General features: G+C 42.2%; 1 protein-coding gene across 1 annotated transcript; it reads left to right on the top strand.

Annotated features, from left to right (window-relative positions):
* Window positions 1-14,900: 14,900 nt before the first annotated feature.
* LOC115104840 (V-set and transmembrane domain-containing protein 2A-like) lies at window positions 14,901-54,373 on the top strand. Its single transcript, XM_029626166.2, has 5 exons — window positions 14,901-15,463; window positions 18,011-18,177; window positions 44,457-44,507; window positions 44,822-45,152; window positions 50,223-54,373. Exons 1-5 carry the CDS (start codon window positions 15,385-15,387, stop codon window positions 50,297-50,299), a joined length of 705 nt encoding a protein of 234 aa, XP_029482026.1. The 5' UTR covers window positions 14,901-15,384; the 3' UTR covers window positions 50,300-54,373.
* Window positions 54,374-72,089: the final 17,716 nt, after the last annotated feature.

The following is a 72,089-nucleotide window of genomic DNA, read 5'->3' on the forward strand; positions in this document are numbered from 1 at the left end:
TGGAATAGAGTTCCATGTCGTCATGGCTCTGTGTAGTACTGTGGAATAGAGTTCCATGTAGTCATGGCTCTATGTAGTACTGTGGAATAGAGTTCCATGTAGTCATGGCTCTATGTAGTACTGTGGAATAGAGTTCCATGTAGTCATGGCTCTATGTAGTACTGTGGAATAGAGTTCCATGTAGTCATGGCTCTATGTCGTACTGTGGAATAGAGTTCCATGTAGTCATGGCTCTATGTAGTACTGTGGAATAGAGTTCCATGTAGTCATGGCTCTATGTAGTACTGTGGAATAGAGTTCCATGTAGTCATGGCTCTATGTAGTACTGTGGAATAGAGTTACATGTAGTCATGGCTCTATGTAGTACTGTGGAATAGAGTTCCATGTAGTCATGGCTCTATGTAGTACTGTGGAATAGAGTTCCATGTAGTCATGGCTCTGTGTAGTACTGTGTGCCTCTCATAGTCTGTTCTGTACTTGGGGACTGTGAAGAGACCTCTGGTGTTATGTCTTGTGGGGTATGCATGGGTGTCGTCGCATGGGTGTCATCACGAAGTCAATCTCTCCTCCACTTTGAGCCATGAGAGATTGACTTGCACATTACTATTGTTAGCTCTCTGTGTACATCCAAGGGCCGTGTTGCCTTATCTGAGCCAATTGCAATTTTCCTAAGTCTCTTTTTGTGACCACACGACTGAACATTAGTCCAGGTGCGACAAAACGAATAGGACCTGCCTTGTTGATTGTGCTGTTAATAATGTACAGCAGCGCTTTATTATAGACAGACTTCTCCCCATCTTAGCTTCTGTTGAATCAACATGTTTTGACAATGGCAGTTTAAAATCCAGCATTACTCCAAGAAGTTCAGTCTCCCCAACTTGCTCAATTTACACATTATTTATTACAAGGTTTAGTAGGGTTTAGTGAATGATTTCTGGTCCCAAATTCAATGCATTTATTTCATGCCACCCATTCTGAAATTAACTGCAACTCTTTTTTAAGTGTTGCAGTCATTTCAGTCACTGTAGTAGCTGACATGTATAGTGTTGAGTCATCCGCATACATACGCACACTGGCTTTACTCAAAGCCAGTGGCATGTCATTAAGTAAAGATTGAAAAAAGTAAGGGGCGTAGACAGGTGCCCTGGGGAATTCCTGATTCTACCTGGATTATGTTGGAGAGGCTTCCATTAAAGAACACCCTCTGTGTTCTGTTAGACAGGGAACTCTTTATCCACAATATAGCAGGAGGTGTAAAGCCATTACACATGTGTTTTTCCAGCGTCAGACTATGATCGATAATGTCAAAGGTCGCACTGAAGTCTAACAAAACAGCCCCCACAATATTTTTATCATCGATTCCTCTCAGCCAATCATCAGTCATTTGTGTAAGTGCTGTGCATGTTGAATGTCCTTCCCTATAAAAGCATGCAGAAAGTCTGTAAAATAGTTTTGTATCTGGTCAAACACATTTTTTTCCAAAAGTTTTCCTAGGGGTTAGTAACACGCTGATTGGTTGGCTATTACTTTTGCTTTCCTCCAGGCCTGAGGGAACACACTTTCTAATAGGCTTAAATTGAAGAAATGGCAAATGGAAGTTGCAATATTGTTTGCTAAGATCCTCAGTAATTTTCCATCCAAGTTGTCAGACCCTGGTGGCTTGGAACTTTGGTTTTCCTAGATATGGCTACTATATTGTGATCACTACATCCAATGGATTTGGATACTACTTTCAAACAAATTTATGAAGCATTATTAAAGATAGGATCATTGATGATTTCTTTACCGTGCTGTTTGTAACTACCCTGGTAGGTTGATTGATAACCTAAACCAGGTTGCAGGCACTAGTTACAGTTTGAAGCTTTCTCTTCAGTGGACAGCCTGATGAAAGCCAGTCAATATTTAAATCACACAGAAAGTATACCTCTCTGTTGATATCACATTATCAAGCATTTCACACATATTATCCAGATACTGACTGTTAACACTTGGTGGTCTATAGTAGCTTCCCACCAGAATGGGCTTTACACCTCCACCTTTGGCATTTCTGTCTTTTCTGTAGATGTTATAACCTTGAATTTCTACCACTGTATTGTCAAATGTAGAATCTAAGTGGGTTTCAGACATCGTCAGAATATGAGTGTCATCTGTTACTAGCAAATTATTGATTTCATGAACCTTGTTTCTTAAGCTACTTATGATAACTTGGGCTAGTTTTAATTTAGTTTTAACACTTTTCTGGGATGCTTGATTATTTTTCTTGCCTTACTGGGAAGCTTAGCAGAGGTAAACATGTTTATTAGTGCAGGGTGAGCTGCACACAGTGGACTTCCCACTGTGGACTTCCCACACCACCTCAGTACTAACAGTATAACTCTGGTTCATAGGCATGCGATTACTGCATACAAAAGCTGTAGAATCAGCAGAGGCATTTGGGGCAGTAAGATGGACATACAGTACCATTCAAATCTTTGAACACACCTACTCATTCAAGGGTTTTTCCTTAGTTGTGCTATTTTCTACATTGTAGAATAATAGTGAAGACATCAAAACTAGGAAATAACACGTGTGTAATCATCTAGTAACCAAAATAAAGTGTTAAAAAAATCTACATATATTTGAGATTCTTAAAATTAGCCACCCTTTGCCTTAATGACAGCTTTGCACATTCCTGGCATTCTCTCAACCAACTTCATGAGCTAGTCACCTGGAATGCATTTAAATTAAAATGTGTGTCTTGTTAAATGTTCATTTGTGGAATTGCTTTACTTCTTAATGAGTTTGAATCAATCCGTTCTGTTGTCACAAGGTAGGGGTGGTATACAGAAGATAGCCCTATTTGGTCAAATACCAAGTACTGATTATGGCAAGAACAGCTCAGACAAGCAAAGAGAAACGACAGTCCATCATTACTTAAGACATGAAGGTCAGACAATCCAGAAAATGTCAAGAACTTTGAAAGTTTCTTAAAGTGCAGTCGACCACAACTCTTTTTGAATCCTACATGATTCCATATGAGTTATTTCATCCCTATTATTCTACAATGTAGAAAATAGTAAAAATAAAGAAAAACCCCAGAATGAGTAGGTGTGTCCAAACATTTGACTGGTGCTGTATAGGTTATTTACAATGTAATCAGTAAAATATCACATTATTAGTGTGCATGTAAACTTACTGCGTTAGCCTTAATAACCCAAAATAACTACTGCTTTTCTGGTTTATTAGGAAATCTAAGCACACAGTAGATATGTGTTGTTGGGATCAATTAGACCATGTCCATTCCGGTTGTATCTTTAAAAAAAAATATATATATATATATATATATATATATTTCTTGCTATACCCTTCTGGTCTAGCCTTTTGACTTGAAGACCAGGTTCTGGCCAGTGGATATAGAAAAATATATTATTAATCACGTCTGCTATGTGGTCCAAGATGAAACATTTCCTGTTTGGCCTGCACTTGTATTAATATGTATTATCAGTGATATATCAATGCCATTCTTCTCCAGAGTGAAACACAAATGTTCCATTACATAACTGTAACTCAGTTCTGTCGGTGGTGTCAGCCCTTTGAATGTGTGTGTGTGTGTGTGTGCGTGCGTGCGTGTGTGCGTGTGTGTGTGTGCCTGCGTGTGTGTGTGTGTGTGTGTGTGTGTGTGTGTGTGTGTGTGTGTGTGTGTGTGTGTGTGTGTGTGTGTGTGTGTGTGTGTGTGTGTGTGTGTGTGTGTGTGATGTGTCAATACAAGCCTATTCCAAGTATACAAAGGGGTGCAGGGATGTACGTTAGTGGTGATACTTTACCAAATATGGCTTAGAATGAAGACGTTGCAAGAAAACCTTCTTCCTGAACAAGGACAGTTAACCCACTGTTCCCTGGGCGCTGAAGACGTGGATGTCGATTAAGGCAACCTCCTGCACCTCTCTGATTCAGAGGGGTTGGGATACATGCGGAAGACTAGTGGTTAGAGGGTTGGGCCGGTATGCAAAAATGTTGCTGGATAGAATCACCGAGATGACAAGGTAAAAATCAGTCGTTCTGCCCCTGAACAAGGCAGTTAACACATTGTTCCCCGGTAGGCCGTCATTGTAAATAAGAACTTGTTCTTACTTGCCTAGTTAAATAAATGTTCAATTAAAAAATAATAATAATAATAATTCAGTTGAAGACATTCAGTTGTACAACTGACTAGGTATCCCTCTATCCCTTCCCATATAAAAATCTATTATCACAGTTCCAGTCTGTGGAAAGGGTGGTTGCTAAGCACCCCCCAATCCCTCCTGCCTAGCAACCAGCCAGACGACTGCTTCATACCTCAAACAAAGTTGTTTTTCTCCTAAGCTCCTCAGATGTTGATTTGGGCTCAGAACACTCATAAAATCACCCAAAATATACTCCAATTACCGTGTGTGGGGAAAATCTGCAACATTCTGCTAAATCTTATGCCTCTTCCATAGACACCAATGCAATTGCAGCTGGATCTGGTCTACTTTATTCTTCCTCTTCCTCTTCCTCTCAACCCTGCCTGCCCTGCCCAAACCAGAAAAAAAGCAAGCCTATGAGATGTCTAACTTTCTATACCGTTTCTGATTTTACCTTGACACTTCCGGGTTGATCCTTTTTATCTCAGCAAAAAGCACATTGAATTGTGTTCATGAATTGCATCGTGCTGAGAGCAACAGATCATTCAGCTAAGAGAGCATTTTAATTTATGCCTTTAAAGTATACTCCTATGCTTATTTACACAATTCCTTTAAGAGCAGAGCCAAGTTTTTGAAATCCACACTTTCGTCCCCCATGTGCATATTATTGTGTTACCTTGCCAGGCATTTTGCTTTAAGATGTGCCAGAATTCAAACACCAAGTAAAGCCTCAATCGGCAATGTTGAAGCTGTGACAAATTATTGGGCTTTATGAGTGTCTCACCAGGGGTAATTATCAGCACCCGATAAACAATCATGTCCAAATAGGCTGCAGATCTGGTGGCCTCGACATTGATTATATATCTGTAAACATATTAGGATTATTCACGGACATTAAATAAAGGTTAAATAAATTAAAATAAATCAAATAATCTATGATAGCTATGAAAAACTTGAACTATTCATCAAGGCCTACACTGTATCATAATACTGACAGAATCTATGTCATTACAGTAATGATTGCTGATTGACTCTTATGATGCAAATCTTTTTTCATATGGTGTCCATATTAGCACAGTCACTGCAGTTACAGTATACGACACTTTAAAAGAGAGGAACTTGCTGTACAACAGAATCACTGTGGTCCGTATGTACAGTATTGGGATTCAGTAGCATGGAGGTCGATTCAGTTGTGTAAGCTGATGGAAAGCGCGCGTTAATCCCACCTATTGTGGTCCCTCTAATTAGTTTCCCCATCTCTACAGAGATAACACTGTTTGCAAAAAAAACACTGTATGGGCTTCCATAGCGGCTCTGTCCTTACAGCAAACTGGGTTTATGGCGCTGATGAAATGGCCATTCTCTGGATCACAAGGTCAGTGGCCATTCTCATTCACGCAAAGAATCACGGGTCATGGCCTCTCTCCATAGCTGCCTCCCCAGTCACAAAACAAGCAATACTAAATTAGCTTAATTTAAGCTGAGACATATGATGTAATTATGTCTTATCAGGCATTGTATTTTCCAAAAAGTAATATTAATTTAATTTTAAGCACACATCCAGTGCCTAGGGTTTTCATAATTGCATTTATCTGGGTGCAAATCTATTTTCTATTTTCTCCTCCAGACACAACATAGTGGGCTAATCCCCACCGTAAAACAGGTAATTACCATTAATTAGCCATTTGTGCGATAATTCCAATTTATACATGAATTAATGCCTCACCCGAGCCACACGTGAGAAAAACAACACATTAATGCATCCCTTTAACTTTACGGTGGCCATTTATTCATCACAACATATTTTAATGGGAACCTGGGGATGCTCTGTCATAGGCATACCAAAGAAATGTATTTACAGGTTTTTGCATTATGATGCATTTACGTGTCACTACAACATTATATGGTGGCCATATTAGCACCCCATTAACATTACATAGGGAATACTTTAAAAAATGCTATGCAATTGAACGTCTGGAATATATGCGGTAAAGAGCTCAATGGAATTTGACCAAAACAATGGGATTGATTCACATTGTACACAACGCAGAGAGACAAAGGTCAACAGGGTCTGGTCAACAAAAGGGGACAGAAGTTTGTTTCTCTCTAATCATGTCTTAAATAGCGAACTACAGTGTAACACTATCTGTAGTCTTAAACAGTGGCTGAACTCACTGCGTTTTTCTGCTGCTCATTAATAAGAAAGACAACATTTGAATAGTGGGTGTGTTATGGCATTTATTGTTGTTTGTCCCTCTTGAGGCACGGTAGCAACAACATAGCCGCTTCCTCAAAATAGTCCATATTAATATAAGATAAATCAAGCAATTTGTTATTCATTTTTAGATTTTTACCAAGGTTTCTGTTGCGCAATTTTACATCTAGCTAAGATGTTTGGTGCAGTATTTCTTTAGTTAAAATGTTTGCATGAAAACCAAGTCAGTAGACAGTATCAAGTCAGCTGCTGCTGGCTGTGCTCAGAACTGATTTATGAGAACATGTCTACAACTTCATCATCAGCAAGCTGTCAAACTATCATACATAATGCACAAGCTGTTACACAATGTATATCACTGCCCAAAATCACTAGCTAGCAAGCTAAGTTCCATCTCTGTGTTTGTCAATGGATCTAGCTAGTACTAGTAGCTAGCAGGCACATTGAGCAGGCAGACCACATTAGAATACTCATCTTATTAAGTCACTGGTGCTTCGTTGCTGTTTAGTTTGGACAACTGTCTAACTATTTATTACCAGAGTGTGCATCTGTCTGGCAGTGTTTCATAGAGAATAATTTTACTAAACAGGTCACAGCAGGAATAGTTTTGAATTTTAGAATATTGACAATTGGCAGTTGGGATGCAAGTGAGCATCATCTCAATTTTAATTTTGCCCAAAACAGCGTTCATACTCTTGTCGCGGCTTTCTTCCTGGGAAGGAGAGGCGGACCAAAACGCAGCGTGGTTATAGTTCATGGTTCTTTAATAAGAGACACTAAACATGAACACAACTACAAAACAAGAAACGTGAAAACCGAAAACAGTCCCTTGTGGCACAAACACTGACAGAGGAAACAATCACCCACAAAATACCCAAAGAATATGGCTGCCTAAATATGGCTCCCAATCAGAGACAACGATAAACACCTGCCTCTGATTGAGAACCAATCCAGGCAACCATAGACTTACCTAGACACCTAAAAGAACACAACCCCATAAATCTACAAAAAAAAACCTAGACAAGACAAAACACATAAATCGCCCATGTCACACCCTGGCCTAACCAAAATAATAAAGAAAACAAAGATAACTAAGGCCAGGGCGTGACAACTCTAGTGATCACTATCAAACAGAACCACATCAACAAGTCCCATAAAGGGCTTAGGTGCCAAGTGTCCTTTCCACATTGGTGACGTATTATTTTCTTATGTTAACAAGTCTGAGTTGGAGGCGATGCATAATGTGTAGGTCTGTCTCACTGTCTGGAGGTTCTGCTGCTTTGATTGGATAGAGCACAATCAGTGCAGCTATTTCTCCCTGCATGACAGTTCTGTTAGTGGACAAGTGGGCATTATTGTAATCCAAATCCAACCCTCAGTTTAAATCGTGACGACCTCAGTTACATAAATCTTGGAATATAGTTGGGGTCATTCCACCAATTCTTTAAGAAGTGTAACTTGGTCAAAAAAAACTTTTACATTTTAACGTTTTGTCATAAAGAGCACATTTTAAACTTAATTTTAAAAAAAACACGTTGTCACATCTCGAGGTTAAATAAAAAATTAATGTTTATAGTAAGTACCTTTTAAATGCCAAATCAAGTAAAGGGGTTGACGATTTCATCGTAAATCAGCAATAGATCCCCTTGTGACAGGGGAATGGAACCTTGTGTGCAACAGGTGTAGTCATGGGAAGTGCTGAGGGTGCTAAAACAAACCATACCTGAGGTAGGAGAGAGTTCCATCTAGTCATGGCTCTATACTGTATTGTACATTGGGGACAGTGAAGAGACCCCAGGTAGCATGTATTGTGAGGTATGTATGGGTGTCTGAGCTATGTGATTGCACAGCCAGTTTGCTACTTTCAAAGACCCCTACGTAGTGATGCAGTCAATCTCTCCTTTACTTTGATTCAGGAAGTTGGTTTTTGCGTTCAGTTTAATGTCTTGGCCAGAGGAAACATTAGCTTTTCAGTTCTCTCAGCATTTTACCCAGCAGGTGGACATTTATTGGGATGAATCTTGTCCTGGAGGCAGAGCTGATCGGTTTCCGCTAGATGGGCCAGACGCACAGTCAAATTTGTCTATATCGTTAAAAAAGTCACGAAAACAGTTTAAGTTTAGGGTTAGACATACAGTGTGGTTATGGTTAGAGGTTTAACATGTTATGACTTTGAGGCTAGGCCAACTAGTGACCACCCTGCAGAGATGCCTCCAGGACAAGATTCATTCCAATAAATGCCAATCTGCTTTTGCCCAGGTGATGGCGCCATGCCATCCACAGGAAGCCAGTAGCAAGTTGGCACCTCTTCCTCTCTTGACTCATTGTAATTTCACAGGGTTCTGTAATGAAGAGTTTCTATCCAAATAAAATGATGTATTTCCTCATGCCGTTTCTCTTGACACACAACCATCTCAGCTCTGCAGATTTTGCTGTGAAGAGACAGAAACATTAGATCATTTATTCTGGTATTTCTGGTAACAGGTTCAGGAGTGGCTGAAAAACCACAACATTCACCTAAAACTAACCCTACAAATAGCTGGAAGCTTTGGAAAGCCATAGTCAATCAGTTAACAGTATAATAATACTCATAGTGAAAAATGGCATCTTTAATTTACAACCTGTGGGTACTATGAGATTAGAATGGTTCGGAATTTATGCGAGACATCACACCACAGTCGAAAGATATATATGGCACATTGAAATCTAGAGAGGGTTGATCTACGGATAGCTGGGATTGGCTGAGAGTAGCTGAGGGTTGGGGTTAGGGTGATAGGTGGGATTGGCTGAGAGTAGCTGAGGGATGGGGTTAGGGTGATAGGTGGGATTGGCTGAGAGTAGCTGAGGGATGGGGTTAGGGTGATAGGTGGGATTGGCTGAGAGTAGCTGAGGGATGGGGTTAGGGTGATAGGTGGGATTGGCTGAGAGTAGCTGAGGGATGGGGTTAGGGTGATAGGTGGGATTGGATGAGAGTAGCTGAGGGTTGGGGTTAGGGTGATAGGTGGGATTGGCTGAGAGTAGCTGAGGGATGGGGTTAGGGTGATAGGTGGGATTGGCTGAGAGTAGCTGAGGGTTGGGGTTAGGGTGATAGGTGGGATTGGCTGAGAGTAGCTGAGGGATGGGGTTAGGGTGATAGGTGGGATTGGCTGAGAGTAGCTGAGGGTTGGGGTTAGGATGTTAGGTGGGATTGGCTGAGAGTAGCTGAGGGATGGGGTTAGGGTGATAGGTGGGATTGGCTGAGAGTAGCTGAGGGTTGGGGTTAGGGTGATAGGTGGGATTGGCTGAGAGTAGCTGAGGGTTGGGGTTAGGGTGATAGCTGGGATTGGCTGAGAGTAGCTGAGGGTTGGGGTTAGGGTGATAGGTGGGATTGGCTGAGAGTAGCTGAGGGTTAGTGGGGTTAGGGTGATAGCTGGGATTGGCTGAGGGTTGGGGTTAGTAGCTGAGGGTTGGGGTTAGGGTGATAGCTGGGATTGGCTGAGAGTAGCTGAGGGTTGGGGTTAGGGTGATAGCTGGGATTGGCTGAGAGTAGCTGAGGGTTGGGGTTAGGGTGATAGCTGGGATTGGCTGAGAGTAGCTGAGGGTTGGGGTTAGGGTGATAGGTGGGATTGGCTGAGAGTAGCTGAGGGTTGGGGTTAGGGTGATAGGTGGGATTGGCTGAGAGTAGCTGAGGGTTGGGGTTAGGGTGATAGGTGGGATTGGCTGAGAGTAGCTGAGGGTTGGGGTTAGGGTGATAGGTGGGATTGGCTGAGAGTAGCTGAGGGTTGGGGTTAGGGTGATAGGTGGGATTGGCTGAGAGTAGCTGAGGGTTGGGGTTAGGGTGATAGGTGGGATTGGCTGAGAGTAGCTGAGGGTTGGGGTTAGGGTGATAGGTGGGATTGGCTGAGAGTAGCTGAGGGTTGGGGTTAGGGTGATAGCTGGGATTGGCTGAGAGTAGCTGAGGGTTGGGGTTAGGGTGATAGCTGGGATTGGCTGAGAGTAGCTGAGGGTTGGGGTTAGGGTGATAGGTGGGATTGGCTGAGAGTAGCTGAGGGTTGGGGTTAGGGTGATAGGTGGGATTGGCTGAGAGTAGCTGAGGGTTGGGGTTAGGGTGATAGGTGGGATTGGCTGAGAGTAACTGAGGGTTGGGGTTAGGGTGATAGGTGGGATTGGCTGAGAGTAGCTGAGGGTTGGGGTTAGGGTGATAGGTGGGATTGGCTGAGAGTAGCTGAGGGTTGGGGGTGATAGGTGGGATTGGCTGAGAGTAGCTGAGGGTTGGGGTTAGGGTGATAGGTGGGATTGGCTGAGAGTAGCTGAGGGTTGGGGTTAGGGTGATAGGTGGGATTGGCTGAGAGTAGCTGAGGGTTGGGGTTAGGGTGATAGGTGGGATTGGCTGAGAGTAGCTGAGGGTTGGGGTTAGGGTGATAGGTGGGATTGGCTGAGAGTAGCTGAGGGTTGGGGTTAGGGTGATAGGTGGGATTGGCTGAGAGTAGCTGAGGGTTGGGGTTAGGGTGATAGGTGGGATTGGCTGAGAGTAGCTGAGGGTTGGGGTTAGGGTGATCGCTGGGATTGGCTGAGAGTAGCTGAGGGTTGGGGTTAGGGTGATAGGTGGGATTGGCTGAGAGTAGCTGAGGGTTGGGGTTAGGGTGATAGGTGGGATTGGCTGAGAGTAGCTGAGGGTTGGGGTTAGGGTGATAGGTGGGATTGGCTGAGAGTAGCTGAGGGTTGGGGTTAGGGTGATAGGTGGGATTGGCTGAGAGTAGCTGAGGGATGGGGTTTAAACCTCATGATCTGTAATAGTTAGGACCAAAAAACACCATATATCATGTATACAGTACATGTCTGAGGAAATCAAAACTATATAGAAGTAGCATGTATGTCAAATGCAAGAAACAATAATGTAACACAAATTCAATGTTGTCCTTCGAAGAGGCTGGATGGGCCAGTAAAAATAAAGAAATAAAAACCTAGACATTGATTTAGAGAGATAAACAGATCCCATCTTTAATGAAAGTTGTCCCTTAGGGAAAAAGGAAAATAAGATCAAGTCTACCAACATGCTATTTTAGTATGACACACCAAGTCTGACCAGCCCATTTAATGGTGGATAGAGGTGGTCTTTGTGTGCAGACACAGTGCTCAGGGCACACTCTGTTATCCTTGATCATGATGGTGACACAGCAAACCCTTTGTCATAGACTCCCACAAACATTATCAGTGTTGATGGTCCTCAGTCACCAACATTACCAGTATCTGGGGTGCTCAGTACCCAACATTACCAGGATCTATGGTGCTCAGTCACCAACATTACCAGTATCTAGGGTGCTCAGTACCCAACATTACCATGATCTATGGTGCTCAGTCACCAACATTACCAGTATCTGGGGTGCTCAGTACCCAACATTACCAGGATCTATGGTGCTCAGTCACCAACATTACCAGTATCTAGGGTGCTCAGTACCCAACATTACCAGGATCTATGGTGCTCAGTCACCAACATTACCAGTATCTGGGGTGCTCAGTCACCAACATTACCAGGATCTATGGTGCTCAGTCACCAACATTACCAGTATCTGGGGTGCTCAAAAACCAGTATCTATGGTGCTCAGTCACCAGCATTACCAGGATCTCTGGTGCTCAGTCACCAACATTACTAGTGTCTATGGTGCTCAGTCACCAACATTACCAGTATCTATGGTGCTCAGTCAGCAACATTACCAGTATCTATGGTGCTCAGTCACCAACATTACCAGTATCTGGGGTGCTCAGTACCCAACATTACTAGTGTCTATGGTGCTCAATGCCTAGTAGGCCTTTACATGCTCACAGCATGTTCTGCATGGAGAGAGAGAGAGATGGAGAGAGAGAGAGAGAGAGATAGGGAGAGAGAGAGAGATAGGGAGAGAGAGAGAGATAGGGAGAGAAAGAGAGAGATAGAGGGAGAGAGAGAGAGAGTTGGAAGAAAGTATTATTGTCATTGAGCGCGCACTTATGAACGTGGCTGGATGTGAATGTCATTAATTATTGCAAACATCATTGCCCTGGAAAAGTGTTTAATTTTCAGATGCACTCTGCTTCACTCAAAGTGGCCCGTGCAGAATGCTCCGGTTGAGAAAATGGGATGGTGGCCAGAAACCAACGCGGGACAAGTCCCTTTAATAAGTACCGTTCCCTGCCCCACACTGACTATTGCTTAGATAGTGCTGATCATCAACAACAGCAACAGTATAGTACATAACTGGATTTAGCCTGATTTAATGTAACTTTGATTGTTTATTGTCAAGGCAGAACAGACGGAGTAGAGCTTGAACCACTGACCTTGTGGTTACAAGGAAAGCACTTCTCTGGCGGGTCCCCTCTCATTCACTACATTGGTGGCAGCAATGTGATAATCTCTCAGGCCTACACTCTTACAAAAAAAGGTGCTATCTAGAACCCCCTCAAAAAAATTATTCAGTGTCCCCATGGGAGAACCCTATTATGAACCCTTTCGGGTTCCGTGTAGAACCCTTTCCACAGAGGGTTCTACCTGGAACCAAAAAGGTGTCTTCTATAGGGACAGCCACAGAACCCTTTTGGAACCCTTTTTTCTAAGAGTGTACAATGCAAGTGTGCCCTTGTCTGTACTGAGGCTTGTGTGCTGGCCTGTTTGTCAGGATATAAAGAATAGTGGGGCCTCTTTGGATGTAAGCGAACTACAGCCTCTGCCAAGAGGTCCAAATCTTAATAGGGACAGGCGTCCTGTCAACGGGACAGTTGTAAATCATGCAGCACCTTGTGTCACGATCGCAGATTTTAGAGAAACAACAAATGTCGGTACATATAAGTGTCTTATATTGGCTGAAAGCTTAAATACTTGTTAAGATAACTGTCCAATTTACATGAGCTATTACTGCGAAAAAATGCCATGCTATTGTTTGAGGAGAGGTCCTAACAGCAAAACACTTTTTTCACCTCGATAGGTTTGATAAATTCACCTCTGAAGGTAAAATGTGTACTTACATTCTGAAATCTTGTTCTGATTTATCATCCAAAGGGTCCCCGAGATAACATGAAGTGTTGTTTTCTTAGATAAAATAATTTTTAATTTCCTAAAAAGGTCCATATAGTATATAGTATGCAAGATCGATTTTGTATTTCCACTCATTCAATTTGCAAAAAAAGGAATCTGTGAAAAATCTAACCCTAAACGTTGTTTCAACCAGTCAAATCACATTTGCATTTATTCCTCTTAGATCCTAGAATGTAACCAGACTTCACTATATCATTAGGGGTGTAGTATATCCTATAGGACACCAAATTTGGTCAGGGAGAAACGCCTTCATGACACGCCAATGACGCGAGCGATCTTCACTTGATCGACTGTAACGTTGTCAAATAAGCACCATTCGGGGTTGAACAAAACTAGCTAGATAGCTAATAGCTAGCCCAGCCACTCACACTAAATGTCATGTAGTTTTCTCATACTTTAAGTTATCTGTCTGAACCTTTGCACATAAACCTCTGCCATCTTGTGGACAGCATCGGAATTACACCAGAGTGATGGCTGGAACAGGGACCTTTCTGTTGCATTTCAAAGATGGTGGTAGAAGAAAGAAAACAGTTGTTTTTTTTCTCTGTATTTTCTTTTACCAGATCTATTGTGTTATATTCTCCTACATTCAATTCACATTTCCACAAACTTCAAAGTGTTTCCATTCAAATGGTACCACTAATATGCATGTCCTTGCTTCAGGGCCTGAGATAAAGGCAGTTAGATTTGGGTATGTCATTTTAGGCAAAAATGGAAAAAATGGTGCTATCCCTAGAAATTTTAAATGGCATAGGAAGTAGACTTTTGTGATTGACCTGTACTTGCAGGGTCTCTGGTTCAAACCCTGTCTCAGCTGTCTCCCCCTCAATGGCTGCAATATTGTTTTATAGCCTATGTACCAGTGGGTCTGATCTGTGCCTGTTTCAGAGGTCTGACTGCATAGCTATTAATAAACATGATCAGGGCCTGCTCCAAACTTAAGCGACATAAGCGATCGCTTAGGGCACCCAGCCACTTACAAAACAATAGTCTGGGTCTAGTTAGAATAGGTGCAAGTTCGAAATTTGGTTATGCATCAGCAGTTTTTCGACAGTCACTCAATTAGCCACATCAGCTAACCATTTTTTAGATTGGTGAGTTAGTCTAGCCAGCGATCTAAACTTGTAGTAATCATGGCTGAATATTGAACGAGCACACAGGGCAAGTGCCTACCCATTGATGTTGCTAGTCACTCTCACTCAGAAATCATTAACATGATATGTCATGGCAACATTTTTAGACTTGCAGGAAATTAGCTTTAAAACGGCAACAAAAAAAAAGACGGGGGGGGGCCCAACCAAATCTTGCTTAGGGCCCTCAAAAGGCTAGAGCCGACCCACAATGAGATGGACACACCTACATTCCATATGTACATTCTTCATGCCACTTCAGAATCAGATACCATTTTGATGTGGTTTTGAGTGACAACCCACCCAGTTTCTTAAATGATTTGGCATGTTTTGGTTGCTGAGAAAAGTGAGCAGCTATTTTGCTCTCCTCACACAAATCTCTCACACAAATCTTGTCATGAATGCTAAAATTATTACTAGCTTTCAAAATCGTCTGTAGGCTACTCTCGCTGCTATGCCTGATAATGACTTTACTATATTACATATTTTTAAGTCTAGACTAGAGCAATTTGAAAGAATGTGGAAAACGGGCTTTGCAAAAGTGTAGAGGTGTGTACACCAAGCACACAATAGGGGAACTGCACACTGACGTTGCATGAACAACCACGTACTGCACCGAGGGTAGAGAACAGAGGCGATTATTTTACAACACCTTGAGCGCGCAGTCACCAGTCTCTCTCTCTCTCTGCAAAGCTGACAACTTCAGGAGCCTTGCTATTGTTCCAGCATGTTTTATATTCGCCATTCTGTGTCCAAGCATATCGGCCTGGCAAGAGTTTAATTTGCTGAGCACTTTTGGAAGATCGTTTTTTATTTCTCTCTCGGCTGATGTGACATTATCCGTCTGTAATGATGTGGACCTCTCAGGACTTTATTGGATTCGTTGTAATGTCTAGTTTATGTATACAATTTGGATTCTGCTTTGAAGGTAAGCTAAGACAAATCGCAAATTCAACACTTCTATCAATTCCAATCTCTCTGGGCTTCTTCTGGGTTTTAAACAATATAAATCGCATTTGAATTCATGTTAAAAGTGCGTATAACTTCATGCAGACATTAAATAATGAATATATTACGATTGACGTAACAAATGCAACATACTTCTGGGCTATAAGATAAATGCAGAAAAAGTACCTTGTTTTGATCCAATGTTGTCCAAATGAACAAAACGCAACTGTTGATTGCATAAAATGACACCTGGATATAATTTAGTAGTCTATAATATTATTATAATTAGTAGAACCTAAATGTTGGACTATCAGGCACAGGTTAATGTCGTTGTAAGGATAACTTTGAAGGGACACTGAGCGCGACATGCATTTAAAGTAACGGATACGCAGAAACAGTGTTGGAATGGCGTAGAGCGGGCAGTAGTTATTTTTTCAGCATCATGGACGGTTACCCTGTTGACATATCAGTGAGAGTTTTCACATGTCCTTTTGTGGTTTCTCTCTACCTTTGGATCTCATCACACGAAATCTGACACATCTGCCTTGGTATTGCCACTGCCTCCCTAGCCTGTATCCCTTGAAAATGATCAGACAATGTTTTTTTTAGGCGCAGTGTGTGTTGCGGGGGGGAAACTGTAGGCTATATTGAAAGACAGTTATTGTGATGCTTAGAGTGTTTTCATGGATTAAACCAGTGTAACATGTTCCACACTTAATTATATATTCAGATAGGCTATACTATACTGGTCTTATTTAAATTACACTAGTTATTGGAGAGTGAATCTGGGAAATGTGTTGAGGTTAAATCACGTTTATCTCATATGTCCGTGCTTTGAGAAGGGGCTGATATATGCTATATGGCATTATGTTATGATCAAGATATGATACCCATCGCGGTGACAGTTCTAGACACATAGGAAACCCCTTAATTTCAGATGATATATTTCACTAATTCGATTAACCTACACTTCTCTTACAAAATCGCATTTCCAAATCATACTTTCACATGTATTAAATTAAACCACCGTTTCACATTTGAGGAAAAAAAAAAACGTTTTCACCTCATGTGAATTACAATTGCACATGTGAAATTTGCTGTTCCACATGTTAAAAAGGTTCACATGAAACTCGGTTATGCAGTTTCACATGTGAATAACTTTCTCATGTGAAAATGTCACTTTCACATGTTCAATTGCAGTTTCACATGTGAAAATCAATCACATTTCAATGTAACATTTTTCATGTAAGGAAACATTTACGTGAAAATCTTAACATTCACATGTGAAATTGTGGTGGTGAAATAGTGTTATTCTTCAAACACGTGACATGTTGCAGTAGCAATGTTTCAACATATGGAATTGCAAATTCTGTAATGCCATTCTGTAAAAAGGTCACTTAGCCTACCTGAGTATAATAATTCAAGTGCATTGAAAAATCAAATTTCTTACGGTATTTCTGAGCCATCCATCTCAGAGTTTTACTGCTGCAGGTGCATGTGTCTCTTCGTCATAGGTTGGTCAGTGACCAGTGAAATGAAGCCCAGTGAAAAGAACAGAGAAGCTAGAGTTCCGTATGTCCTTATTCAACATGTCAGAATGAGTGCTCTCAGAGTTCATCAGTTAACTCCGGGTAATACACTGAAAACATCCTAAATCCATGATCTATACAGCTCTACTGCTGCATCAATGCCATGTCAGAACAAGTTGACTTTGACGTTTAAAGTGTGTTCATCAATTTATCTGATTTTGCTAACTTTGAACAAAAATCAAGACGTCAATGTTCTTGTAATGCTTTTGTATAATCATTTGTTGTTGTAAACTGCAGCTCAATTTGAGCAAATTATGAAATTGCGATAAATCGTGATTAATCACAGGAGGAAATCCTGCCATGAATTGGACAGCATTTTTTAAATTAGTTTGACAGCCCTGGTTGACATTAAAATGTGAAAATGCACATGTGAAAGTGTAGCGGACATGAGTCGCTCATGGTCATGTGATGCCCTGCATGCAACTTCAAAGTTCGTGTTGGCCCTCTTGGTCTAATGGTCAAGACGTCCGATTTTCCGGTGGGAGACCTGGCTTCTAATCCTGCCAGTTACAAAAGCATGTGAAACATAATATGAGAAATCACGTGTCTTAGTCGTGAAAAAATCGATATGAAATTTCACCTGTCCAAAAACCACATGTGTCTGTTTTTCCAATTTTGATTTGTTCACATGTGAAACATGTATGTAAAACGTCAAACCTACGAAAACAACATGTCTAACTCTGTGGAAATATATATATTTCCTTTCCTTTTTGAAATCTTTCACGTGTTTCTTCGCACAGGTTTTTCACGTGTTCTCTTGATCAGATTTTCTTTCATGTTTGTTATTGTTGTTGTTGTTGTTGTAAGGGTTTATTTACTCAACTACCATGTGTTGAAAGAAGTACCTTACGCTATGACAGGTTTGTTATATGTAGGCTGTAGTTGTGAAGAGATGGACAGACAGCCATTATACTGATTGTTTTTTCTCTATCTTTCAGGAAAGTTTACGGATATCCCCTCCAATCTAACGGTAAAAGAAGGTCAAAACATTGAAATGGCGTGCGCCTTCCAGAGCGGAACCACGTCAGTTTACTTAGAGATTCAGTGGTGGTTTATAAGAGCACCAGAAGAATCTAGCAACAGCGAGGAGGAGGATGACGAGGAGGTATGCACTTCACTTGTTCCAAATAAAAGGGGGGAAAAAGCAAAGGATTTTTTTTTTTCCGAGGGACTTGCTCTAAAATACGACATGTCTTGGCCCTGCACGTTGCAATCATGACTGGGTAATGGTGCAGTTTTAGTTTAATCCCATTCCCCACAGAAACCTCAGTGAATTCTCACATGATTGGATTATCATTACCAAGAGCATAGCCTTTTAAAATCCCTAGATTATCCTGTAAAACTTACTGTAATAAACTTTGATAACAGATTGCCTCAGCATTCCAGTGGTAAAATAATATTGGTCTGTCTAAATCTCAGCCTGTCTGTACCAAGTTGATTTAACCCAGGGCTAATTTAAGTGACTTGCATGTGTAGTCTGAGGTATGTAGTGCCATTCTGCCAGAGTTAAGAGAACTGATAGTCATTTATCATTGTAGAACCCTCAGAGGCCATGCAGGAAAAAAAAACCTTGCTGGACACATTCTTACAAATTGGCTGGTTAAAGCCTGAACCGTGTTCCCGAGACCCTGTTCAACTGGCATTTGTAATGTATTTCTACACTGGATAGCTACTTATGACAGCTTTTCCTTGCAAATAATGATCTGTTACTTTGTGTTTGTGTATTATTTCGCACCCTCTATTGAAATGGCTGGTACATTTTAGGGGAGTTTGTCAGTTTGTCATCACAGACATCAAACAAGGAAATGTTTCCTTTGTTAAATGCTCGTCTTCCTCGCAGTGAAACCACAGTACAGAGGGAGAGAGAGGGAAAGAGAGAGAGAGAGAGACAGAGACAGAGAGAGAGAGAGAGGGAGAGAGAGGGAAAGAGAGAGAGAGAGAGAGAGACAGAGAGAGAGAGAGAGAGAGAGAGAGAGAGAGAGAGAGAGAGACAGAGAGAGGCCTGTTCTTGGATATCCACATGGCTTTAAAACAGTTATTACTTGTCCATTGTTGTCACCCATCGTACTGGCATTGCCAAGGCTTTGATCCTTTTGATCTATCACTCTTAGATGTCGGCTGAAGGAGCTATTGATGCTCACCACGCCATTGCTGCTCATATGATCTGGTTCTTTTCATGGTATTTGTTTGAAATGACAAGCAAAGGTTTTGTCCTGAGAGGAAAGGGTTTCGACAAGAAAAACAAGCCCAAGGAGTCGTGAGGAGGACTGTAAAAAAAAAGATGCTATGGGAAAAAAAGTAGAGCTGAGAAAAAGAGTGGAATAGGATTCAAAGGGAAACAGAGATGGACAGGGTGCTGCAGGGTCCAGTCCATGACAACAACACAACAACTGAATCCTGCTTTAAAGGGCGGTCCACTATATCGCAGTGGCATCGCAGTGTTCGTTCTGTAGCTGTCTGTGAGATATAAAGTCCCAGTGACACTATCACGTGTAGTGGTTGACATTGTCGGAAGCTCTCTGCTTTGTTTGACTGGGCTAAAATGGTGGTCTATCCGTCTACTCATGCTGAAGAGGGGATTCATCTCTCCTCAAGGCTGGATTTATGGCTATCTGTTTAATCCACACGTCCGCAGAGTAAATCTTTACAATCCTCTTCGCTAGTAATTCTATTTGGTGTGGGATTAAGGGTTGATATAAGCAAAATGGAAAATGTGATTTCTCTCTCAAGGTAACAGTTGTGTCTTCCTGGGTCATTGAAAAAAGCCTAAACCCATTGATTGCCATTGTGTGCCACGGCCTCTCTCGACGACATAAGATGCTTTTTTCTGTTTTCCTCTCTGTTAAAGACAAAGTGTGAAAGTCACAGACATACAGAACGTGTCCTCAGTGAGACCTGTCAACTTGTCAGGCGTGGATCAAGGAATGAAAACACTTATTTCCTGTTGCAGCAGGAAACAAAACACAATCCATAGCTGTACTCCAGCCTCTTGCACCTGAATCTACTATCTCCTTCACCGGCCATCGCTCCTACTGCCCTATAAGCCTTGTATCCTGTCTGGCCCTCTGTCCTACTGCCCCATGAACCCTGTACCCTGTCTGGCCCTCTGTCCTACTGCCCCATGAACCTTGTACCCTGTCTGGCCCTCTGTCCTACTGCCCCATGAACCTTGTACCCTGTCTGGCCCTCTGTCCTACTGCCCCATGAACCTTGTACCCTGTCTGGCCCTCTGTCCTACTGCCCCATGAACCTTGTACCCTGTCTGGCCCTCTGTCCTACTGCCCTATAAGCCTTGTACCCTGTCTGGCCCTCTGTCCTACTGCCCCATGAACCTTGTACCCCTCTGTCCTACTGCCCCATGAACCTTGTACCCTGTCTGGCCCTCTGTCCTACTGCCCCATGAACCTTGTACCCTGTCTGGCCCTCTGTCCTACCGCCCCATGAACCTTGTACCCTGTCTGGCCCTCTGTCCTACTGCCCCATGAACATTGTACCCTGTCTGGCCCTCTGTCCAAAAATTATTGGGACACCTGCTTGTCGAACATCTCATTCCAAAATCATGGACTTGGTCCCCCTTGGCTGCTTTATCAACCTCCACACTGCTGTGAAAACTTGCTACCATTCAGCCACAAGAGCATTAGTGAGGACAGATTGTCATTGTATGCTGAAGCGTTACGATTTCCTTTCACTGGAACTAAGGGGCCTAGCCCAAGCCATGAAAAATTGCCAGAGACCATTATTCCTCCTCCGCCAAACTTGATGCATTCAGGCAAGTAGTGTTCTCCAAACCCAGATTTGTCCGTCGGACTGCCAGATGGTGAAGCGCGATTCATCACTCCAAAGAACGCATTTTCACTGCTCCAGAGTTCATTGGCGGAGAGCTTTACACCACTCCAGCCGATGCTTGGCATTGCGCATGGTGATCTTTGGCTTGTGTGCTGCTGTTTGGCCATGGAAACCCATTTCATGAAGCTCCCGACGAACAGTTCTTGTGCGGACGTTGCTTCTAGAGGCAGTTTGGAACTTGGTAGTGCGTTGCAACCGAGGACCGATGATTTTTACGAGTTATTTGCTTCAACACTCCCTTTCTGTGAGCTTGTGTGGCCTACCACTTAGCAGCTGAGCCGTTGTTGCTCCTAGACATTTCCATTTCACAATAACAGCACTTACAGTTGACTGGGACAGCTCTAGCAGGGCAGACATTTTACAAACTGAATTGTTGGAAAGATGGCATCCTATGACGGTGCCACAATGAATGTCACTGAGCATTTCATTAAGGTCATTCTACTGCCAATGTGTGTCTATGGAGATTACATGCCTGTGTGCTTGATTTTATACAACTGTCAGCAAAATGTGTGGCTGAAATAGCCGAATCCTCTAATTTGAAGGGATGTCCTGTATCCCCTGCTACTTCAACATAATGTCCTGTATCCCCTGCTACTTCAACATAATGTCCTGTATCCCCTGCTACTTCAACATAATGTCCTGTATCCCCTGCTACTTCAACATAATGTCCTGTATCTCCTGCCACTTCAACATAATGTCCTGTATCCCCTGCTACTTCCACATAATGTCCTGTATCCCCTGCTACTTCAACATAATGTCCTGTATCTCCTGCTACTTCAACATAATGTCCTGTATCCCCTGCTACTTCAACCTAATGTCCTGTATCCCCTGCTACTTCAACATAATGTCCTGTATCTCCTGCTACTTCAACATAATGTCCTGTATCCCCTGCTACTTCAACATAATGTCCTGTATCTCCTGCTACTTCAACATAATGTCCTGTATCTCCTGCTACTTCAACATAATGTCCTGTATTCCATCAGCTTGTCCTTTCTCCTGCTACTTCAACATAATGTCCTGCATCCCCTGCTACTTCAACCTAATGTCCTGTATCTCCTGCTACTTCAACATAATGTCCTGTATCCCCTGCTACTTCAACATAATGTCCTGTATTTCCTGCTACTTCAACATAATGTCCTGTATCCCCTGCTACTTCAACATAATGTCCTGTATCCCCTGCTACTTCAACATAATGACCTGTATCCCCTGCTACTTCAACATAATGTCCTGAATCTCCTGCTACTTCAACATAATGTCCTGTATCCCCTGCTACTTCAACATAATGTCCTGTATCCCCTGCTACTTCAACATAATGTCCTGTATCCCCTGCTACTTCAACATAATGTCCTGTATCCCCTGCTACTTCAACATAATGTCCTGTATCCCCTGCTACTTCAATATAATGTCCTGTATTCCATCAGCTTGTCTTTTCCCCTGCTACTTCAACATAATGTCCTGTATCCCCTGCTACTTCAACATAATGTCCTGTATCCCCTGCTACTTCAACATAATGTCCTGTATCCCCTGCTACTTCAACATAATGTCCTGTATCCCCTGCTACTTCAACATAATGTCCTGTATCCCCTGCTACTTCAACCTAATGTCCTGTATCTCCTGCTACTTCAACATAATGTCCTGTATCCCCTGCTACTTCAACATAATGTCCTGTATTTCCTGCTACTTCAACATAATGTCCTGTATCCCCTGCTACATCAACATAATGTCCTGTATCCCCTGCTACTTCAACATAATGTCCTGTATCCCCTGCTACTTCAACATAATGTCCTGAATCTCCTGCTACTTCAACATAATGTCCTGTATCCCCCGCTACTTCAACCTAATGTCCTGTATCCCCTGCTACTTCAACATAATGTCCTGTATCCCCTGCTACTTCAACATAATGTCCTGTATCCCCTGCTACTTCAACATAATGTCCTGTATCCCCTGCTACTTCAACATAATGTCCTGTATCCCCCTGCTACTTCAACATAATGTCCTGTATCCCCTGCTACTTCAACATAATGTCCTGTATCCCCTGCTACTTCAACATAATGTCCTGTATCCCCTGCTACTTCAACATAATGTCCTGTATCCCCTGCTACTGCTCAACATAATGTCCTGTATCCCCTGCTACAACATAATGTCCTGTATCTGTATTCAACATAATGTCCTGTATCCCCTGCTACTTCAACATAATGTCCTAAACATAATGTCCTGTATCCCCTGCTACTTCAACATAATGTCCTGTATCCCCTGCTACTTCAACATAATGTCCTGTATCCCCTGCTACTTCAACATAATGTCCTGTATCCCTGCTACTTCACTTCAACATAATGTCCTGTATCCCCTGCTACTTCAACATAATGTCCTGTATTTCCTGCTACTTCAACATAATGTCCTGTATCCCCTGCTACATCAACATAATGTCCTGTATCCCCTGCTACTTCAACATAATGTCCTGTATCCCCTGCTACTTCAACATAATGTCCTGAATCTCCTGCTACTTCAACATAATGTCCTGTATCCCCCGCTACTTCAACCTAATGTCCTGTATCCCCTGCTACTTCAACATAATGTCCTGTATCCCCTGCTACTTCAACATAATGTCCTGTATCCCCTGCTACTTCAACATAATGTCCTGTATCCCCTTCTACTTCAATATAATGTCCTGTATTCCATCAGCTTGTCTTTTCCCCTGCTATTTCAACATAATGTCCTGTATCCCCTGCTACTTCAACATAATGTCCTGTATCCCCTGCTACTTCAACATAATGTCCTGTATCCCCTGCTACTTCAACATAATGACCTGTATCCCCTGCTATTTCAACATAATGTCCTGTATCCCCTGCTACTTCAACATAATGTCCTGTATCCCCTGCTACTTCAACATAATGTCCTGTATCCCCTGCTACTTCAACATAATGTCCTGTATCCCCTGCTACTTCAACATAATGTCCTGTATCTCCTGCTACTTCAACATAATGTCCTGTATCCCCTGCTACTTCAACATAATGTCCTGTATCTCCTGCTACTTCAACATAATGTCCTGTATCCCCTGCTACTTCAACATAATGTCCTGTATCTCCTGCTACTTCAACATAATGTCCTGTATCTCCTGCTACTTCAACATAATGTCCTGTATCTCCTGCTACTTCAACATAATGTCCTGTATTCCATCAGCTTGTCCTTTCTCCTGCTACTTCAACATAATGTCCTGTATCTCCTGCTACTTCAACATAATGTCCTGTATCTCCTGCTACTTCAACATAATATCCTCCTGTATCCCCTGTCCTGTATCTCTAACCTAATGTCCTGTATTCCCCTTCTACTTCAACATAATGTCCTGTATCCCCTGCTACTTCAACATAATGTCCTGTATCCCCTGCTACTTCAACATAATGTCCTGTATCCCCTTCTACTTCAATATAATGTCCTGTATTCCATCAGCTTGTCTTTTCCCCTGCTACTTCAACATAATGTCCTGTATCCCCTGCTACTTCAACATAATGTCCTGTATCCCCTGCTACTTCAACATAATGTCCTGTATCCCCTGCTACTTCAACATAATGTCCTGTATCCCCTGCTATTTCAACATAATGTCCTGTATCCCCTGCTACTTCAACATAATGTCCTGTATCCCCTGCTACTTCAACATAATGTCCTGTATCCCCTGCTACTTCAACATAATGTCCTGTATCCCCTGCTACTTCAACATAATGTCCTGTATCTCCTGCTACTTCAACATAATGTCCTGTATCCCCTGCTACTTCAACATAATGTCCTGTATCTCCTGCTACTTCAACATAATGTCCTGTATCCCCTGCTACTTCAACATAATGTCCTGTATCTCCTGCTACTTCAACATAATGTCCTGTATCTCCTGCTACTTCAACATAATGTCCTGTATCTCCTGCTACTTCAACATAATGTCCTGTATTCCATCAGCTTGTCCTTTCTCCTGCTACTTCAACATAATGTCCTGTATCTCCTGCTACTTCAACATAATGTCCTGTATCTCCTGCTACTTCAACATAATATCCTGTATCCCCTGCTACTTCAACATAATGTCCTGTATTCCCTTCTACTTCAACATAATGTCCTGTATCCCCTGCTACTTCAACATAATGTCCTGTATCCCCTGCTACTTCAACATAATGTCCTGTATCCCCTGCTACTTCAACATAATGTCCTGTATCTCCTGCTACTTCAACATAATGTCCTGTATCCCCTGCTACTTCAACATAATGTCCTGTATCTCCTGCTACTTCAACATAATGTCCTGTATCCCCTGCTACTTCAACATAATGTCCTGTATCCCCTGCTACTTCAACATAATGTCCTGTATCCCCTGCTACTTCAACATAATGTCCTGTATCTCCTGCTACTTCTACATAATGTCCTGTATCCCCTGCTACTTCAACATAATGTCCTGTATCCCCTGCTACTTCAACATAATGTCCTGTATCCCCTGCTACTTCAACATAATGTCCTGTATCCCCTGCTACTTCAACATAATGTCCTGTATCCCCTGCTACTTCAACATAATGTCCTGTATCCCCTGCTACTTCAACATAATGTCCTGTATCCCCTTCTACTTCAACATAATGTCCTGTATCCCCTTCTACTTCAACATAATGTCCTGTATTCCATCAGCTTGTCTTTTCCCCTGCTACTTCAACATAATGTCCTGTATCCCCTGCTACTTCAACATAATGTCCTGTATCCCCAGCTACTTCAACATAATGTCCTGTATCCCCTGCTACTTCAACATAATGTCCTGTATCCCCTGCTACTTCAACATAATGGCCTGTATCCCCTGCTACTTCAACATAATGTCCTGTATCCCCTGCTACTTCAACATAATGTCCTGTATCCCCTGCTACTTCAACATAATGTCCTGTATCCCCTGCTACTTCAACATAATGTCCTGTATCCCCTGCTACTTCAATATAATGTCCTGTATCCCCTGCTACTTCAACATAATGTCCTGTATCCCCTGCTACTTCAACATAATGTCCTGTATCCCCTGATACTTCAACATAATGTCCTGTATTCCATCAGCTTGTCTTTTCCCCTGCTACTTCAACATAATGTCCTGTATCCCCTGCTACTTCAACATAATGTCCTGTATTCCATCAGCTTGTCTTTTCTCCTGCTACTTCAACCTAATGGAGAGCCCTTATTGCAGTGTGTCAATAACATTACTGATTTCTCATTTGGAATGACTCAATTATTGGGCCATGAGTGACTTTGGTAGGAGTCAATTAATTTAAAGGGAAGCTTGGTAAAGAGATGGGTGAGAGAAGTTATGGAGCGATAAGTTTGCAAGGGCTCCTGGGAAATAACAAGAGCCACACGATGTGGGATGGTTCTTGCTAAGTATTATCATTATTGGACCAATCAGTCAATGGGGGGGGTGTATTGCAGGTAATAGTTGCAAAATGTCCTCCAAAAGATTAATCGAAACAGAGGCTTTCAACACAGAGTTCCCATTAGATACTTATCCTCGTGGCTGGTGTGGTCCGGTCCCAATTGGTGTTGCGAAGCGGATACTTATCCTCGTGGCTGGTGTGGTCCGGTCCCAATTGGTGTTGCGAAGCGGATACTTATCCTCGTGGCTGGTGTGGTCCGGTCCCAATTGGTGTTGCGAAGCGGATACTTATCCTCGTGGCTGGTGTGGTCCGGTCCCAATTGGTGTTGCGAAGCGGATACTTATCCTCGTGGCTGGTGTGGTCCGGTCCCAATTGGTGTTGCGAAGCGGATACTTATCCTCGTGGCTGGTGTGGTCCGGTCCCAATTGGTGTTGCGAAGCGGATACTTATCCTCGTGGCTGGTGTGGTCCGGTCCCAATTGGTGTTGCGGCGGATACTTATCCTCGTGGCTGGTGTGGTCCGGTCCCAATTGGTGTTGCGAAGCGGATACTTATCCTCGTGGCTGGTGTGGTCCGGTCCCAATTGGTGTTGCGGCGGATACTTATCCTCGTGGCTGGTGTGGTCCGGTCCCAATTGGTGTTGCGAAGCGGATACTTATCCTCGTGGCTGGTGTGGTCCGGTCCCAATTGTTGTTGCGAAGCGGATACTTATCCTCGTGGCTGGTGTGGTCCGGTCCCAATTGGTGTTGCGAAGCGGATACTTATCCTCGTGGCTGGTGTGGTCCGGTCCCAATTGGTGTTGCGAAGCGGATACTTATCCTCGTGGCTGGTGTGGTCCGGTCCCAATTGGTGTTGCGAAGCGGATACTTATCCTCGTGGCTGGTGTGGTCCGGTCCCAATTGGTGTTGCGAAGCGGATACTTTACAGATACTCTAAAAATACTTTGCTACAACTATTGTGCTGTAATCATTTCCTCTCAGTACTTTTTTTGTTGTCAACATGACACAATTTCATCTTTCACTCAGGGCCCCTCGGGCGGGCCTTGTGAGCCACCGGGGGTGGGGATCACAGTAACTAACTAGTGTGACAGACAGTCCAAGAGTGTGAGGATGTCTCCTGTGTAAACCTGCCATGTGTTAGGCCAGATTAATTAGACCATCTAGAGGTGCCATTGGGCAAGTTAGAGGATATAACAGCCATCTTGTTTTCAACATCCCTTCAGAGAATTCCCTGCAGAAACTCAGTACTCATATCAATAGGTATGCTTATTGAGTGCTATATACATTGGTTGCATGGCTCTGAGCAGTGTCCAAGGGGCTTTGGTCCAAAGACGCCAAACAGAGGTGATTTGTAGGAAGAAATATACGAAGACGGGCTTGTAGAGTAGCACAGAGAGGGATGTCTTTACGGACAGATTTGGTCAGAAAGGAGATAGACAATTCTCCAAGCACGAGGCACCTCTGACTAAACATGAGCTCGAGAAGGCGTTGTCTGGCATGCACAGCCAGCATCCTCCAATTCAATGTACTGGATCAAAACACAATCTCACTTTTTGGAAGAGATTGGACACAGTCAGAGAATGACTAGCAATCGATCCACCAAATCAACGGGAGACGAAAGGAAGGGGGAAACATTGGCTGCAGGTGTATTCATGTGTGTGTGTGTGTGTGTGTGTGTGTGTGTGTGTGTGTGTGTGTGTGTGTGTGTCTGCGTGTGTATGCTGTGTGTGCGTACACTCATACGTGACTAACTGATGTTGTTGAGCCGTTGGATCTGACATGACAAGTGACAAAAAGTTGCAAGCATCACTACAACACATATTGTCCAAGGGACAACACAAACACCTCATCCTTTTAAGTTCCAGAGATGATTTAATCCGACAAAGACAAGAACCCCTGCAGTTATGTTGACATTCTGCCTGTGACCCCCTTATGGCCATTTGAAACATCAGCAACACTCAGATCCAGATTGTCTACAACGATAGAAAGGACAGGCAGAGAAGGGCTCGTATGTATCGCATAGGGACAGGAAATTAAACACGGATTCAGATGATTGGCTGCCCAAGATGCTTGGTTCCAGGGAGGATTACAGGAAGAAGGCAAAGATGGAGGTTTACAGTTATAAAGGCTCCAGAACTGCAGTGTGACAGAATCACAATGAGAATCGATGCGCGAGATGTGGTTTTTTTTTTTTTGTGTGTCCCTGCATAGATCAATATTAAAGCAAGTATCCTTCTGATATGACATGCTTTTTCAAATGGCTAGTTCTGTACATTCATATGGCTTTTAGATGTCAGTCATAAGTCTGCTTCGAAAGGACATCTTGATATACACTGAGTGTACAAAATATTAAGAACACCTTTGTAATACTGACTTGCATCCCCCCCAGGCCTGAATTCATTGCGGCATGGACTCTGCATAGTGGTGAAAGCAATCCACATGCTGGCCCATGTTGACTTCAACACTTCCCACAGTTGTGTCAAGTTGGCTGGATGTCCTTTGGGTGGTGGAACATTCTTGCCACATATGGGAAACTGGGTGTGAAAACCCAGCAATGTTGCAGTTCTTGACACAAACCGGTGTGCCTGGCACCTACTACCATACCCTGTTCAAAAGCACTTAAATCTTGCCCATACATTCTCTGAATGGTGCACATACACAATCCATGTCTCAATTGTCTGAAGGTTTAAAAAAAAAAATCCTTCTTTAACCTGGTCTCCTCCCCCTTCATCTACACTGATTGAAGTGGATTTAACAAGTGACATCAATAAGGGATCATTTACCTGGATTCACCTAGGCATTCTGTCATGGAAAGAGCAGGTGTTCCTAAGTGCCCTTCTGCTGGTCTTCATTGTAACTTTTAATAATATTTATTCTTATTATTGTACTGATGATATGATGTGTAGGTGTAGGCCTTAATACATTGAACCAATTAACTTATGCAATAAACACAATATTATTATATTAAACACAATAAATAACAATATTGCTGGAGTAATATATTAAAAAGTCTTGTAAAACACTTCTAAGAATCGTATTAAATTGAATTATGTAGATTTATGTAGATTACACACTGAGCAGTGGCCTATAACAACCGGCGGTCTCTCTCTCTCTCTCTCTCTTCACTTGAGGAAAGTGTATTTGTTACCTCGTGCCGAGTGGAAAATCTAAAGGGATTCGGTCCAATTTTACAAAGTACATTTTATTGTAATGACATTATTGGGGGAAGTTATTAATCATGAGGCCTTTCTGCAGTAGGAGATCTAAAAGTGAAGTATGGGTTAGTACCACTTTGAGTGCTGTTCTAAGATCGGTTTGTCTTTTTAGATTATTAATGAGTCCTATAACATTCACAAGGGGGAACTGATCCTAGATCAGTTCTCCTACTCTGAGATGCTTCAGGAATACGGACCAGCAGTTCTCCCCCTACTGAGAGATTGTAGTGATATCTCCACTTCAAGGTGTGACCCACTGTGGTCCAGTGGTATCAGGCTGGCTGTTCCACAACTGTAATGGGATGAAGAGCCCATTGTGGAGTTTTCCAGATGAAACTTGTGGACATCTGACAGAAGTGTCAGATAAGTGAGTGTCTGCATATGAAAGTCGTTGATAACATTAAACGTGACCAATCCCTTTGATGTGTGGGATGACATTGACCTTGTCACTGTGCCAGCCTCCCTCTGCAACACTCCCAGACCTTTCTCTCTCTCTCTCTCTCTCTCTCTCTCTCTCTCTCTTCTCCCTCTCTCTCATATATATATATATATATACTGTATAGGAGAGAGAGGGAGAGACCATGCATTACACATATATATATATATATATATATATATGTACTGTGTATATCTCTCTCTCTCTCTCTGTCTCTCTCTCTCTCATTCTTACCCCCTATCAGCTTCAAATGAACATGGAAGAAGGGAAGGAGAGAGAGAGAGGGAGAGGGAGAGGGAGAGAGAGAGAGAGAGAGAGAGAGAGGGATATCCTGTATTCTGAGATAATGCAGCTGTCACACAGTTTTGATTCAGGCCATTGATTCATCCTTTAATTGATTTGGGGGATACCACAGTAATGTATGGTCTAGCAGAACAGTATGGCACTGATCACACTGTGATATGTAATCATATATTGTCGCTGTCAATAATCCTCGTATCAGTTGTGCCCTCAATTGTTTAGGTCAGATCTCACCAAACGCCCATTTCCTGACTTCCTTGGTATACTTTGTTAAGTCAAAAAATGTGATTGTCTGTGCCTTGTTAATGTGTATGACTCAACTCTAATGGACAGGGTGCAGGGCACAAGCTGAACATAACAGCTATCAGCGACTGGACCATTGTGTCCTTTGCGATGAACAGGAAACGTCCAAGAATATAAATACTTAGCTGAGCTTTGGACTGGAGGGCTACACAGGTCAAAACTCAATTCACATCCCTTCTGACAGTCCCTCCACCTTGACCGACTCACATCAGACTGTAAGCACCTGCACCTGTAACCACGCTGTCAACACCCGGTTACCATGGTTACCATGTAGTCAGAAATCCTCTAGATGAAACAGCAGTTAGTTGTTTTCAGCTTCCTGCTGAACAGTTGGACTCATATTGGGTGCAATTTTCCCATGGTGCCTTTGGAGATGAGTGAGCAACAAGAGTTTGGAAATTAAGCGCCTAATTAGGACTCCCAGGGAAAATGTATTTACTGACGGATTATGACCGAGACACTAATTTTGATATCAAGCATTTCAAGCCTCGTTTTGTGACACGCATTTGACAGAGAAAAAAGGCAAAGGATGAATTCAGCAGAAAAACGTTTCTCAGTGATGGTACATAACAGCGGTGGATAAAGTACCCAAATTCATACTTGAGTAAAAGTTAAGATACCTTAATAGAAAGTTACTCAAGTAAAAGTGAAAAGTTACCCAGTAAAATACTACTTGAGTAAAAGTCTAAAAAGTATTCGGTTTTAATTATACTTAAATAAAAATTCCACCACATACTAGTATCTTATGGTGTGTGTTTCATTCGTCCATTTTGTTGACAATCAACTTTTCCATGTAACTTTAAAAATATAGAAATTATCCGTTTATGATGTAAAAATGCATCATAAGGGGAGGATTTCTGTGTTTTTAAAGTTACATATCTTGAAAACTTGATTGCTGACAAGCAAAACATTTTGGGACTGTGTCAACAATAGACTCATTTTTCTTTAAGTATCGAAAGTAAATGTAATTGCTAAAATATACTTAAGTATCAAAAGTAAAAGTATTAATAATGTAATATTCCTTATATTAAGCAAACCAGAAAGCACGATTGTTCTTGTTTTATTATTCTTTTCACAGATAGCCAGAGGCACACTCCAACACTTAGACATAATTTACAAACAAAGCATTTGTGTTTAGTGATCAGATCAGAGGCAGTAGGGATGACCAGGGATGATCTCTTATTAGTGAGTCCTCCAGATCAGAGGCAGTAGGGATGACCAGGGATGATCTCTGTTTAGTGAGTCCACCAGATCAGATGCAGTAGAGATGACCAGGGATGATCTCTTATTAGTGAGTCCTCCAGATCAGAGGCAGTAGGGATGACCAGGGATGATCTCTGTTTCGTGAGTCCACCAGATCAGAGGCAGTAGGGATGACCAGGGATGATCTCTGTTTAGTGAGTCCACCAGATCAGAGGCAGTAGGGATGACCAGGGATGATCTCTGTTTAGTGAGTCCACCAGATCAGAGGCAGTAGGGATGACCAGGGATGATCTCTTATTAGTGAGTCCTCCAGATCAGAGGCAGTAGGGATGACCAGGGATGATCTCTGTTTAGTGAGTCCACCAGATCAGAGGCAGTAGGGATGACCAGGGATGTTCTCTGTTTAGTGAGTCCACCAGATCAGATGCAGTAGGGATGACCAGGGATGTTCTCTGTTTAGTGAGTCCTCCAGATCAGAGGCAGTAGGGATGACCAGGGATGATCTCTGTTTAGTGAGTCCACCAGATCAGATGCAGTAGGGATGACCAGGGATGTTCTCTGTTTAGTGAGTCCTCCAGATCAGAGGCAGTAGGGATGACCAGGGATGTTCTCTGTTTAGTGAGTCCACCAGATCAGATGCAGTAGGGATGACCAGGGATGTTCTCTGTTTAGTGAGTCCACCAGATCAGAGGCAGTAGGGATGACCAGGGATGTTCTCTGTTTCATGAGTCCTCCAGATCAGAGGCAGTAGGGATGACCAGGGATGTTCTCTGTTTAGTGAGTCCGCCAGATCAGATGCAGTAGGGATGACCAGGGATGTTCTCTGTTTAGTGAGTCCACCAGATCAGAGGCAGTAGGGATGACCAGGGATGTTCTCTGTTTAGTGAGTCCGCCAGATCAGATGCAGTAGGGATGACCAGGGATGTTCTCTGTTTCGTGAGTCCTCCAGATCAGAGGCAGTAGGGACGACCAGGGATGTTCTCTTGATAAGTGTGTGAATTGGACCATTTTCCTGTCCTGCTAAGCATTCAAAATGTAACAAGTACTTTGGGTGTCAGGGAAAATGTATGGAGTAAAACGTATATTATTTTCTTTAGGAATGTAGTGAAGTAAAAATAAACATTTTCTAAAATATAAATAGTAAACTAAAGTACAGATAGTCCACAAAACGACTTAAGTACTAATTGTAATTATTTTTGACACTGGCCATCCAGGCTCGTAGTCTACAATCTCTACTAGCTTGGGTCGGCTACACGAAAATGGAAAAGGCATCTCTTGTTTGGCACATTTTCTAGTATCTCTGTCTGAAAATTACTATCCTTGAGCCAGTGCAGTGGTATTCAAAATCGGGGTCACGACCACTAGTGGGGTCACAGGGTAACTGGGGTCACGGTCACAGGGTAACTGGGGTCACGACCACTAATGGGGTCACAGGGTAACTGGGGTCACGACCACTAGTGGGGTCACAGGGTAACTGGGGTCACGACCACTAGTGGGGTCACAGGGTAACTGGGGTCACGACCACTAGTGGGGTCACAGGGTAACTGGGGTCACGACCACTAGTGGGGTCACAGGGTAACTGGGGTCACGACCACTAGCGGGGTCACAGGGTAACTGGGGTCACGGCCACTAGTGGGGTCACAGGGTAACTGTAAAATATTGGGAACAAAACAATGAAGAATAATGATTTTGGTATGGGAAAACATACAAACGTTTTTGAGAAAGATAATTAGAAAAATTAAATGTTATTGATTAAGTGTATTTATTGGTTTCTTTAAATGTTCATAAAAGATGAAAATGCAAAATGAATTGAAGGTTATTTGTTGACATGAAAATCTAACTTTACCGATTTTTAACATCAAATCAAATGTTATTGGTCACATACACATTTTTTTGCAGATGTGAAATGCTTGTGTTCCTAGCTCTAACATTGCGGTAGTATATAACAATTCACAACAATACACACAAATCTAAAAGTATAACAATGGAATTAAGAAATGTATAAATATTAAGATGAGCAATGTCAGAGTGGCATTGACTAAAATTCAGTAGAACAGAATACAGTATACACATATGAAATGAGTAAAGCAGTAGATAAACATTATTAAAGTGGCCAGTGATGCCATGTCTACGTATATAGGGCAGCAGCCTCTAAGGTGCATGGTTGAATAACCGGGTGATAGCCGGCTAGTGATGGCTGTTTAACAGTCTGATGGCCTTTTGAGATAGAAGCTGTTTTTCAGTCTCTCTGTCCCAGCTTTGATGTACCTGTACTGACCTCACCTTCTGGATGATTTGATTTGATAGCGGGGTGAACAGGCAGTGGCTCGGGTGTTCAAACACTCCAGCAAGCTGGTCTGCGCATGCTCTGAGGATGCTCTGAGGATGCTCTGAGGATGCGGCTTGGGATGCAGTCTGGGCCGGCAGCCTTGAGAGGGTTAACACTCTCAATGTCGGCCATGTGCTAGCCTAATTTCCACCCCTGCTGCTTCGTCACTTAAATTTTCTCTGCCTTGGAAAGTTGTGGTATTTTTGTTTGCTCAACAGACATACATCAAGACCATACTTTATCTGTTCACAAGGACACAGTTAGGGTTTTCTTAGCTGTCTGAAATGCAGGGTCAATGTCTCAGCAATGTAAATATCTACTTTGGAGAAGAAATCTTGGGTTTCCTTGCTCTCAGGTGGGAGAAGAGAGAAACCACTTTCCGTGAGTGAAACAAGTCATTTCAGGCTGTCTATCATAGAGCAGACCAGCTATCTATATATTTGAGGGCTAGAGGTATCAATCATCCATGCACCCCTGCTGTACTTACTGACAATATGTTGCCTCAACACCATTACGTTGAGAGATATGGTGACAGGTTATGGCATGTTGTTGTGTAATGGGTTTTTACACATTCTAAACTCAGCAAAAAAAAGAAGACACGTTGCCAACTGCTTTTATTTTTGGCAAATGTAACATGTGTAAATATGTGTATGAACATAACAAGATTCACCAACTGAGACATAAGCTGAACAAGTTCCACAGACATGTGACTAACATAAATGTAATAATGTGTCCCTGAACAAGGGGGGGGTCAAAATCAAAAGTAACAGTCAGTATCTGGTGTGGCCACCAGCTGCATTAAGTACTGCAGTGCATCTCCTCCTCATGGACTGCACCAGATTTTCCAGTTCTTGCTGTGAGATGTTACCCCACTCTTCCATCAAGGCACCTGCAAGTTCCCGGACATTTCTGGGGAGAATGGCCCTCGCCCTCACCCTCCGATCTAAAAAGTCACAGACATCCTCAATGGGATTGAAATCTGCGCTCTTCGCTGGTCATGGCAGAACACTGACATTCCTGTCTTGCAGGAAATCACGCACACAACGAGCAGTTTGGCTGGTGGCATTGTCATGCTGCAGGGTCAAAGCAGGATGAGCCTGCAGGAAGGGTACCACATGAGGGAGGAGGATGTCTTCCCTGTAACGCACAGAGTTGAGATTGCCTGCAATGACAACAAGCTCAGTCCGTTGATGCTGTTACACACCACCCCAGACCATGACGGACCTTCCATCTCCAAATCGATCCCGCTCCAAAGTACAGGCCTCGGTGTAACGCTCATTCCTTCGATGATAAACGTGAATCCGACAATCAACCCTGGTGAGACAAATCTGCAACTCGTCAGGGAAGAGCAATTTCTGCCAGTCCCGTCTGGTCCAGCGACGGTGGGTTTGTGCCCATAGGCGACGTTGTTGCCGGTGATGTCTGGTGAGGACCTGCCTTACAACAGGCCTACAAGCCCTCAGTCCAGCCTATTGTGGACAGTCTGATCACTGATGGAGGGATTGTGCGTTCTTGGTGTACCTCGGGCAGTTGTTGTTGCCATCCTGTACCTGTCCTGCAGGTGTGATGCTCGGATGTACCGATCCTGTGCAGGCGTTGTTACACGTGGTCTGCCACAGCGAGGACGTTCAGCTGTCCGTCCTGTCTCCCTGTAGCGCTGTCTTAGGCGTCTCACAGTACGGACATAGCAATTTATTGCCGTGGCCACATCTGTAGTCCTCATGCCTCCTTGCAGCATGCCTAAGGCACGTTCACGCAGATGAGCAGGGACCCTGGGCATCTTTCTTTTGGTGTATTTCAGAGTCAGTAGAAAGGTCTCTTTAGTGTCCTAAGTTTTCAACTGTGACCTTAATTACCTACCATCTGTAAGGTGTTAATGTCTTAACGACCGTTCCACAGGTGCATGTTAATTCATTGTTTATGGTTCATTGAACAAGCATTGGAAACAGTTTTTAAACCCTTTACAATCGATTTTTGCAAATTATCTTTGAAAGACAGGGTCCTGAAAATGGGACGTTCTGTCACGCCCTGGTCGAAGTATTTTGTGTTTATCTTCATTTATTTGGTCAGGCCAGGGTGTGACATGGGTTTTTGTATGTGGTGTGTATGTATTGGGATTGTAGCTTAGTGGGGTGTTCTAGTGAAGTCTATGGCTGTCTGAAGTGGTTCTCAATCAGAGGCAGGTGTTTATCGTTGTCTCTGATTGGGAACCATATTTAGGCAGCCATATTCTTTGAGTGTTTCGTGGGTGATTGTCCTTACTGTCCTGATGTCCTTGTTCTGTGTTAGTTTACACAAGTATAGGCTGTTTCGGTTTTCGTTACGTTCATGGTTTTGTAGTGTTTGTGTTTAGTGTGTTTTTTCATTAAACATGAATCGTAATCTACACGCCGCATTTTGGTCCGACTTTCCTTCACCACAAGAGAACCGTTACACGTTCATCACGTTCATTTTTTTGCTGAGTTTATATGTGGATATGCCCCACTCATTGGTTGGCTTTACATGAAACAAAACAGTGTAAGTGACAGGATATAGGGTGTGTTATTGGCATCGTTGAGGGAAATGGGTGTATTTGTTTCCAACTGGAAACTCTTCAATTTGATTCCATTCAATATGATTCTATCAATCCCTTCAAGGGGAGTTTCAATCAAAAAATGATTATTATCAGGTCCAGGAAATATACTTTAGTAATTAGTGTACTTTTATTCTCTCTCTCTCTCACTCTCACTCTCACACTCACACTCACACTCTCTCTCACTCTCTCTCTCTCAATTTTCCATTGCCTAAAAGGGGTGTGTTGCATTGAGAACCAAATGAATCCTAAAAAAAGGACATGTTATCACAAGATCTGTCATCCGCCAATGATTTTGACTTAAATACCTCAAGATGTTTTAAGATGTTAATTGATGTGCTAATTTACTTCCATCAAATTGGATAATAGCATAAAGTGACTCTTATTAGACTGTGCATATTAAAGTTAGCTTCATAATTACAGTGATTATTCAACATGCGTGTGAATAATGTATTGTTTTGTTCTATAAACACTCAGTGTGTTTCCATGCGTAGGCACTTCTTGCCCAGAGACATTAACAACATCAGTGAAGAGACCTATAGTATATAGAAAAGGTAGAAAAAGTTTTCTTTCAACATCTCTCCATGGGAATATGGAGGTGTTCTCTAAGTTATTTTGTAAAGTTGTTTAGTGCGAGTTCATTAGAACGTGCGTCGAAGATGTCGTTCCCATAGCAACGATAAAAACATTCCCAAACCAGAAACCGTGGATTGATGGCAGCATTCGCGTGAAAATGAAAGCGCGAACCACTGCTTTTAATCAGGGCAAGGTGTCTGGTAACATGTCCGAATATAAACAATGCAGCTATTCCCTCCGCAAGGCTATTAAACAAGCTAAGCGTCAGTACAGGGACAAAGTGGAATCTCAATTCAATGGCTCAGACACAAGAGGCATGTGGCAGGGTCTACAGTCAATCACGGACTACAAGAAGAAACCCAGCCCAGTCACGGACCAGGATGTCTTGCTCCCAGGCAGACTAAATAACTTTTTTGCCCGCTTTGAGGACAATACAGTGCCACTGACACGGCCTGCAACGAAAACATGCGGTCTCTCCTTCACTGCAGCCGAGGTGAGTAAGACATTTAAACGTGTTAACCCTCGCAAGGCTGCAGGCCCAGACGGCATCCCCAGCCGCGCCCTCAGAGCATGCGCAGACCAGCTGGCCGGTGTGTTTACGGACATATTCAATCAATCCCTATACCAGTCTGCTGTTCCCACATGCTTCAAGAGGGCCACCATTGTTCCTGTTCCCAAGAAAGCTAAGGTAACTGAGCTAAACGACTACCGCCCGTAGCACTCACTTCCGTCATCATGAAGTGCTTTGAGAGACTAGTCAAGGACCATATCACCTCCACCCTACCTGACACCCTAGACCCACTCCAATTTGCTTACCGCCCAAATAGGTCCACAGACGATGCAATCTCAACCACACTGCACACTGCCCTAACCCACCTGGACAAGAGGAATACCTATGTGAGAATGCTGTTCATCGACTACAGCTCGGCATTCAACACCATAGTACCCTCCAAGCTCGTCATCAAGCTCGAGACCCTGGGTCTCGACCCCGCCCTGTGCAACTGGGTACTGGACTTCCTGACGGGCCGCCCCCAGGTGGTGAGGGTAGGCAACAACATCTCCTCCCCGCTGATCCTCAACACGGGGCCCCACAAGGGTGCGTTCTGAGCCCTCTCCTGTACTCCCTGTTCACCCACGACTGCGTGGCCACGCACGCCTCCAACTCAATCATCAAGTTTGCGGACGACACAACAGTGGTAGGCTTGATTACCAACAACGACGAGACGGCCTACAGGGAGGAGGTGAGGGCCCTCGGAGTGTGGTGTCAGGAAAATAACCTCACACTCAACGTCAACAAAACTAAGGAGATGATTGTGGACTTCAGGAAACAGCAGAGGGAACACCCCCTATCCACATCGATGGAACAGTAGTGGAGAGGGTAGCAAGTTTTAAGTTCCTCGGCATACACATCACAGACAAACTGAATTGGTCCACTCACACTGACAGCGTCGTGAAGAAGGCGCAGCAGCGCCTCTTCAACCTCAGGAGGCTGAAGAAATTCGGCTTGTCACCAAAAGCACTCACGAACTTCTACAGATGCACAATCGAGAGCATCCTGGCGGGCTGTATCACCGCCTGGTACGGCAACTGCTCCGCCCTCAACCGTAAGGCTCTCCAGAGGGTAGTGAGGTCTGCACAACGCATCACCGGGGCAAACTACCTGCCCTCCAGGACACCTACACCACCCGATGTTACAGGAAGGCCATAAAGATCATCAAGGACATCAACCACCCGAACCACTGCCTGTTCACCCCGCTATCATCCAGAAGGCGAGGTCAGTACAGGTGCATCAAAGCTGGGACTGAGAGACTGAAAAACAGCTTCTATCTCAAGGCTATCAGACTGTTAAACAGCCACCATTGAGTGGCTGCTGCCAACACACTGTCATTGACACTGACCCAACTCCAGCCACTTTAATAATGGGAATTGATGGGAAATGATGTAAATATATCACTAGCCACTTTAAACAATGCTACCTTATATAATGTTACTTACCCTACATTATTCATCTCATATGCATACGTATATACTGTACTCTACATCATCGACTGCATCCTTATGTAATACATGTATCACTAGCCACTTTAACTATGCCACTTTGTTTACTTTGTCTACATACTCATCTCATATGTATATACTGTACTCGATACCATCTACTGTATGCTGCTCTGTACCATCACTCACTCATATATCCTTATGTACATATTCTTTATCCCCTTACACTGTGTATAAGACAGTAGTTTTAGAATTGTTAGTTAGATTACTTGTTGGTTATCACTGCATTGTCGGAACTAGAAGCACAAGCATTTCGCTACACTCGCATTAACATCTGCTAACCATGTGTATGTGACAAATAAAATTTGATTTGATTTGATTTGATTTATCTTCCTGATTTTTTGTTCCTTGAACTATTTTTTCTGTTGGCTTACTTTAATTTCCTCTCTTTTATTCCACTGTGAGTCATAGCACACAGCCTCTGCCGATTCTGAAAGGCCAATGCTTTTCTACAACATGCATTTTCCCTAGACATTTCAACAGAGATGACATTGATGGTAGAGGATGTTGGTGCTGCCTCCTTGGAACTGAACTGTTGTGTCTCACCTCCACCTTGTTTCTCAGAATATCTCTGATGAACAAGAAGAGGAGAAGAGAGGAAGGAAGTCACAATTAAACTATTGATTCAGCAAAAAACACAGAGATGGAAAGGGTTGAAATATTTCATTTTACTGTGGACCAGTTTCACGTTGAAAATGGGACGTGCTTGTGCATCAGATGTGATTGTCAAACCCCCTTCATGAACCTTGATTAATGAATGTATTCCCATGGTACTTTGTCATTCAATTCTCATAATGATTCTACTGTATTAAACATGCTTCAGTTGTTTTCCACGGCACTTCACTATTTTTCATAATCGCCTACTTTACATTGACATTTCATATTGTCTTCCTCTGTCTCAGTCTCCTCATTTGTTAGAAAACCAGCTCATCCTTTCCTCTGTGTCAGAGAGGGATAGGACTGCCAGACGGAACATAAAACTGCCCAATCAATTGACTTTCAATATTCTCCAGTAAACATTTGTTTAAGTTAACCTGCAGCTATCTCTTTTTGAGACATTGTGTCCCATTCTCTGTTCATACGTTGACATGTTCCTTGTCAGTAGTTTGTTGTGTGTTCGGTGTGTGTGTGTGGGGAGTGATCTATGACGGCACTAACAAGAGGATAACTCAACATCTGTGAGAAACATCAAAGATTGGAGAAATTCCTCTGTACCTTCACTTGTATGGGAACTGATTGGACTTCTATATGATGGAATTGCTGATTTGACTGAGAGGTTTGAGGATATACTTGAAAAACCACCACGGTCTCATACTTCACTTATATAGTTGCCAAGGTGGTGTGGCGCTAGAGGAGACTAGGGAGCCGCACGTGGCTTTGAAGCCATTTTTAGAAGCTCTTTTAAATGGAATCCTGTCTCCTGTTTCCACACTGGGAACTTCTGAAGGGCTGAGTAGGAGTTCCTTCCTCTTGCTTTTTAAAAATCACATTTACTTGTGTGCCCTCTAAACAGCCCTGAAATGCTCAGATTGTTACTTTACACTATTTAATCTCAAAGTCACAAGTCCTGTGCAGTGATATTTTATTTAACCGGGCAAGTCAGATAAGAACAAATTCTTATTTACAATCACAGCCTACCGGGGAACAGTGGGTTAATTGTCTTGTTCAGGGGAGGAACAACATATTTTTTACCTTGTCAGCTCGGGGATTTGATTCAGCAACCTTTCGGTTCCTGTCCCAACGCTCTAACCACTGGGCTACCTGCCACCCCTTGAGTTCTTCTCAAATGGAAAGAGGTGATAACTTATACAGATGTAATGCAAACAGTACACCAAACATGTATGAAATGCGATCACGTACAGCAGTATTTTCCAAAACTCATTTTAAATGACTTTTTGTTCTGTCAGTTACAACCTACTTGGAGAGCTGTTTAGCCGACTGAAACCGAGTCCTACACTCTCTTTCATATTGGGAGATGCTACAGTTCATCTATTGTACATGTAATTACCGTTTCATCATCGGACACTTGACCAATGGCAGTGGAGCCCGTCCAGCTTTTTTTCCATTTGAGAAGAACTCAAGAACATGATTGCAGTGGCCATAATTAACATTAACAGCAGATCTCGCACCATAACGTCTTGAGCGCCCACTCAAGAGTCAGTGAGCTTTGTAATTAGCGAGCACTTACAAGGCTGCATGGCATTTTATGTACTCCGGCTTAACACACTCAAACATTATTATTGGGTACTTGATGTTATGACGAAGGACTTGTTAAAGAGGCAGAGATTTTGTAGAGAAAGTTCACTTGCAGTTCCCAAAACAAATGTAAAACTGGCACACTTCCATATTAGGACAGCCTCAGACAATGCATCAAGATCAACTGTTGTCTTCCCAAGTGTGTGGTTTTTGCACGTGAGTTGGATTCCAAGTTGTTCCTAACCCACTTGAAGAAGACACACTGCTGTGCACAGGGCTTCTACTTTTCAAATCAAATCAAAAATGAATCTGTCACGTCCGCAGGATAAAGCAGCTGTAAATGCTATTGTGAAATGCTATTGTGAAATGCTATTGTGAAATGCTTACTGGCCTTTAAGTCCAGTGTTACCAAATTACTGCTATTAAACCCTAACTGGTTGACTTTAAGTTAAGTGTTACAGAAAGTGAATCTACATCCTAGTTGACTGTTGTTCATCTGGTTGTAGACTTGGGCGTAGTAATGGACGTGCTCCTCACTACTCCAGACAGTGAGGGGGGAATAACGTGTTGAGCTCAAGAGCCCAGCTCTTGAAGGATGAGGGAGTGAGTCTTGTTGTTGCAGCTGATCGTATGATTTGATTGGTTTTTAAATCAAGGCTGCTTATTGATTACTTCTAATTAATGAAATGTAACACAGGGGGCCTATAGACAATAACCTAAGAATTATAACAGCCTCCAGTTCATTATAATGAAATATGTCAGACGGTCGTAATGAAGGGTGGAAGTGTTGTACATTTAGGTCTATATCTCAATGTACATTCATCCATTCTTCTCTTTTGACATTCATTTGGTTGCAGGGACCTGGGCGGCCACTTGCTTTATGCACAGTAATTGCGGGACACATTTTACAAGAAGTCAATTTCAGTTCGCATGAAGAATGGCAGTGTGTGATGGTGGAGGGTTTTTGTAATAAAGAGACAAGAGATTGAAACGGAGAGTGTGTGGAGCTCAGAGGCAGCCAGGCATAGAAAAATGAAATATAAATGAGAAAATAATGGAGCTTTTGTTTCTTAGTATCACTGCAAACTTTTGCATCACAGTCAAAAGACGTTAATTCACTCTAAAGAACACTTGTAAATTAAACAAAACACATTTGTAGACAAAAGGGTATCATTATTGATGAAAACAGGCATTCTAAGACTGGGAGTCTATTTCCCATTTGAGGAAACATGCTGTTCTGCTATGCTCGAGCTACGGATAGGCTAACACTTGTGTACATTTTAATAGATTTCTCTCATCATGAAATCAACACACTTCCATGCCAGTCTGCAAGTGGCCTATAAATGTCTATTACGCTTCATGATAAATCCCTGGATTCTGAATGAATATCGAAAAATTCATTATGTCACAATTAAGTTAATTGCATTTGTACAAGGCTAAATGACTAATGGAGTTCTACAATTAAATGCCCAGCATTTTTTTATGGTTCGCAAAGCCACTGTAAATTGACTAGACCCAATTGGGATAAATGACCCTATAAAACTGTGATCTAGGACTGAACTAGAGAGACAGGCTTCAATATTTTTCTGCTGAACCTAGTCTTTGGTCATTGATGGTTAGATGAACTAGTTCACATTCTACAGTGCGTCCACTCTACAACATTATTCTGACTATAGAGGGAAACCAGCAGGACAGATGTGAGTGGATTTATATCTTTTAGAAGAGTATCCATCCCAGGTGACCTATATGGACACTACATGGACTCTATAGTTTAATCAAGGGACATTTTGTAAAGAAAATATTGAGATGGGGGACTTTTAGTCAAATCCATGCCGAGGCCCCACCAATTCTCTTGACATCATCGTACGCAATTGTCTATTATTGATAGTTTTGATCGCAGTTGAAAGAAAGTATTATTTTGTAAGTAGTGGCTTCTCGAAAGTCATTATATACTTGACAGAAAACTCGCTAGTTCAGGTTTTCTTATGGAGCTCCTGTACCTTTTCCACCTTAAAAGTCTCTTGTGAAGCCGACATATTTCATCCTCTGAAGGTGTTTCTTTCATGGACTGGTTTGAAAGAGGCTCTGCTGCTCTGCAAAGCCTGTCATCAGCACACATTCCCGGAAATAAGTCCATTTGGCCTTCGATGAAGATTAAATAAATTATACCCTCTAAAATCAATGCCCAGTCCATGATGTCGGCTTTGGGCTGTGTGTTTGCTGTGGTGCCAGAATACAGCCACCAGAGCCAGAATGTGGACATGTTCAACCTGAAGCTGTATCCCTTTTCTTTTGATGTCTCTGTGTTTTCACTTCATTTGAGAGTCTCCTATTGAAAGGTTTGTTGTGTGTATAAAGACACCAGACAGTTCATTATGTCTCATCAGCATGTAGAGAAAACGTTGGCTTTTCTTAGATGATGATGTAGAGTTCTTTGCCAGCTCAATGTTATTTATGAGTAAAAATTTGTTGCAGTTTGTTGTCAATTTGTCAAAGAGTATAAACATTCTGTTTCATACTGTTTCTTTTGACTGAATATCGAAGTAACTGTATTTCATTGATTCTTTTCATAAAGCTTTGTCCCCATTCTAAATGTACAGAATGGGGGGGGGAGAAGGTTTTTCTTCATATTAGCCAATCTTTTGTGGTGATATTGGTATGTTTTTGCTGCTTCCATGTGTGATTAACTACTTATCGATGTAGCTATCAAACATTTATAGTCGTCCATGGATGACGACGATACTGCATTTACACACAAAATATACTTTTGAGTGCACCGTATTAAAGGAATGCCAGAGGCTGTCTGACTAGTTATATTTGAGTGTCTGCGAAGACTAAACTGGTATAAAAATATATCTCCTCGAACATTTGTTGGAATGGCACACTCTTAGAGACCCATAATGCATTGCTGTCCACTTTTCAAATGTCTTTTCAGCTTTCTTCCTGTTTTTTAGGTGTGTTTTTCTTTTCTCTGTTTTCTTAGATGGAAGTCATACCAGAGCCGGATCCAGACGATGAAGGGACTAAAATAAGTGTAAGTTACTGCATGTACAGAATGTGTATGGTGTCCATATTAAGACATCAAATTAAATAAAATGTTTTTCCATGAGCAGATGTCACAAAGTGCTTAAACAGAAACCCAGTCTAAAACCCCAAACAGCAAGCACTGCAGATGTAGAATATGGACACCGTAAGTATGTGACTCCATAAGTATGGACACATAAAACCATCACTGTGGGTTACTGTTGTGTCATTAAATGGTTCTCTGTACTGCACCACTAGTCATGTGGCTTTGTGATGTAGGTTGCTCCTGCATTGTTCGTTGAACATTTCTATATCTCCCTACAGACAGTCAAGGTACAGGGAAACGACATCTCCCACAAACTGCAGATCTCCCGGGTGGGAAAGAGTGACGAGGGCCTGTACGAGTGCAGAGTCACCAACGCCAACTACGGAGAGCTGCAGGAGTACAAGGTCCAGGCCTACCTGAAGGTGAACAGCACCCGGCCCCGCATCAGGCTGGCCAAGAAGACATCCCCCTTGTCCCACCTGACAGCAGATAAGAAGCCACGCAAGACAGGCGCCACAGCAGCACAAGACAGCATGAGCCCCGACCTGAGGGTTCGCTCTACCTCCAGCTCTCAGACATCATCAGCCAAGACAATCAAACAGAGTTCAGGTGAGACAATCAGACAGAGTTCAGGTGAGACAATCAAACAGAGTTCAGGTGAGACAATCAAACAGAGTTCAGGTGAGACACTCAAACAGAGTTCAGGTGAGACAATCAAACAGAGTTCAGGTGAGACACTCAAACAGAGTTCAGGTGAGACAATCAAACATAGTTCAGGTGAGACAATCAGAGCTCAGGTGAGACAATCAAACAGAGTTCAGGTGAGACAATCAAACAGAGTTCAGGTGAGACAATCAAACAGAGTTCAGGTGAGACAATAAAACAGAGTTCAGGTGAGACAATCAAACAGAGTTCAGGTGAGACAATCAGAGCTCAGGTGAGACAATCAAACAGAGTTCAGGTGAGACAATCAAACAGAGTTCAGGTGAGACAATCAAACAGAGTTCAGGTGAGACAATCAAACAGAGTTCACAATCAAACAGAGTTCAGGTGAGACAATCAAACAGAGTTCAGGTGAGACAATCAAACAGAGTTCAGGTGAGACAATCAAACAGAGTTCAGGTGAGACAATCAAACAGAGTTCAGGTGAGACAATCAGAGTTCAGGTGAGACAATCAAACAGAGTTCAGGTGAGACAATCAAACAGAGTTCAGGTGAGACAATCAGAGCTCAGGTGAGACAATCAAACAGAGTTCAGGTGAGACAATCAAATAGAGTTCAGGTGAGACAATCAAACAGAGTTCAGGTGAGACAATCAAACAGAGTTCAGGTGAGACAATCAGAGCTCAGGTGAGACAATCAAACATAGTTCAGGTGAGACAATCAAACAGAGTTCAGGTGAGACAATCAGAGTTCAGGTGAGACAATCAAACAGAGTTCAGGTGAGACAATCAAACAGAGTTCAGGTGAGACAATCAAACAGAGTTCAGGTGAGACAATCAAACAGAGTTCAGGTGAGATAGTCAAACAGAGTTCAGGTGAGACAATCAAACAGAGTTCAGGTGAGACAATCAAACAGAGTTCAGGTGAGACAATCAAACAGAGTTCAGGTGAGACAATCAAACAGAGTTCAGGTGAGACAATCAAACAGAGTTCAGGTGAGACAATCAAACAGAGTTCAGGTGAGACAATCAAACAGAGTTCAGGTGAGACAATCAAACAGAGTTCAGGTGAGACAATCAAACAGAGTTCAGGTGAGATAGTCAAACAGAGTTCAGGTGAGACAATCAAACAGAGTTCAGGTGAGACAATCAAACAGAGTTCAGGTGAGACAATCAAACAGAGTTCAGGTGAGACAATCAAACAGAGTTCAGGTGAGACAATCAGAGTTCAGGTGAGACAATCAAACAGAGTTCAGGTGAGACAATCAAACAGAGTTCAGGTGAGACAATCAAACAGAGTTCAGGTGAGACAATCAGAGCTCAGGTGAGACAATCAAACAGAGTTCAGGTGAGACAATCAAACAGAGTTCAGGTGAGACAATCAGAGTTCAGATGAGACAATCAAACAGAGTTCAGGTGAGACAATCAGAGCTCAGGTGAGACAATCAAACAGAGTTCAGGTGAGACAATCAGAGCTCAGGTGAGACAATCAGAGTTCAGGTGAGACAATCAAACAGAGTTCAGGTGAGACAATCAGAGCTCAGGTGAGACAATCAAACAGAGTTCAGGTGAGACAATCAAACAGAGTTCAGGTGAGACAATCAAACAGAGTTCAGGTGAGACAATCAGAGCTCAGCTGAGACAATCAAACAGAGTTCAGGTGAGACAATCAAACAGAGTTCAGGTGAGACAATCAGAGCTCAGCTGAGACAATCAAACAGAGTTCAGGTGAGATAACGGCGCAAGAGTCTCGTCGGGTTCCGCTACGTTGGGTTCAGGTACTCGCTGTTTCATGTTTCATGGAATTTCAGTGGACTTGATCATTAGCCAATCCATCTATCTATTCTGTATCTTTTTTTTTCTTCTTCTGCCTGTATGTCAGTCTGTCTGTTTGTCTACCTGTCCATCAGCGTGTCTTCTTGTCTGTATGCCTTTCAGTCCAGGCTGCAAAGATTTTACACATGGCCGTACCTGCAAACCATGGCAATTGTTAGCCGAGTAGGAATTCAGTGCATAGTGTTGTCTGCATTACGTGCCTGTGCATAGAAGGCTAATGTGTCAGGTCTAGTTACCTCACAGTTTGCATACATTTGTTTTGGCATTGTTGGTTTTTCAAAGCTCTTGGATCACTTAATCAAAATACAATGAATGTCCCAGAAGTGAGATGTACCAAAAGGTCTTCACAACTTTGTTTAAACTATGTGGCAAGTTGCCAACCCGTTGTGGGAAAAGAACTATGCTGAACAAAAATATAATTGAACATGCAACAATTTCAAATATTTTCCAGAGATACAGTTCATAGAAGGAAATCAGACAATTGAAATAATTAGGCCCTAATCTATGGATTTAACATGACTGGGCAGGGGGGCAGCCATGGGTGGGCCTGGGAGGGCATAGACCCACCCACTAAGGAGATAGGCCCAGCCAATCAGAGTGAGTTTTTCCCCTCAAAAGGGCTTTGTTACAGACAGACATACTGGATGTGGAGGTCCTGGGCTGGCGTGGTTGCACATGGACCATGGTTGTGAGGCCAGTAGGATGTTCTGCCAAATTCTCTAAAATTACATTGGAGGCGGTTTGTGGTAAAGAAATGAATATTCAATTCTTTGGCAACCGCTCTGGTGGATATTCCTGCAGTCAGCATTCCAATTGCACTCTCCATCAACTTGAGACATCTGTGGCAATGTGTGACAATAATGCACATTTTAGAGTGGAGTTTCCTTGTCCCCAGCACAAGGAGAAAAGCTCATTAACAGGGATTTAAACACATTTGAGAGAAGCTTTTTGTGCATATGGACAATTTCTGGGATCTTTTATTTCAGCTCATTAAAAATGGGACCAGCATGCGTTTATATTTTAGTTCAGTATACTTTCATAAGATCGAATACCCCTGTGTCCTATCCGACATGGCTAAGTGTTGAAGAATACTGAAAACTGGGAAGATTTGTGAAATGGGTGAATGACACCTATATGCAGTGCCATCTGGTATCACCAAATCCCAGCAGGGATTTACTAGACAAATCAGACTGTTATTGCATTTTTTTCAGTAGGCCACATCCACAGCTAGCGCCATCGTGTAGGCAGATAGATGGCGCAAGGCCAGCTCTCTCCTAATCTCAGTTAACCCAGAATTTTAATCTCTGGGAATTTGATCAGTTTTGTGATTAACTTCTAGGTCTATACTTTTTAAGAAATTGAGATGTCTATCGGTTTGCAAAGTCTCCACCCTCGCAAAAGGAAACTCTCAGCCAAAGCCACCCCCCCCCAAAGACAGTTAAAACACTACCTCCTCCCAGTCCCGATAGGTCCATATAATCAGTGATTCTTCGTCCTACATGCAGAATCTGCCCATGGGAGATTAGCTCTATCCCTATGGTAGCAGCATAAGGCCAGGGTGATACACCCTCCCTCAGTGGGGAGGTCACTCTGCCCTGCATTCCATTAGACTAAATATTGATTCAACTAGAGACTCAGTTAGACTGTAATGATTGCTAGTAGACCAGGTGACTTTACTCTGTGCAACTTAAAGCCATTTAAGTCCTGTTATAGTAAAATTAACAGTCCTTTGGTGTCGTATTATACTTGTGCTCACTCCCGGTTTTAGCCATATTTATTAAATCAAGAGTTTGGTTGTGACAATTCATGTTTTTTTTTTAAGCCTTTCATGTGATGCACTTTTTTTTATTGTTTATCTAAGGATGACATTTAGGCTATATTCCGTGGCGTGATGTTTTCAGGTGGCGTGGATGGTGTGAGATATTCACTGCACATCATCAGTGCAGTCTGCATCGGCAGTGCAGCGTAGCCCACCCTCCCAGGCTGTGAGCTGATTAATGATTCTCCATGCGGAGGATGTTTTGGCCTAGCTCCTCTGTGGCACTCCTGTCCACTTGATCACCCCGGGCCAAATTAAATCTGGCAGGGAAGAACAGCGGGTCACAGCCCTCCGTCTTTTTCCTCCTCCTGATATTGAGCTGAACCAAAATGTCCCCTGACAATTCTCCTCTTAGAACATTGCTGTGCTTGGTCTGACAGACAAAATCCAGTAAATGTCATCATGATTTAGGGAATATTTCATTTTCCATTTCCTGAATGCTGCCTTGTTTCGGGAGGATTACATTCTTGCTATTTTCCCTCCCGGACACTTTTTCAGTCTCGGCAGGTACAAGAACAAGTTCATCTTGTTTCTTTTTATGCCTTTTGGACCTTGGATCCAGTTTTAGTTTGTGTGTTCCAGGGTGATTTAACAGAATAAAAGCTTAATATACACTAGAGTATTTACCATTGCCATTCAGAATATCTTCCCATCTCTCCCTTCTGTACTATACGTTCTGCATCATTATCCTTAGTACAGAAATGCCTCGATGCCTTTTTTTGCTCTTATCAATTCAAGGACAATGTCCCCGAGACACAAATGAGACCAAATTTGCATAAGACTGCCACGCTATTTAATATCACACAGTTGTCAGACAGTGTGCGCTGCTCAAAACGCAGTGGAAACTGACTTCGGAACAGACAGCAGCTTGACAAGTTTTAGCCAATGGTAGCTGTCCATGTAAATCCTTTCACGTTCGTTCAAAGACCGTTTGTACTTCCTGTACTTTAGGGTAAAGATTCTATCCTCGTTTTTTGTTGTTGTGGGTGTTTGGCGTAGTGAGTGTTCATTTGAATACATTTAAATGAATTTACTCACATTTGGGAGCTAGTGGCCTTATCCAGCCTTCATATTTCATTTCAGAAGCAGATCATTCCATATGTGCATAATGTATATAATGTTTCAGACTAGTGTCGTAATAGCTTTTGCATACATTGTTAAAGATAACAACTGTGCAGATATTTTGCGTGAAATTAATGCATATTCTATATAACAACGGATGACTACCAACCTCACACCCAATGTACAGCTTTATAGGTACAAAATACATACATTACAACAATAAGTGTTTTTGTCAGTGAAAAACCAAATGAATGCAAGATAAGCGCTGTATATGTGTTGACCAAATTCCTTTTTTCACAGGCACGAGGATAGCTACAAGCTTTGGACTTGCCATCCTGATTCTTGCCTGTGGCTTCATGAGGGATACCTTGCTATAGTTTCAAGGACTGACTTTTCCTCCGAGTATCATTCCCTCTTCTCGAAACGAAGGAGAAAATGGCCTGTTATTACCACCAAGCGGACGACACAGTTGGCCCTAATTTTCCACTACTCTGCACCCAATGCATTCTTATTCCTCATTGTACACAAGAGGCACCTTCTCAAAGGCCACCAGCGGGATTACCTGTTGTGCCGACGTTTCTTCAATGCACCCAACAATCGAAAAACAAAATGGAAACTGACATTGGCTCCTTGGAATATCTTTCACAGACCTTTATTTTGGGTTTCCTGCAGTGAATCTATTGTGTCAATGCTTAAAAGTTAAAAAAAAAGTTTAAAAAATTTAAAAAATCTATATTTGTGTATATATAATATCAGTATATATAATTGTTTTATTTCAAACATCTGGAACTGTTGTATAGCTTACATTCGCTATGTTTTCACTTATGAAACAACATCGTGCAAGGCTATTCATAGTCCTCTTAGAACAAAAGAGTTAGTCAAATACAACAACATGATGTAGAGGCCTAGTCGGATTGCTAAATGAGGGCAACTCGACAATGAATTATTTTATCGTCCCATAATGTGTGTAACTTGCAAATACAGTTCTTGACCGTTGTTATTACAGATCACTTCTCATTGATGCTTCTTTTCTTTTTACACGGTATTTCTTCTGTTTACAATTATACTTCTTTTCCTTCCCTTATCATTTCCTATTATGATTCATGAACATGTCAATGTTCATAATGTGACCGTGCCAGCAGACTATTCATTTAAATTGGCCTGCACTAATATTGTACAAAGCCATTAATAGTCATGCTTCACGCACAGTGCAGCTCTCCTATTTAAATGTTCTACCATCACTGAAAACAAAGGACTGAGTATCAAGGTACTGCTGTAGCCTACTGTTCAGGGACACTATCTTTATGTAAAGAATCTTACATTAGCCAAGAAGACATCGTATACCGTTCGATGGTGCAATGATTTCCCCCAATGATACCTAGATGATACGATACGTAAAGGACGTAGAAAGACTCTATGGGTCTTGTGATTAAGGAAACGGTTTTAAATCGCTCTCGCTCTTATCCCTTCACTATGTTCATTGACACAACGCTTTGACAATCCGACCTCTTGATTCAGAACACGTTAGCAGACGTCGTGGATTTTACCGTTATACAAAACTGTTAATAGAAATGGGAGCTTTCTAAGTGTCTCTGCATTGTTCCCATAGACATTCACCACTTTGAATAATTTCCATTAACTAAATGGATGCATCGATGTTATGTCGCATTGTTGTTACGTAAAGTGACAACTGGACATATTCCCCCATAAATACAGATGCTGGATCTTAATTTGAGCCAGTTTGCTACAGCAGGAAAATAATCCCTCAGCAGCAGGAAATTAGAATTATTATGTGGTTTATAGTTAATGGACATTTTTAAAGTGTAAAATATACATTTCTGAATCTTTTTAAAACCTTACTACAAGTAGTAAATTCCCCTGCTACAGGGTGATCACATTAAGATCATACATCTGTACTGTTTGAATGGGTGGAACTGTTCATTGATGCGGTAGCAATGCTTCAGATCTGCCATTCAGTTTAGTTGAAGAGGGTAGCCAAAGACTGAAGAGAGTCTCCATTGTAAAAATGTATCATGCAACCAAAGACATTGGCTATGGCCATACAATATGGCGTTCACCAACATTGGTCTCTTTGCTCATACTGTATCCTAGTGCTCTCACATATTGTTCCAATTTATTTCCAATCTGGGCTTACCCAGATTCACAACACAACATTTGTCCATTTCTTCAAATCTTGTTTAAAATAATGACTTACTGAGATGGAATAATTCTTATTATTGGAAGTACCTACAAATTCCATGGGCCACGAGGAAGCACCATTTTGCTGAAAGTCTCAATAGGCTTTTCCCCACAGTTAACATAGTCCCGTCTGCCATACACAGCACTGCTGAGATCAGTGAGAGGATCTAAACTAGGGTTTCCCAAACTGGGTGCACATTTGGATTCTTGTCCCTAGCACTACACAGCTGATTTGAATAATCGACTAATCATCCAGGTGCACCCCTTGGGGTCCCGAGGAACAAGTTTGGGAAAGACTGATCTAAACCTGTTGATTCAGCAATTGGAGTTAGCTGACAGAGCATACCGCAGGATCCACCTAGAGACATATCCTGATCAGCAAGTATTGTCAGGGTACAAGATGTGTGGGCGATATATTTCATCTGCACCGTTCCAGTGGTGCCAGGATGACAAAACTCAGTCTAGCAAGGCTGTGTCATGCCACTCAACCTCAAATCGATACTAGGCTAGATTCCATTGAGTAAAGTAACATCATAACTATTTAAATTAATCCTAAATGTTCCGTTTTGAAAAAGAATAGTTGACATCTGCTAGTAGAATGTTTATACCATACAAGTTCTCTAGCCAGGGACTGGTGAAATGGATAGCATATTTGTGTGCACAGTTAAAGTGACGCTCCAGAGCTTTTGTATCATTTCAGCCAGTCGTTTTTGAAAATAGTGTTCAAGAGCCAAAACGGGTCCCCGAAAACTGTGCACAGTTGTGTACTATGTCATCCATTTCTTATGATGTTACGTTGTGTAAAAATATTTAATTTAGTTTTGCAATTCAGATGAATATGTTATGAATTTGTAAGTGCTTAAGATCCCGAACTGCATCTTTAAATGAATGCCTTCAGTTTGTCAAATCCCTGTATAAAATTTAAATAAAAAAAATCTGTAAAACTTGTAAAGTAAATAATCAGCATGTAACCTTTTTTAATCAAAATGTCTAAAAGCAGAGACAAGTGACGTTCTGTATTTGTAACAATGTTGTCATTTATTCATTTGCTAACAACAGGAAATGGAATTACGCAATTCTTTAAAAAAACTTTATTGACAGTTGGATTCACCATCAGTTACGGAGGACCTCTTCCAATGGCAACTTACCTGTTGCACGGCCTACAGTACTTCAACTCACTGCATTTTGTCAACAAGAAATGGAACCATTTCAAAGTATTATGGGTCAAGCAAAGTGAATATATTTAATTTGAAGGATTGACAACAGTCGTTTATTAAGGTAATTGCAAAGTCTGACAATTGTAGTGGCTTACAAGCAACAAAGTCTCAGCCATCAAACAAGATATGGACAATCCCACCCTGAAGGAATTACGATGAGACTCAGATTTTTTTAAACTTTAAAATGTTTGCCAAACAAAATCCAATTGATATCAAAGTTTAAGAAACCACAATGACTACTTTTAACAATTTACATTCAAAACTTGACCTTAATACATTTACTTAAAGAACAGTGCTGATGCAAAGTAACTGGATGACGGTTTGTTCTGTTGGTGCTGTCATTTAGTACCCAAACTTTGCATCGCCACTGTTCTTCAAGTAAATGTGTTTTTGTCAAATTTCTGTGTAAATTGTTAAAAGAAGTTATTGTGCATAGAGTTGTTTTTATTTTAGTAGGCAAGTCAGTTAATTAAGAACAAATTCAAATTTTCAATGACGGCCTAACTCGGTCAAACCCTCCCCTAATTGTGCACCGCCCTAAGGCACTCCCGATCACGGCCAGTTGTGATACAGCCCGGGATCGAACCAGGGTCTGTAGTGACGCTTCTAGCACCGCTGCGCCACTCTGGAGCCCACTTTGGGAGTTGTATGGTGTGTTAAACTATGAAATCAATTGGATTTGGTTTGGCATACATTTTTTTAAGTAAAAACAATCTTGAGTCTCAGTCTCATTCCGTTACCGGGGAATTTTCCGTACAACGCAATGACAATTGAGTAGCACTATCAGTTTCTGTTTCTTTTTTCTGATCCATTGTTTCAGCTCCACATAGATGTATTGTCTCCTTATCATGATTCATCTCCATGCAGTCTTGTCTGTTTGTTGAGCCGTCAAAAATGTTATGAACTGTAATTTTATTTTGATCTGGTAGTGTGTGTGAAGCTTCTGTACTGGAACGTTGACACAGTTTGTATTGTAATGATGATATCAGAATAATATTTAAATAAATCATTTTCACAGACTGGATTGAAACACTGCTTCCTTTGATGAGTCCATTTGTTAAGTCTGTAATATACTGTGACTTGATATGTTCTAATATAGACACCATACTTACAAAACTAGCATGGAGAGTAACTCTCCTTCTGCCATTGTTTTGATATAACATATCTGTAGTTGCTGTTTGCAAGTTTGCGTTCACTTTTCTATTGTAGGAAGGTAATTGAGTTAAAATAATAGTTATCAGAGATACTGTATGAGGGGGTGATCAAGCATAGATTCCTGGTTGCTGCTAATGACACCGCTTGACACCTTGCCATGCAAATATGACGAGCCCCTATCTGAATTCTGAATAACTAAGCCGGGTTTACATTTTGAAAACTCATGTCAGGTTGTTATCAAATACTAATATCCAATTCCGTTTCTGACATTCTGAGGGATCAGGCATTAAAAACATGATAAAGAACCTGTTTATTATGTATTTAGTTAGAAAATAAAGATACTATATGTTACTTGGTGTTAAAGTTTTACTTAAATTTGAATTTGACAATGGTGGATGCATGGAACCTAGCCAGAGGAGACACAGGTATTTGTGTGACTTGTTGTTGATTGCAGAACTGGGCAAGCAGAGATGCAGTGTATCAACTTGGTATTACTGGAGGGCTGATTTGAACGTGTTGATTTGAAGTCGGTCTCCGCCTCGGTACACTGTTTGTCGCAGGAAACGGCTCTAATCACAACTTCACTGCCGGAAAAATTAGCTTGTCACATTTCATCCAATCATTATTTTGAGTGGCGAGATAAAAAAACTCTTTTAAATTCAAATTTGAAATGTACAACTATGGATCTAATCAGGTTTGTTTAATCAGAAGATTCGGAATGGGAAAAGAAGGACATTTAAGAAGGACGGGGCCAACCATTGGGCCCACAGGTGGGAACGCCAGATGAGCAACATTGTAAAATGATGCCTGGATTGTGTTTGTTAATTTGGTCAGCACCAAGTCTGTTATTTATGTGGAAATGAGTGCAACCCAGCCTCCAGCACTTTGGTTCAGACTTGCTACATCTCCATAGGGATATATGGCTGGGGAAATTATTATATGAATAAATCATAGGCAGCACATTCCCAATCCAGCCACTGGATTCCAAAGTGTATTAATCTGATAACAAATATGCTATATTACAGAGACGTGATCATTCCACATGTATTGCAGAAGCCCAAGGTTTCTGTCCGTCTGTTCCATATTAGGGTGATATAGGAACGGAATTTTCATATCTTCTCCCACTAAAAGAAGATAATCATCTTGAGGTGTGCCTGTAAATCTAATTTTTACATTTCCAATTGACAACAATAAATGGATTCATGTGGAACTTGCGTGCTATACAGTATGCATGCTTTTCATTGGTCAGGATTTTGACCATTTAGGGTCCTCAATGCATTCATGTTTCTTTGCATCAATTCCTTCCAATCATGTGAAGGAGGCTAAGCAATGACACTGAAACAAGTCAGTTAGTGCTAGGTCAGTGGCGGTTGGTGCCATTTAAGATCAGGGACGACGATTATTTTTTTATGAGCATGGCCTTATTTCTATAACAGCATGTTGGATAACTGTCATTCATATTCCAATCACCCAGCTCAGTGTAACATCAATAAGTTTAGGCTACAACATGATATTCAAATTTTCCCTTTAACCATCAGGAGGTTGCTACCAACCTAGCCTACGAATAAACATTTACAATGTAGGTGCACAGGTTGAGAGAAATTAGAGTAATCAAGGTGACCGACTTTGACACATTCAATAACGCCTTGCACAATATTGCCTGCATCTAGCTGATCCGGGGCGTAATCATTAGTCCACCAGTTGCAAACAAGAGTTTCTATTGGTCAAATTAAAGTCTGTTTATCGCTCTTCTCCGCTCACCTTTTCCATTCGCTTGTGGACTTCAGTGCACAACATATCAGCTGTCATGTGACCAGGCAAAAACACATTTCCAAGTCAAACTTTTGTACCATAACCGCTAACCGCTACACACAGCCTACATCACTATCACCATATTAGCTAACGTCAAGTCAACATAGTTCTAGTAGCTAACGCGTTAGTAAACACGCTACAATCATGCAGTACAGTTAGCAAGAATTTAGCAGTTACACTGGCGGGCCCTAATGGCAATAGATTAATAAAACATTTACCTTGACTTGGAAGACTTCCACTTCCATAGCCAGCTAGGTAACATAGCATCGCTTTTTTTGAGTCTGGTGTTTGAGTAAGCTAAACTAGCTAGCTGCATTTGCTAGCTAAGTAAGTGAAATTGAAAAATATACTAAATATAGCTAGCTCTTGCTGTCCCTCTCTCTATCTCTCTCTCTCTCTCTTGCTTCACCTTCATTTTTGAAGAAATGAATTGGTTCAAAACTGTTCAACTATTGTCTTTTACTCTCTTTGAGTCAAATACTGACTACATTTTATGCACTGCAGTGCTAGCTAGCTGTAGCTTATGCTTTCAACACAAGATTCATTCTCTGATCCTTTGATTGGATGGACAACATGTCAGTTCATGCTGCAAGAGCTCTGATAGGTTGGAGGTAGTCCTCCGGAAGTTGTCATAATTACTGTGTAAGTCTATGAAACGCAGTAAGAACCATGAGCCTTCTAGGTATTTGTATTGAAGTCAATGTACCCCAGAGGAGGACGGAAGCTAGCTGTCCTCCGGCTACACCATGGCGCTACCCTACAGAGTGCTGTTGAGGCTACTGTGACCTTTATTGCAAAACAATGATGTTTTAATAAATGATTTGGTGACATGACATAGTTTAATATAGTTTTATCTAAAAAGTGTAGTTTTATCTAAAAAGCATAATTTTTTTACTTTTCACAATTACTTTTATCTGAAATTGAATGAGGAGGATGGTCCTCCCCTTCAAATCAAATCAAATGTATTTATATAGCCCTTTGTACATCAGTTGATATCATCCTCCCTTCTCTAATGTTAGCTTATTCGAAGCGGCGTACACTAACAACACCCCCTGTGGCATGTTGAGAGTATCAAGACGTATATGTAACCCTCCTGCCCTGCCTTTTGGCCCCATGACTTGGGGTCATGCAAGAAAAAGCCATTTAATGGCTTGTTAGAAGCGTTTGGAAGAAATGCTAAAAAGACAATACAATGCAATTCAAGGACATTGCACTCTCCCAACTCTCTGTTCCTATCAATCTTTTTCACATGCACAGGCATGTGCACACACAGGCACAGAGAGAGAGAGAGAGACTTACATTATTTATTAGTTCTCATTAAACAATCAATTGATACTGGCATTGATGTACAGCTCTTTAATGGCACTTGCAGAAATTCTTTACTTTAATGTACTATGGTTCTTTTACCTTGCTTGATTATTTTATTCTCTTAGAGTCTCGGCAGGAGGGGGGGGGTGTTCAAATGAATCAGTCCATACTAAGCAACCCTTGGGATTTAAGAATCCTTTTCAAGGAAAGCGTCTTGTTATATCTGGCTCTCGGGCTTTAACAGGGAAAATGTGTTGTCATCTCTACCACAAGGACAGAGAAAAAAAGTATTTAAGCACTACAAATCATGGAACATATGGCAACCATGTAAACTTCCTTCTGTAAATAATGGGTTAGATAAACGATTAAGGACATCACACTAACTAATATGGTGTCAGATGCAAGAGGTAGGTGGATAGGGAATTATATTGCTGTTGTCATGCCCTGGCCATAGAGAGGCTTTTATTCTCTATTTTGGTTAGGCCAGGGTGTGACTAGGGTGGGCATTCTAGTTTCTTTATTTCTATGTTTTCTGTTTGTATGTTTTGGCTCCCAATCAGGGACAGCTGTCTACAAATTAATCCCCCCCCCAAAATGCATTTGTCTACCACCATATATTCATAAATTAATGAGTGCTTAAGGTAATAAACCTCCAGGGACAGCTGTCTATCGTTGTCTCTGATTGGGAATCATAGTTAGGCTGCCTGTTTTGCAACCTCAGTTGTGGGTAGTTGACTTTGTTAGTGGCTTGTATAGCCCTAGTAAGCTTCACGGTCGTTTTGTTGTTTCTTGTTTTTGTTGGTGACATTCTAATTAAAAGAAATGTACGCTCACCACGCTGCACCTTGGTCCGGTCATTTCCATGACAAAGTGCGTGACAGCTGTGAGTGAGTGGGTGTATATTACTAAATGGAGCCAATAATATAGAGTGTTTAACAGTGGATATGTAGTCCCGCTTTGTTCAAATATGGAATGAGGGGTAATTGTTCAACTGCTTCCAGATAATTGTAAATAAACACATTAGTTGCAATTCATTTTGTATACCAGCAACAAAACCATCATACATTTCTGAAATGTTTTTGGGAGGGGATTAGCACATCACAGCTAAATGTCTTGTTCTGTTGTTTGCCTGATGCAGAGAAAGGAACTATTGCTCAGTGAAACCAGAGGCATGTATTATGGAATTACCTCGAAGCACGACTGCATTCAAATGATCCCTGGCTGCCATGGGGACATAGTCAGGGAAGAATCAAGCACACAGACCAGAGGATGTGAGAGTGACAGGCTCCCGTCAAATTAGTTCAAGTTGTTTTAGGGCATCTTTGTCCCTAGAATGAATCAGTGGCATGAATTCAGAATGGTAAAACATGTAACCCTGACAGCACATACTGTACAATGACTTTGAAGTCAAAGTTGGTCTACAGGGCTTTGAAAAGGTTACCTAGAATCTAGATAAGACTGCAACTTTTCAATGTGATTTCGTGAGATGAAAAATTTAAAAGCTTTTCTTCATTCCTTTTAGTCTGGTCCTCATTAGAAACGGAATCCATACTAGCATCGATGTTTAGCGATAAATCTGGTCAAATATGTGAAATCCATTGAAGGCCAATTAAAGGTAACAGTAAATGGTTAATGCTGCAAGTGGATTCGTTTTGATCCTGATGTACTTCATTATAAATGGAACACAATGAGACTACAGAATGCCTAGACACAACTGAGGGTTCACTTCCTGGTTACGAAGCAAATTAATTCATGGCAAAGCTTCTTTTTTTTCAGTCGCACATATGGCCTACTCTTCTCTTTTGATCATTCATTTATTTTAAAGATAAGATGATTGCTAAGGACTTTTCATTGTATTCTGCTCAATCTTCCCAGCCTTGCATTGTAGTTATATGGCACGTGCCAAGACGAGGCACAGCCCAAGTAATAAGAGCTGAAAGAGAGTAATAAATTGTTGATGGTTCATTCACATTCCTCTAAAGGGCTGAGTTCTAACATGTATTATGAAGCTATTTAGTCAGGCCTCCTCTAGTCAGGCCTCCTCTAGTCAGGCCTCCTCTAGTTAGCTTCAGGATGAGTCCGGATATAATATACAGCACATAAAGCCATCAACTGCAGAAAATGAGCTATGTGCAAATCAATAAAATGAAATGACTAACCTCTGAGCGTAATTATGGAATGACAGTTATTGACATTGGCACAGTCATTATGCAACAATTATGTAATGATTGTATGTTAATTAAAACCCAATAGCGAATTTTATTAACATATTATTTTATATACATTTGCTAGAAGATACTACAAATTACCCTGTGTGTTTAATTTTATAAATGGTATCTAATGAATAATAATGCTAATCATTTAAACAAATCTACAGATCAATCCCCCCCCCCCAAAATGCATTTGTCTACCACCATATATTCATAAATGAATGAGTGCATAAGGTAATAAACCTCCAAACTCTGTGAATCCTCTAACATTGTGTAGCCTACAGTAACATTGCTCTCTTATCAAGAGGCTTCACCCTCTCCTACAGTAATGCAATTATCCTAAGATATGGTAGGACATTAAAGTTGGGTTCCCCGCTGTTTCTCCACATTTGCAGTGTCCAAGGGAGACAAGACTGTGTGACCTACATATTTTTTATTTTTTTAACTCATGCTCTGGCTTCAGGGATATTGTCTAATTAACATTTTAATTAAACACAAAATATTGTTAACCCTAGGCCATTCTCAGAACCTCATCTCAGACAGACTCATTACAGCAGTGTTAGCGTCTCTCAGTTGGCCTAAAAAGAGTTACAGTATATAGGTCTACGACAGAGTCCAAGTCACTGCAGCCAAATCACAGAGGAGAAATGGGTAGGAATGATCGCCTTCGTTGTGTATAGCATGTCAATACTACCTAGGTCTATTCATGGTGCTTATTGCTTGCTGGAAGTCTGGAGACGGACCTGTACTTAAACCATCGGCAGGTCAACAGCAGGTCAACAGGAGGTCAACAGCAGCTCAACAGCAGCTCAACAGCAGGTCAACAGCAGGTCAACAGCAGCTCAACAGCAGGTCAACAGCAGGTCAACAGCAGGTCAACAGCAGGTCAGCAGCAGGTCAACAGCAGGTCAACCGCAGCTCAGAGTGACCTAACAGACTACAGCAATAGTCAAACGTTTGGACACCTACTCAGTCAAGGAATTTTATTTTGTACTTTATTTTGTACTTTTTCTTATTTGTAGAATAATAGTGAAGACATCCAACTATAAAATTACACATATGGAATCATGTAGTAACCAGAAAAGTGTTAAACAAATCCCAAAACACATCCTCCTCCATGCTTCACGGTGGGAACCACACATGCGGTGATCATCCGTTCACCTAGTCTGCGTCTCACAAAGACACGGCGGTAGAACCAAAAATCTCAAATTTGGACTCATCAGACCAAAGCACACATTTCCACCGGTATAATGTCCATTGCTCATGTTTCTTGGCCCAAGCAAGTATCTTCTTATTATTGGTGTCCTTTAGTAGTGATTTCAACCATGAAGGCCTGATTCACACAGTCTCCTCTGAACAGTTGATGTTGAGATGTGTCTGTTACTTGAACTCTGTGAATAATGTATTTGGGCTGCAATCTGAGGTGCAGGTAACTCTAATGAACTTATCCTATGCAGCAGAGGTATCTCTAGGTCTTCCTTTCCTGTGACGGTCCTCATGAGAGCCAATTTCATCATGGCACTTGATGATTTTTGATACAGCACTTGAAGAAACTTTTTGAAATGTTCCATATTGACTGACCTTCATGTCTTAAAGCGATGATGGACTGTCGTTTCTCTTTGCTTATTTGAGCTGTTCTTGCCATAATATGGACTTTTACCAAATATGGCTATCTTCTGTTTACCATCCCTACCTTGTCACAACAGAATTGATTGGCTCAAATGCATTAAGAAGGAAAAAAAATCCACAAAATAACTTTTAACAAGGCACACATGTTAACTGAAATGCATTCCAGGTGACTACCTCATGAAGCTGGTTGAGAGAATACCAAGTGTGTGTAAAACTGTCAGCAAGGCAAAGGGTGGCTACTTTGAAGAATGTCAAATATAAAATATAATGTTTAACACTTTTTTGCTTACTACATGATTCCATATGTGTTATTTTATAGTTTTGGTGTCTTCATTATTATTCTACAATGTAGAAAATAGCATAGAATGAGTAGGTGTGTCCAAACTTTTGACTGGTACTGTAAATCAAATTTAGATTTGACATTTTAGTAATTTAGCAGACGCTTTTATCCAGAGCAATTATGCTTAAGTGCCTTGCTCAAGGGCACAGACAGATTTATTCACCTAGTCGGTTCAGGGATTCAAACCAGCAACCTTTCAGTTACTGGCACAAACAATCTTAACTGCTAGGCTACCTGCCGCCCAAATCCAATGTCAAGTCCCCCGAATACAAACAGGTGTAGACTTTAAATTGAAATTCTTAACTATCAAATCGAATTGTAATAGTCACATGTGTAGATCGTACAGTGAAATGCTTACTTACGAGCCCCTAACCAACAATTCAAATAGTCTGGGTAGTCATTTGATTAGGTGTTCAGGAGTCTTATGGCTTGCGGGTAGAAAGCTGTTTAGAAGCCTCGTGGACCTAGAATTACGAGCCCTTTCCTAAAAATGCAGAGTTAAAAAGTCAGAAAAAATTTGCGAAATAAAAAAAGGAAATAGTAACACAATAAAATAACTAAAAGAGCAATAATATATAGGAGCATCAGCAACGATGCAATGTGCAGGGGTACAAGTTAGTTGAGGTAATATGTATGTAGGTGTCACGTGTGCTCCCTCTCCACCCTCTGGGTCACCAGGCTGCTCGTTATGACGCTCACCTTTCAACATCGGTATGCGCAGCTGCACGTCATCAGACTCACCTGGACTCCATCACCTCCTTGATTACCTGCCCTATATATGTCACTCCATTTGGTTCCTTCCCCGGGTGTTATTGTTTCTGTTCCAGTGTCATGTCTGTGCGTTGGTCGTGGTTTCTTGTTTTGTATTTTGTTCCCTTTGTTTATTACAACACTCACTCCCTGAACTTGCTTCCCGACTCTCAGTGCACATCATTACAGTAGGGGTACAAGTGACTAGGCAATTAGGATAACTAATAAACAGAGTAACAGCAGCATATGTGAAGAGTGTGAAAGTGTGTGTGTGTGTGTGTGGTGTCAATATGCATGTTTGTGTTTTGTGTGTGTGTGTTGGAGAGTCAGTATAGTAGGTGTCAGTGTGTGGGTACAGTCCAGTGAGTGTACATAGAGCCAGTGCAATGCAAATAGTCCGGGTAGTCATTTGATTAACTGTTCAGCAGTCTTATGGTTGGGTGGTCGAAGCTGTTCAGGAGCCTTTTGGTCCTAGACTTGGAGCTCCGGTACTGCTTGCCGTGCGGTAGCTAAGAGAGAACAGTCTATGACTTGCGTGGCTGGAGTCTTTGACAATTTTTAGGGCATTCCTCCGACGCCGCCTGGTATAGAGGTCCTGGATGGCAGGGAGCTCGGCCCCAGTGATGTACTGGGCCATACACACTACCCTCTGTAGCGCCTTACGGTCGGATTCCAAGCAGTTGCCATACCAAGCGGTGATGCAGACAGTCAAGATGCTCTCAATGGTGCAGCTGAAGAACTTTTAAGGATCTGAGGGACCATGCCAACTCTTTTCAGCCTCCTGAGGGGGAAGAGGTGTTGTTCGTACCCTCTTCACGACTGTGTTGTGTGTGTTGGACCATGATAGATCCTTAGTGATGTGGACACCGAGGGAACTCGAAGCTCTCGACTCGCTCCACTACAGCCTTGTCGATGTGAATGGGGCCGTGCTCGGCCCTCTGTTTCCTGTGGACCACAATCAGCTCCTTAGTCTTGCTAAATAGGTTAATTTTAGGTTCTGAAAGATAGACTAGTGACAGAATACTGCATTACTATTTACATTGACCCCCCATTTAGTTCTTACACTGCTGCTACTCGCTGTTTCTTATCTATGCATAGTCACTTTACCCCTACCTACATGTACATTGACTCGGTAGCGGTACCCCCTGTATAGAGCCTCATTATTGTTATTTTATTGTGTTATGTTGTTATGTTTTTGTTTAGTTTATTTGGTAAATACTTTCTTAACTATTTGTTGAACTGCATTATTGGTTAAATGACTTAAGTAAGCATTTCACGGTAAGGTTTACTACACCTGTTATATTCGCGACGCATGTGACATATAAAGTTTGATTTGATTTGACAACCAGAAAACCGTATTACCTATTAGATAACTAGTATACTGTATTACCAATTAGAAACCAGTATACTATATTACCTTCCAGATAACTAGTATACTGTATTAACAATTAGATAACCAGTATACTATATTACCTATTAGATAATCAGAATACTGTATTACCTATTAGACAACCAGTATACTATATTACCTTCCAGATAACCAGTATACTATATTACCTTCCAGATAACTAGTATACTGTATTACAAACATGATAACCCAAATACTGTATTACCTACCAGACAACCAGAATACTGTATTACCGTCCAGATAAGCGGAATACTGTATTACCAACCTGATAACCCAAATACTGTATTACCCTATTAGACAACCAGTATACTGTATTACCTATTAGATAACCCGTATACTGTATTAGCTATTAGATAAGCAGTATACTGTATTACCTATTAGATAAGCAGTATACTGTATTACCTATTAGATAAGCAGTATACTGTATAACCTACAATCAGAATATTGCATTAAATCAAATCAAATCTGATGAAATTGTATTGGTCACATACACGTGTTTATCAGATGTCATTGCGTGTGTAGCGAAATGCTTGTTTTTCTAGCTCTAACAGTGCAGTAATATCTAACTAAATGCTTGTTTTTCTAGCTCCAACAGTGCAGTAATATCTAACTAAATGCTTGTTTTTCTAGCTCCAACAGTGCAGTAATATCTAACTAAATGCTTGTTTTTCTAGCTCCAACAGTGCAGTAATATCTAACCAGTAATATCTAACTAAATGCTTGTGTTCCTAGCTCCAACAGTGCAGTAATATCTAACTAAATGCTTGTTTTTCTAGCTCCAACAGTGCAGTAATATCTAACCAGTAATATCTAACTAAATGCTTGTTTTTCTAGCTCCAACAGTGCAGTAATATCTAACCAGTAATATCTATCTAAATGCTTGTTTTTCTAGCTCCAACAGTGCAGTAATATCTAACCAGTAATATCTAACCATTCACAACAGCACATACAATACACACAAATATAAAGTAAAGGAATGGAATTCAGAATATATAAATATTTGGACGAGCAATGTCTGAGTGGAATAGACAAAATTACAGGTGAATAGAATACAGCATATACATATGAGATGAGTAATGCAACATATATAAACATTATTAAAGTGACTAGTGTTCCATTATTGAAGTGACCAGTGATTTCAAGTCTATGTATACAGGGCAGCAGCCTCTAAAGTGCTAGCGATGACTATTTAACAGTCTGATGGCCTTGAGATAGAAGCTGTTTTTCAGTCTCTCGGTCCCAGCTTTGATGCACCTGTACTGACCTTGCTTTCTGGATGATAGGTGAACAGGCAGTGGCTCAGGTGCTTGTTGTCCTTGATGATCTGTTAAGCATTCCTGTGACATCGGGTGCTGTAGGTGTCCTCAAGGGCATGTAGTTTGCCCCCGGTGATGCGTTGGGCAGACCGCACCACCCTCTGGAAAGCTCTGTGATTGCAGGCGGTGCAGTTGCCGTACCAGAAGGTGATACAGCCCAACAGGATGCTCTCAATTGTGCATCTGTAAAAGTTTGTGAGGGTTTTAGGTGGCAAGTTGTTGCGCCTTCTTCACCACACTGTCTGTGTGGGTGGACCATTTCAGGTTGTCAGTGCTGTGTATGTCGAGGAACTTGAAGCTTTCCACCTTCTCCACTTCTCCCGTCGATGTGGGTAGGGGGGTGCTCCCTCTGCTGTTTCTTGAAGTCCACGATCAGCTCCTCCGTTTTGTTGACGTTGAGTGAGATGTTATTTTCCTGGCACCACACTCACAGGGCCCTCACCTTCTCCCTGTAGGCTGTCTCGTCATTGTTGGTAATCAGGCCTACTACTGTTGTGTCGTCTGCAAACTTGATGATTGAGTTGGAGGTGTGTGTGGCCATGCAGTCATGGGTGAACAGGGAGTACAGGAGGGGGCTGAGAATGCACCCTTGTGGGGCCCCTGTGTTGAGGATCAGCGTAGTGGAGGTGTTGTTTCCTACTTTCACTACCTGGGGGTGGCTCGTCAGGAAGTCCAGGACCCAGTTTCACAGGACGGGGTTCAGACCCAGGGCCTCAAGCTTAATAATGAGCTTGGAGGGTACTATGGGTTTGAATGCTGAGCTGTAGTCAATGAACAGCATTCTTACATAGGTATTGCTCTTGTCCAGATGGGATAGGGCAGTGTGCAGTGCAATGGCGATTGCATCGTCTGTGGCTCTATTGGGGCGGTAAGAAAATTGAAGTGGGTCTATTACCTATCAGATAAGTAGAATACTGTTTTACCTTCCAGATAACCACTATGCTGTATTACCTATCAGATAAGTAGAATACTCTATTACCTAGCAGATAACCAGTATACTGTATTACCTACCAGATAACCAGTATACTGTATTACCTACCAGATAACCATTATACTGTATTACCAACCAGATTACCAGAATACTGTATTACCTACCAGATAAGTAGAATACTGTATCACCTACCAGATAGGTAGAATACTGCATTACCTATCAGATAAGTAGAATACTGTATTACCTACCAGGTAAGTAGAATACTGTATTACCTGCCAGGCAAGTAGAATACTGTATTACCTACCAGATAACCATTATACTGTATTACCTACCAGATTACCAGAATACTGTATTACCTACCAGATAAGTAGAATACTGTATCACCTACCAGATAGGTAGAATACTGCATTACCTATCAGATAAGTAGAATACTGTATTACCTACCAGATTACCAGAATACTATATTACCTACCAGATAAGTAGAATACTGTATTACCTACCAGGCAAGTAGAATACTGCATTACCTACCAGATAACCAGTATACTGTATTACCTACCATATAAGTAGAATACTGCATTACCTACAAGATAACCAGTATACTGTATTACCTACCAGATTACCAGAATACTGTATTACCTACTAGATTACCAGAATACTGTATTACCTACCAGATAAGTAGAATACTGTATTACCTACAGGATAAGTAGAATACTGTATTACCTACCAGATAACCAGTATACTGTATTACCTACCAGATAACCAGTATACTGTATTACCTACCAGATAACCAGTATACTGTATTACCTACAAGATAACCAGTATACTGTATTACCTACCAGATTACCAGAATACTGTATTACCTACTAGATTACCAGAATACTGTATTACCTACCAGATAAGTAGAATACTGTATCACCTGCCAGGTAAGTAGAATACTGTATTACCTAGCAGATAAGTAGAATACTGTATCACCTGCCAGGTAAGTAGAATACTGTATTACCTATCAGATAAGTAGAATACTGTATCACCTGCCAGGTAAGTAGAATACTCTATTACCTACCAGATAACCAGTATACTGTATTACCTACCAGATAACCAGTATACTGTATTACCTACAAGATAACCAGTATACTGTATTACCTACCAGATTACCAGAATACTGTATTACCTACTAGATTACCATAATACTGTATTACCTACCAGATAAGGAGAATACTGTATCACCTGCCAGGTAAGTAGAATACTGTATTACCTACCAGATAAGTAGAATACTGTATCACCTGCCAGGTAAGTAGAATACTCTATTACCTATCAGATAAGTAGAATAGTGTATTACCTACCAGTTAACCAATATGATAACCAATATACTCTATTACCTACCAGATTACCAGTATTCTGTATTACCTACCAGATTTCCAGAATACCTAGTCCACAAAATGTTGACAGCAATCAAGAGGACACGTAGAAACCACAGGTTGTCTACTTCGTCAATCCATGAAAGTGCATATATTTTTCTAGAAATTGTGCACCAATCTTGAATTGTAATATTAAATTAAGTAACCTTTAATATAGACCACATTGAGAATGAAATCAAATGGATTTTTGATTTGAATGAAGAATTACTCACGTGTCCCTCCGTGCACCCTCTGTGATTTACATTTACATTTAAGTCATTTAGCAGACGCTCTTATCCAGAGCGACTTACAAATTGGTGCATTCACCTTATGACATCCAGTGGAACAGCCACTTTACAATAGTGCATCTAAATCTTTTAAGGGGGGTCAGAAGGATTACTTTATCCTATCCTAGGTATTCCTTAAAGAGGTGGGGTTTCAGGTGTCTCCGGAAGGTGGTGATTGACTCCGCTGTCCTGTCGTCGTGAGGGAGTTTGTTCCACCATTGGGGGGCCAGAGCAGCGAACAGTTTTGACTGGGCTGAGCGGGAACTGTACTTCCTCAGTGGTAGGGAGGCGAGCAGGCCAGAGGTGGATGAACGCAGTGCCCTTGTTTGGGTGTAGGGCCTGATCAGAGCCTGGAGGTACTGAGGTGCCGTTCCCCTCACAGCTCCGTAGGCAAGCACCATGGTCTTGTAGCGGATGCGAGCTTCACCTGGAAGCCAGTGGAGAGAGCGGAGGAGCGGGGTGACGTGAGAGAACTTGGGAAGGTTGAACACCAGACGGGCTGCGGCGTTCTGGATGAGTTGTAGGGGTTTAATGGCACAGGCAGGGAGCCCAGCCAACAGCGAGTTGCAGTAATCCAGACGGGAGATGACAAGTGCCTGGATTAGGACCTGCGCCGCTTCCTGTGTGAGGCAGGGTCGTACTCTACGGATGTTGTAGAGCATGAACCTACAGGAACGGGCCACCGCCTTGATGTTAGTTGAGAATGACAGGGTGTTGTCCAGGATCACGCCAAGGTTCTTAGCGCTCTGGGAGGAGGACACAATGGAGTTGTCAACCGTGATGGCGAGATCATGGAACGGGCAGTCCTTCCCCGGGAGGAAGAGCAGCTCCGTCTTGCCGAGCTTCAGCTTGAGGTGGTAATCCGTCATCCACACTGATATGTCTGCCAGACATGCAGAGATGCGATTCGCCACCTGGTCATCAGAAGGGGGAAAGGAGAAGATTAATTGTGTGTCGTCTGCATAGCAATGATAGGAGAGACCATGTGAGGTTATGACAGAGCCAAGTGACTTGGTGTATAGCGAGAATAGGAGAGGGCCTAGAACAGAGCCCTGGGGGACACCAGTGGTGAGAGCACGTGGTGAGGAGACAGATTCTCGCCACGTCACCTGGTAGGAGCGACCTGTCAGGTAGGACGCAATCAAGCGTGGGCCGCGCCGGAGATGCCCAACTCGGAGAGGGTGGAGAGGAGGATCTGATGGTTCACAGTATCGAAGGCAGCCGATAGGTCTAGAAGGATGAGAGCAGAGGAGAGAGAGTTAGCTTTAGCAGTGCAGAGCGCCTCCGTGATACAGAGAAGAGCAGTCTCAGTTGAATGACTAGTCTTGAAACCTGACTGATTTGGATCAAGAAGGTCATTCTGAGAGAGATAGCGGGAGAGCTGGCCAAGGACGGCACGTTCAAGAGTTTTGGAGAGAAAAGAAAGAAGGGATACTGGTCTGTAGTTGTTGACATCGGAGGGATCGAGTGTAGGTTTTTTCAGAAGGGGTGCAACTCTCGCTCTCTTGAAGACGGAAGGGATGTAGCCAGCGGTCAGGGATGAGTTGATGAGCGAGGTGAGGTAAGGGAGAAGGTCTCCGGAAATGGTCTGGAGAAGAGAGGAGGGGATAGGGTCAAGCGGGCAGGTTGTTGGGCGGCCGGCCGTCACAAGACGCGAGATTTCATCTGGAGAGAGAGGGAGAAAGAGGTCAGAGCACAGGGTAGGGCAGTTTGAGCAGAACCAGCGGTGTCGTTTGACTTAGCAAACGAGGATCGGATGTCGTCGACCTTCTTTTCAAAATGGTTGATGAAGTCATCTGCAGAGAGGGAGGAGGGGGAGGATTCAGGAGGGAGGAGAAGGTGGCAAAGAGCTTCCTAGGGTTAGAGGCAGATGCTTGGAATTTAGAGTGGTAGAAAGTGGCTTTAGCAGCAGAGACAGAGGAGGAAAATGTAGAGAGGAGGGAGTGAAAGGATGCTAGGTCCGCAGGGAGGCGAGTTTTCCTCCATTTCCGCTCGGCTGCCCGGAGCCTTGTTCTGTGAGCTCGCAATGAGTCGTCGAGCCACGGAGCGGGAGGGGAGGACCGAGCCGGCCTGGAGGATAGGGGACATAGAGAGTCAAAGGATGCAGAAAGGGAGGAGAGGAGGGTTGAGGAGGCAGAATCAGGAGATAGGTTGGAGAAGGTTTGAGCAGAGGGAAGAGATGATAGGATGGAAGAGGAGAGAGTAGCGGGGGAGAGAGAGCGAAGGTTGGGACGGCGCGATACCATCCGAGTAGGGGCAGTGTGGGAAGTGTTGGATGAGAGCGAGAGGGAAAAGGATACAAGGTAGTGGTCGGAGACTTGGAGGGGAGTTGCAGTGAGGTTAGTGGAAGAACAGCATCTAGTAAAGATGAGGTCGAGCGTATTGCCTGCCTTGTGAGTAGGGGGGGAGGGTGAGAGGGTGAGGTCAAAAGAGGAGAGGAGTGGAAAGAAGGAGGCAGAGAGGAATGAGTCAAAGGTAGACGTGGGGAGGTTAACCTCTTGCTTCTACTCGGGACGCTTGCGTCCCAACTAGAGCTCTGGAAATGCAAATGCGCTACGCTAAATGCTAATAGTATTAGTTAAAACTCAAAAGTTCATTAAAATACACATGCAGGGTATCGAATTAAAGCTACACTCGTTGTGAATCCAGGCAACAAGTCAGATTTTTAAAATGCTTTTCGGCGAAAGCATGAGAAGCTATTATCTGATAGCATGTAACACCCCAAAAGACCCACAGGGGACGTAAACAAAATAATTAGCATTTCGGCGTTACACAAACCGCACAATAAAATAGAAAACATTCATTACCTTTCACCATCTTCTTTGTTGGCACTCCTAGATGTCCCATAAACACTATTTGGGTCTTTATTTCGATTAAATCGGTCCATATAAAGCCTAGATATCGTTATATGTAGACTGTGTGATAAACGAAAAAAACATTGTTTCAAAACGTAACGTCATTTTTTAAAATTCAAAAAGTCGACGATAAACTTTCACAAAACACTTCGAAATACGTTTGTAATGCAACTTTAGGTATTAGTAAACGTTAATAAGCGATAAAATTCATCAGGAGGCGATGTAAAGATCATTAGCTGTCCGTCTGGAAAAATGTCCGGCTAGAAACTCAACGAAAATATCCGGTCCTAGACCCGAGGAGATACGGTGCCCTGCATGTGTTTGACCAAGAAAAAACTTGAAGGGAAATGACAAGACTCTAGACACCGTGTGGAAGCTGTAGGTACTGCAACCTCAGTCAATTAATTGTGGTTCACCTAAATCAATCAATTTTCCCATTTTCAGTGATCAGTTTTTCCTGTGCTTTTCGATGTAAATGCCGTTCTGGTAAAGCCACAGCAGTGATTTAACCAGTTTTATAGACGTCTGAGTGTTTTCTATCCACACAGACTAAGCAAATGCATATACTATATTCCTGGCATGAGTAGCAGGGCGCTGAAATGTTGCGCGATTTTTAACAGAATGTTCAAAAAAGTAGAGGGTCGACTTAAGAGGTTAAAGTCGCCCAGAACTGTGAGAGGTGAGCCGTCCTCAGGAAAGGAGCTTATCAAGGCATCAAGCTCATTGATGAACTCTCCGGGGGAACCTGGAGGGCGATAAATGATAAGGATGTTAAGCTTGAAAGGGCTGGTAACTGTGACAGCATGGAATTCAAAGGAGGCGATAGACAGATGGGTAAGGGGAGAAAGAGAGAATGACCACTTGGGAGAGATGAGGATCCCGGTGCCACCACCCCGATGACCAGAAGCTCTCGGGGTGTGCGAGAACACGTGGGTGGACGAAGAGAGAGCAGTAGGAGTAGCAGTGTTATCTGTGGTGATCCATGTTTCCGTCAGTGCCAAGAAGTCGAGGGACTGGAGGGAGGCATAGGCTGAGATGAACTCTGCCTTGTTGGCCGCAGATCGGCAGTTCCAGAGGCTACCGGAGACCTGGAACTCCACGTGGGTCGTGCGCGCTGGGACCACCAGATTAGGGTGGCAGCCACGCGGGGTGTGGAGCGTTTGTATGGTCTGTGCAGAGAGGAGAGAACAGGGATAGACAGACACATAGTTGACAGGCTACAGAAGAGGCTACGCTAATGCAAAGGAGATTGGAATGACAAGTGGACTACACGTCTCGAATGTTCAGAAAGTTAAGCTTACGTAGCAAGAATCTTATTGACTAAAATGATTAAAATGATACAGTACTGCTGAAGTA

This window comes from Oncorhynchus nerka, linkage group LG22 (genome assembly GCF_034236695.1).
Source record: "Oncorhynchus nerka isolate Pitt River linkage group LG22, Oner_Uvic_2.0, whole genome shotgun sequence".
Taxonomy (NCBI): Eukaryota; Metazoa; Chordata; class Actinopteri; order Salmoniformes; family Salmonidae; genus Oncorhynchus; species Oncorhynchus nerka.

Coding starts and splice junctions, on each gene's coding strand:
- LOC115104840 (XM_029626166.2), top strand. CDS start 15,385: ATGATGTGGACCTCTCAGGACTTTATTGGATTCGTTGTAATGTCTAGT. Junction 44,508..44,821: donor ATGAAGGGACTAAAATAAGT/GTAAGTTACTGC, acceptor ATCTCCCTACAG/ACAGTCAAGGTACAGGGAAA. Junction 45,153..50,222: donor GACAATCAAACAGAGTTCAG/GTGAGACAATCA, acceptor CTTTTTTCACAG/GCACGAGGATAGCTACAAGC.